General features: G+C 36.9%; 4 protein-coding genes and 1 non-coding gene across 14 annotated transcripts; 3 read left to right on the forward strand and 2 right to left on the reverse strand.

Moving 5' to 3' along the window:
* Nucleotides 1–1,037: 1,037 nt before the first annotated feature.
* Nucleotides 1,038–4,344, forward strand: LOC136226223 (putative receptor-like protein kinase At3g47110). The gene is made up of 2 exons (XM_066014570.1): nucleotides 1,038–3,767; nucleotides 3,847–4,344. The coding sequence occupies exons 1-2, from the start codon at nucleotides 1,100–1,102 to the stop codon at nucleotides 4,233–4,235; spliced, it is 3,057 nt and encodes a 1,018-aa protein (XP_065870642.1). The 5' UTR covers nucleotides 1,038–1,099; the 3' UTR covers nucleotides 4,236–4,344.
* A 386-nt stretch (nucleotides 4,345–4,730) lies between these two features.
* LOC136226225 (pleckstrin homology domain-containing protein 1-like) lies at nucleotides 4,731–10,543 on the reverse strand. 10 transcript variants are annotated; one of them, XR_010687643.1, is made up of 4 exons: nucleotides 9,939–10,543; nucleotides 5,823–6,102; nucleotides 5,591–5,703; nucleotides 5,096–5,487 (listed from the first exon to the last, which is right to left on the reverse strand). XR_010687643.1 is itself a non-coding variant. In XM_066014574.1 (2 exons), the coding sequence occupies exon 1, from the start codon at nucleotides 10,386–10,388 to the stop codon at nucleotides 9,945–9,947; it is 444 nt and encodes a 147-aa protein (XP_065870646.1). In that variant the 5' UTR covers nucleotides 10,389–10,543; the 3' UTR covers nucleotides 4,731–5,082; nucleotides 9,939–9,944. The 10 variants fall into 10 exon arrangements, 4 of the variants coding, with proteins under 4 accessions (XP_065870646.1, XP_065870645.1, XP_065870648.1 ...); XR_010687641.1 differs by having other exon boundaries at nucleotides 5,583–5,703; XR_010687639.1 differs by having other exon boundaries at nucleotides 5,096–5,703.
* Nucleotides 10,544–13,803: 3,260 nt separating this feature from the next.
* Nucleotides 13,804–13,910, reverse strand: LOC136228300 (small nucleolar RNA R71). The gene has a single exon (XR_010688630.1). It is a non-coding gene; the product is annotated as a small nucleolar RNA R71 (small nucleolar RNA).
* A 22,893-nt stretch (nucleotides 13,911–36,803) lies between these two features.
* LOC136225903 (glucan endo-1,3-beta-glucosidase 12-like) lies at nucleotides 36,804–39,368 on the forward strand. Its single transcript, XM_066014061.1, has 5 exons — nucleotides 36,804–36,877; nucleotides 37,602–37,854; nucleotides 37,941–37,987; nucleotides 38,887–39,130; nucleotides 39,247–39,368. Exons 1-5 carry the CDS (start codon nucleotides 36,806–36,808, stop codon nucleotides 39,270–39,272), a joined length of 642 nt encoding a protein of 213 aa, XP_065870133.1. The 5' UTR covers nucleotides 36,804–36,805; the 3' UTR covers nucleotides 39,273–39,368.
* A 24,892-nt stretch (nucleotides 39,369–64,260) lies between these two features.
* Nucleotides 64,261–66,010, forward strand: LOC136227258 (glucan endo-1,3-beta-glucosidase 12-like). The gene is made up of 4 exons (XM_066015919.1): nucleotides 64,261–64,329; nucleotides 64,422–64,674; nucleotides 64,764–64,810; nucleotides 65,704–66,010. Exons 1-4 carry the CDS (start codon nucleotides 64,261–64,263, stop codon nucleotides 65,962–65,964), a joined length of 630 nt encoding a protein of 209 aa, XP_065871991.1. The 3' UTR covers nucleotides 65,965–66,010.
* The last annotated feature ends 6,079 nt before the right edge of the window (nucleotides 66,011–72,089 follow it).

Here is a 72,089-nt window from a genome sequence, read left to right on the forward strand (position 1 = left end):
ATATAAATGGGCCTCCTATTTGACCCAGTTTTGTAATTTCCCTTTTTTTTTTTTTTTATTCTTCAGTTCCATTATCTAGGAAAATTCCCTCTCATTTCCTCCATCACACGTTGAAAGTGACCCAACTTAAACATAGTGATTGATATGACAACGACATATTACCTACTCCTAAAATTTAACTAATTTTTGTAAAAGACATGGACATTATGGGTCAACAATATGCAATTAAATTTGAATAAGTGATGGTGACAAATGTCAAAACAGAGCCAGAAATTTCATTCCATAATCTTTGTATGCATATGAGTGTTTCTAATATGACATAACATTTTTCCACGCTTTCATATTCACAAAATTTGACCATTATCATTATTCAACCTATGAATTTTCCACCAAATAACCTTTTTTTTTTAATTAAGGATTAAAATAGCTCTTAAAATTGACAATTATAATTAATTTAACCCAAATCAAAATTTATGTATTTCAATAAATTAGTACAAATTTTAGATACTAAAATTAATTTTCTATAATCTAATTTGTCAAACTTAACCTACTTGAAGGTCAAGTAGATATCGAAATTTCGATTTGAACTAAATCTATTCTAAATACTGGATATTTAGTTGCTTATTTTAATGTTTCTAATTGCTTTTTCACTACAAAATAAGAGTTTTAAGTGTTTGATTAATCACCTCATATTTGTTTTGTACAATAATTTTTTACAAAAACAGAAATCTCTGGTTTTTAGAAAATCAGCTTTTTCGAGCAGCATAAAGTTTGGTCCTAACTTTATGAACCACTTTGATCCTTATTTCGAAATTTTGTACAATAATTAGTCAATTAATGTTCAATTATAAAAGAGATTAGTCCTTTCAATCACTATGATTAACATAATTATACAATCCCCAGATTTATTATCAAATATACAAATTAGAGTATGTAATTTCTTAACTATAATCATTGTCTTCTTGTTGCATTAATTGACTGGAGAAAATGAGTGGAAAGTTCAATTAAAATTGAAGGAAAAAAAAAATTAAACAACTTATATTTTTCCTGTAACTTGAGAAAACAAAGAGTCTCCATTTTCAAATTTCTGAAATCCATAATGAGAAATCAAAGTTCTTCCATGTTCATCTTCATCTTCCTGACATACATCAGCTTAAGTTGTTCATCAGAATTCAAAAATGAAACAGACAGACAAGCTTTGGTTGCCTTTAAGGATGCAATAATTAAGGATCCTAACGGAGTTCTAAACTCCTGGAATAGTTCAGTTAATCATTGCCAATGGGAAGGAATATGGTGCAGCAAGAAACATCCCGGCCGGGTAGCGATTCTGGACCTGAAATCCCAAGGGTTAGCAGGTCATGTCTCGGCCGCGGTAGGAAATCTCAGCTTTCTCAGAGTTCTTTCTCTCGAAAACAACAGTTTCTACGGCGAAATCCCACCGGAAATCGGGAAGTTGTTTCGTTTAAGCTTACTTTACTTGAACAACAATTCCTTCCAGGGAGAATTTCCAACAAATCTGACTAGTTGTATAAACCTCATGGAGATTCAGCTACATGTTAACAACCTCTCCGGTAAAATCCCTGTCCGGATTGGTTCTCTCGTGAATCTCAATGCTCTAATTCTAGGTTCTAACAACTTCGATGGAATGATACCGCCTTCTTTAGAGAACATTTCATCACTTGTTGTGCTCCATCTCGGAGGAGCAAGGTTTGAAGGAAGTATTCCTGAAGAACTTGGGAACCTCAGGTTATTGCAGACTCTTGTTCTTCACCGCAATCGTTTGACAGGGCGAATTCCTTCTACGATTTTTAATCTTTCGAGCCTTGTTTCTCTATCGACAGGAGGAAATGGGCTCGAGGGGAATCTACCGGACAGCATTGGCAACACTTTGCCTAACCTTCAGGAAATTTATATGAGGCATAACATGTTCACAGGTTCCATTCCTGTTTCGTTGTCAAACTGTTCGAATCTTCAGAAAATCGACCTTCTGAATAATAGTTTTAGCGGACGGGTGCCTAACGAGTTAGGAAGGTTAGTAAATCTTACATGGATAAATCTTACTGCTAATAAACTTGGAGGAAATGGTGGGAATGATTTGGTGTTCATATCTCATTTATCTAACTGCACAAAATTACGATACTTGCTTGTAGGAGCGAATTTTCTCGAAGGGTCTTTCCCGGATTCTATAGCCAATCTGTCCTCGACAATCGAATATATACAGCTAGGAGATAATGATATATATGGAAACATTCCTGCAGGAATAGGAAACCTTGTAAATTTGAATGGTTTGGAGCTGCAGTATATGATGTTGGAAGGCGAAATTCCGTCTACAATCAGCAATCTTCGGAATCTGTTCGAACTACGCCTCAACAGAAACAAGTTTACAGGACAGATTCCGTCAACATTCGATAATCTTACAGTTCTGTATCATCTTGATTTATCTATCAATATGCTGACAGGAAAGATACCTTCTAGTCTCGGAAAGTCTTCACGGTTGCTGAGACTATATCTTTCTGAAAATAACCTCAGTGGTGATATACCCGCGTCGTTGTTCAGCCTTCCTTCCGCTATATACGTTAATCTATCTCATAATTCCTTGACGGGTTCCGTTCCAGCAGAAGTAGGCAGCTTGAAACTAGTTGAAGATTTAGATGTTTCTAACAATGAACTGTCTGGAAGAGTTCCAAGCACTCTTGGCTCTTGCATTAGCTTGGTGAAACTGCTTATGGGCGCTAATCGTTTCGAAGGAAGAATCCCCGAGTCGTTGAGTTCTTTAAGAGGATTAGATGAGCTCAATCTCTCGTCTAATAACTTGTCCGGTATCATACCAGAATATCTTGGCAGGTTTCAATTTCTGCAAATTTTAGATCTCTCTTTCAATGACTTTGAAGGTAGAGTTCCAGAACTTGGCATTTTCCGAAATGCTAGTGCCATTTCTCTTTCCGGTAACAGCAAGGTCTGTGGTGGAATTCGAGAACTGAATTTTCCAGCATGCACTGTACCGGACACCAAGAAGAGGGGAGTTTCAGTTTTTCTGAAAGTGATAATTCCATTAGTTGTTGTTGCTGCACTCTTGTTCATAGCTGTTCTCTATATGTTCTGCTACAGGCGAAACAGGCGAAACGACTTGAAACAAATGCCTTTTGTTGCAATATCCAATGATCTGTTCATCAGAATTTCTTACCAGGATCTTTTTCGAGCTACTACTGGTTTTTCAGAAACCAATTTAGTTGGTATTGGAAGTTACGGGTCAGTTTATAGAGGATTTCTCGAACAAACTCAATCTTTCATTGCAGTGAAGGTTTTCAATCTTAATCGCGGAGGAGCTGCAAAGAGTTTTCTCTCTGAATGCAAAGCTTTAAGCAACATTCGCCACCGAAATCTCCTGAAGATACTAAGCATCTGTTCAAGTTTGGATTATAAAGGCAATGACTTCAGGGCTATAATCTATACACTCATGCCAAAAGGAAGCTTAGAAAATTGGTTACATCCTGCAAAAGTTGAACTTCACTCAACAACTTTGAATCTAACCCGGAGATTAAGCATCATTATCGATGTTGCTTCTGCTCTCGAGTATCTTCACTGCCATTGCAACCCACCAATTGTTCACGGCGATCTAAAACCCAGCAACGTTCTTTTGGACGATGATATGGTTGCTTGTGTGGGTGATTTCGGCCTTGCGAAAGTTCTGTCTAGTGTTTCTAGTAACACACAAAATGATCAATCTAACTCTACCATAAGGGGGTCTATCGGATACGTTGCACCAGGTAAAAATGAAACATATCTCTCCGCATATACCTTTGAATCTGTAAATGTTTTAACGAGTTCATATAAATGTTTATGCAGAGTATGGTATGGGAGAGGGAGCATCGATTCACGGAGACATATACAGCTTCGGAATACTAATTTTGGAGATGTTTACTGCGAGGAGACCGACGGATAGCATGTTTGAAGATGATGTGAACCTGCATAACTTCACCAGAATGGCACTGCCGGAACAAGTAATGACCATTGTTGATCCCCAACTACTTCCAGATGAAGATATGCAAGAGTGCTTGGTCTCTGTGCTCAACATCGGACTTTCGTGTTCAATGGAAATACCGAAAGATCGGATGCTGATAAGAAATGTTGTGAATGAATTGAGTCTGATAAGTGAAGAAGCATTAAGCAGAAAAGAATCTTTAAAGCTGGCGAACCGAAGTCGAAAATCATATGAGTTTGAAGAATCTGTATAGCTGCTGATAGAAAAACTTACATTTAATTTCATAGTTTACTCCAGTTTGTCCCTGTAAATGTTGTGAAACTCTGTTTTTTTCCCTAGTATTTATCAGCTTAAGTATGTTCGTGTAGTTTTTTAATCCATATAGAACTTAACATATAATTAAGAACTTAACATATAGAAAAACCATAATCCATAGAACCATTTGTTTTTTAATCTTGAAATTCAGATTTATAGTTTTACATTTTTCTACTGTCTTACTTTCTTTTCTAATCGAGAAGTCCCACCCCACTTCATAAAACTGTCCCATCCTTTTAATTTCGTCAATATAGTCATAATTTTATTCATTAGTTACAATTTTCTCTCAGGAACAGTACAATATTCAAGTAAAAATAATTCAGCAGGAGCAATTTGATGATCATCTTATGTACCTTAAATTCTAGTCCAAAATGAAATGTGATTCTAAGAGAAGCCTTTATTTGAAGAAGGAAATGGACCATGTTGTATTTGTATCAGTACAATTTGATATCACAATAACATTCTCTAGATTGTTGATTTTCTCAACATGAGATCAAAGCCAGTAGTTCCTAATGGTTCAAAGATCATATAACTTATTGGAAATTTTCAGAATGACTGGAGTAAAACAAGAATCAGTAGTAATTTAGTAAACAATAATAGTAGTTAGTAGAACTTTAGATACAAGTGACCGTGCTCTGTTTTCTGAAACTTGATGAACTGCTGAGGTATTATCTGCACAAGGGGTAAGATGAGGACACCTTTTGCATTTATATTTTACTCCATTATCCTTGAATGCATCATCAATCTAATTCTTGTGTGCCATCTTGAGGAGCTTTCAGGTAACTCTGGATCCAAATGGAACTTCAATTCATGGAACATTTATTTTCATAAAAAAAAAGCTATGATGTCATATCGTGTTACATGATTATATGACATAAATGCAACAAAAATGATCATTGTGAGGGTCGTGTCAGCTGTAGATCGTGTGAGAAATTGACAGCCCTACCAAAAGAATGGGAGGTCATGTCTGCTACCTTAGGCTTACCATCCTCCAAGAAAACAATGTCCATGGAGGGATTCTAATGACAATTGGAAATTTTGTTGTCTATGAGTTCTCTGCTTAAAGAGAAATGGCCTCTCTGGAGAGATTCTACCAAATGTAACAACTTCCATATATCTCAGGAAGGTCCACTTTATCCATAATAATCCGAGTTTAGCTTAGCTATATAACAGATCTCACTGCTTCAATCCTGGCCAGCAAAATTTCAAAGTTAACACACTTTCCCTAGGGATATCTTCTCTCATTAGCTATTTGGTATAGAAGCAAGGTGGAAAGGAAGCATACTACAATACCCAAACTGGAAGATAATAATTTGACTGGCAGTACTGCATCCAGTATCCAACCTATCCTGTCCAGCCCCATAACGGGTAGAGGGAATCTCCAGGACACTTTGCCATCAAATGACCTGGTCAAGGAGGAAACAGGTTTACAAGTCCAAATTTTACCCACCTTTAGTAACATAAAAGTTTTGTATTTCTCCAGTGAAGCAAAATAACTTATCACAATAGATAACTCCAGACTCACTCAGAAACAGTTGAATGTTGCAGGAGCTGGATCTCTCTCAAACAATGACGATTATTTGCATTTGAGCATTCCTCCATCATCCTAGGCATTTATCTTAAAACCCCTGCCACAGTTGGAAACTTGAAACAACTTCAAAGGCCAAGTCTCTCTTGAAACAAGTTGTCTCGTGCGTGGCACTCCAAGCATGTCTGGCTTCTGATTAACTTTGATAAGCATCCACATAAACAACAACTTTTTTGAAATCTCTCTTTCAATTATCTCCATAACAAAGTTACCAAACCTGGAATTTCCAAAAGTTCAGCTTCACTTCTCTTATTAGAAATACAAAAGAGATATTAAAAAACTTTGTTGTGGCAACTCCTCAACTTAAGTTCCCAGCATGCAGTCCTGCACTATACGTAGAAAAGAATCCCTTGACCTTTGAAAGTAACAACTTCTTTGGTCCTTACTTCCATAGTTGTCAAATTGAGATTCAACTCGTGAATCGAAATTCTCATTTTGTGAATTGTGAATCGAATCTTAAGATTCATTCAAACTCATAACATTATAAAAAAAAAAAGAAAAAGAAAATTATCACCTTCAAGAGCAATTTCATATTACATCTATAATTTTTTATGGTTTTTAAAACTAATGACATACCTGAAGTTGCAACTCAGGTAGAGGAGTTGGGGACACAGTATAGAATAGAAGAGTCGACGTTGACGAATGAAGCATTCAGTTTCTCTTCTGTTTTGAATTGATTTACATAATATTAATTTTTTATTCTTTAAACTCGAACCTTATTGGCTCCTTTTCATCTAATGGGCCATAAAGTCTTCTCCTTCCTGTAGAGGATTTCTAAAAAGTCAGCTGCTGGTTATTAATTTTGATTTTTTTGATTTTTTATCTTTTCCAAGACTCAGTAAACTTGTCCGATAGGCACGGGTCAGCAGCAATTCGGCCGATATGGCACCGAGTCTTGATCGAGTTCGATACTACCTATAGAAATGACTCAAAACCTAGCCAACTAGACTCGTACGAGTTTCATAACAGTGATTATTGCCATTTTCTTTGTTCTTTTAGCAAGGAGTCAAATAGAAGGCTTTCTGCATCACTGAACAACCAATTCATCCAAATTTCCATTAACCATTAATTAGTTCATCAACATACTCTGTGAATAATATGATGGAACCCTCAATTAGTAAGTATCCATCAATAGCAAAAACCCACTCAATTTAAAAATCAAGCCATTGGCCCTTTGCTACAAAAAGTATTGAAGGATCCAGAAGCTTAAGATTAAGAGAATTCAGAAAGAAATCCTTTCTTCCTTCTAATGTAATTTTCTGAGTTTTTTCAATTGTTAACTGCATAATTGAACTTCTCACAGGAGCTAACAAACCTATGAATTGACATGGCATATCTGCATATAGTTATTAAAGGCGCGCCTGAGGCGCGCCTATGGCGCATGGCGCACCAGGCGCAGGCCTTAGCGCCATGGCAGCCCCATGGCGAGGCGCAATCGCCATGGCGCGCGCCTGGTGCGCCATTTTGCGCCAAATGCAATTGCCAAAGGCGCACCAAGGCGCGCCTTGGCAGTTAGAGGCAGTTATGGGCAGTTTTTTTATATATCTGGGATGAAGCACATGTTCTATTAACAAAAAGTATTAAAGAGGAGAGAGATTATACGTTTTAAACTAATTAGAAGACGAAGAGACAGAGTCATGAAGAGTTGAAGATGAAACTCTAACATGGGGTTTAGTTGGTAAGGCTGCTGGAGTTGAAGAGATTGCATATAACACTAGAAGAGTAGGAAAAAAGGCTAAAGTATCATCTTCCAAGGATCGAGGAAAAGCCCATGTAGTTGTTCGAGATGAGGAGGAAGAAGAAACTGAGTTTGTTGATGAGGATGAAGAGGATCAGTTTGATGATGACGCTTTAGATGAGGAGTGTGATAGTGATGATGAGGAGTGATGGATTTGGAGAGTTTTGATTAGGAGTAGAACTTAGGAATTAGTATTCAACTTTAAAGTTTGCTAATATGGGGTTTATTTTGCATTTTAAATTTATTTATGCTTAAGATATTTTCATGATTTAGTATTCATTGCATTTTTATGTTAGTTTTATAGTTTTATAATTTTTATTTTTGTCGGTGCGCCTTGTCTCGCTATGGCGCGCGCCATCGCCGTGCGCCATGCGCCAAGGCTCCAGGACCCTTTGCGCCTTAGTGCGCCATGCGCCTTTAATAACTATGCTGCATACAACCATCTCTACCACTAATCAGCACCAGTTGCAAATTGCAACCAACACAAATTTGAACAGATTAACCTTTTTTAAACCAAGCTATCATTAAATACTATGAAATTCCTATGTAACACCAACTCAATTGAAAAAAAGGTCTCTGTGTAATAGTAAGAATCAAAACCCACAACATAAGAAAAATCAATTCAAATACTACAGAAGGAACCTGTTTTTCAATACCGGAGTGTAAATCTATATATGTTCTCAAATATCCACAGAGATCTTAAAAGCCGAAAATATACAATAAAAACAAATCCACATAAACAACAACTCTTTTGAAATCTCTCATTCAATTATCTTCATAATAAAGTTACCAAACCTGGAATTTCCAAAAGTTCAGCTTCATTTATTTCTCTTATTGGAAATAGAAATGAGAAATTAAAAAAATTTGTTGTGGCAACTCCTGAAATTAAGTTGCCAGCATGCAGTCCTGCACTATAAGACGACAAGAATCCCTTGACCTTTGAAAGTGTCAACTTCTTTGATTCTTTTTTTTTTCCAAGCAACTTCTTTGATTCATTACTGCCATAGTTGTCAAATTGAGATTCAAACAGTGAATCGAAATTCTCCTTTTGTGAATCATCAATAGAATCATAAGATTCATTCAATTTTTTTTTTAAAAAGTAAAATTATTTATCACCTTCAAGAGCAGTTTCATATTAAATATATAACTTTTAAAAGAATTAACATACGTGAAGTTGCGACTCATATAAAGGAGTCGTGGACACATTATAGAACAGAAGAGTCGACATTGATGAATGAAACATTCAGTTTCTCCTCTGTTTTGAATTGATTTACATAATATTGATTTTTTATTCTTTAAACTTGAACCTTATTGGTTCGGCCATAAGTCTTCTCCTTCCTATATAGGACTTTTTTTTTTTTTTTCCTTTTCCAAGACTCAGTAAACTCGGCTGATAGGCACGAGTCAGCACCAATAGTCTTGATCGAGTCCAATACTCCCTATAGAAATGACTCAAAACCTAGTCAACTCGTACAAGACTCGAAGGAGTTTGATAACAGTGATTATTAACATTTTCTTTGTCTATTAGCAGTGAGTCAAATAGAAGGCTTTTTGTATCACTCAACAATCAATTCATCCAAATTTCCATGTTCTAATGAAAAGGAAAAAAGATAGACTCGCATATATTAATGAGTTCATCAATAAAATCTGTGTCAATAATATGATGGAACCCTCAATTAGTCACGAATCAGTAGCAAAAACCCACTCAATCTAAAAGTAAGCCTTTGGCCCTTTGCTACAAAGAATATTGAAGGATCCTGAAGCTTGAGAGTAAGAGAAATTCAAAAAGAAATCCTTTCTTCCTTCTAATGTAATTTTCTTAGTTTTTTCAATTGTTAACTGCAAAATTGAACTTCTCTCATGAGCTAACAAAACTATGAATTGACATTGTATATCTGCATACAACCATCTCTACCACTAATCAGCAGCAGTTGCAACTTGGAACGAACACAAACTTAAACAGATTAGCCCTTCTTTAACCATAGCTATCTCTAAACGCTATGAAATTCCTATGTAACACCAACTCAATTGAGAACAAGGTCTCTATGTTATAGTAAGAATCAAAATCCACAATATAAGAAAAAGAAATTCAAATACTACAGAAGGAACCTGTTTCCAATACCGGAGTGTAAATCTATATATGTTCTCAAATATCCACAGAGATCTTAAAAGCCGAAAATATACAATAAAAACAAATCCACACAAGAAGGAACATACATTTAGGAAGAAATCACTAAATAATTTCAAACGTATAAAGAGTAATCTAAATAAATTAGAAACAGTTACAGATTTCTTAGATCGTGATAAGAACTCACCTATCATTATTTCTTGCTATCGTAATCAACAATCTCGGAATCCGTCACGGATCTCGAGTGCTGAACTATGGACCGTCCGATCGAATTGATCCAATCTTCTTTCTCCTTCTCCGAATCAGCGATGAAGTACATCGTGTCCGTCCTGGTCGACAGCTCAAAGGCGAACTGTTTGTTGAGCACGTCCTCCGCTCCTTTTACAGTAAGACACGTGGCCACCGGAATGACACCGCGTGGCTTTGACACGCGTGTGACTGCGGAGTCCTTGAACCAGAAGAGCTTGCCTTGTTTGAGAACGAACCAGCGGCGTCTCCATGTTTTGATGTACTCACCCTGCTTTGTTAGCCAGCCAGTACGCTCCGGGTTAGACCAGAACTCTACTCCGTCGTAGTCGGCTTGGTTCGATTGGGTTTGAGTTAGGGCTGTCGTAGCCGCCCGCCAGAGAGAAGCCATGGAGTGGCGGTGGCAACAAGGTGGTGGTGGTGGTGGAGGAGAGAGCGTGTAGAAGTGGTAGCGTAATCGAGAAGCGTGCCGCTTTTATTTCTCTATTGGCCGGACGGAACTGAGTATGAGTTGTCCCAATGATCAATTACCGTTGCAATGAAATTAAGACCCATATGATAAAACAGAAAATCATTTAAATTAATATATATTTTTTTTTTTAGAAACAAACCTTTTTCTTAGACAGAGGAAGATTATCATTAAAAAAAAAACAATAGTATTGTTACAACCAAACCTTAAATGGCAGCTAGCTTCTCCATTTATTTTTCTTCCAAATCTTGGTGCTTTAACTCTTCATCACCGTTGTTGCCGCTTTCCTCTTCCGATCTTGGTTTCTACTCAGATTCTTTTAAAGGAGTAAGAAGGTCTTCCTCCTCTCATTTATGTTTAGATTTAGATTTTAGTTTCAGATCTACTTTTTCTTGTTCGTTTGAAGTCTATATTCCTTATTGAACGTCTTTTTCCATCAGATCTACAACTGTTAGCTATATTTCTTTCATTTATTCTTTTTTCGGTCTTAGCAAGAACGGAAAAGGTTTATCTTATCTGTAGATCTATAGATCTGCGTGGTTGCAAAAACAGAAAGGACTTAGATCCGAATTTCCGGAAGAGTCTAAATGATGAAGCATGGATTGCAGAGGTTTTTCAACGGGATTCGACGTACGAGAAGGATATGATTTCTTTGTTTGTTTTATTTGTACCTTTTATGGGTTTTATTGCTCTTTGTAGTCTTTCTATTGCTCTTTGTAGTCTTATTACTACTCTTTGTAGTCTGTTTTCTTCCTTTTGTGGATGTAGCCTATATGGGTGGGAGGTTTTATTCCTCTTCATTCTCGTGATGTATTTGTATTGTTAAATTAATGAAATGATATGGCTTTTTATCAAAAAAAAACCTTAAATGGCAGCGGTACAATCCTTGGCCATGTTTGGTAAAGAGTGTTTTGGGATAAAAAGAGCGGTTTTGACCAACTTTAGAGGTTTGACCACTGAAACCGATAATTGGAGTGTTTGGTGGAGAGAGGTTTGGGAGAGAGTTTTGGGATGAAAACGCTAATTTAGAAAAAGCTCTTAAAAGGAGCTTTTTTTTTTGTAGAAACAGGAAAAGAAAGACACCACAAAACAAAACTAGCCTCGGATCAGCCTAGGAAAGCTAACCCCAATCATATCCTCTAAAAGGAGAGACGAAAGATAGATAGGAGGATCAGATAGGGTGGTAACTGATAGCTCCCATGTATATGAGGATTTTAGGATCATTTGGGGTCGTTTTTGCCTTATTTCTGCTTAACCACATACCAATCTGTTATCTTTTAGCTAGAAGTAATGATTTCCGTTACTTACGGCATTCTCTGTATTTTCAGGTGCTTTTTAGGACGTTTTGAGCATTTTAGGACATTTCAAGGGCCACCAGATCAACTGCTGGAAGCAAGGACCGAAACAGATGCGTCCAAGAGGGGTTCGTGGACTTTCCAGCACCTGTCTCGTCGAGACAGTGCCTGTCCCGACGAGCCAGGCCCGCGACTCGCCGAGACACTGTTAGTCTCGACGAGACGAGGCGGCCCGACGGTTTCCAGAAGAGGCCATCGCGTGGTGTCTCGACGAGATGACCAGTGTCTCGTCGAGACACCAACTTGTCTCGCCGAGACACGTCAGGTCTCGACGAGACGAGACGCTAGGATCATTTCCCAGCGCCTTCTCACCTCTAGGGCGCGAATTTTGGCCAAAATAATGCCCAAAATACCCCCGAAGCACCTGCTGCTATAAATAGAACATGATGCCTCCTTTGTGAGGGTTACTTCTTTTTTTTATTTTTCTCTAGCGGCATTGTTAAATTTTTTTTCTTCTTCTTTCTTGCTTTGAGAGGAATGGAGAGTTTTAAAGATCGTAGTTGTTGATTTGAAGATTGGGAAGGAGAGTTCTCTCGATATTTGTAATCAGAATCAGACAAATCGGGTTTTAGATTTCTAAACTCATAACTCTGTCTTTTACTTTTCGCTTCTTAAGTCAATATGCTTCATATTGATGATTTATGTTTCTGCAAGTTGTTTAGTTTGACCATGAACTAACCCCCATCCAATCTGGGATGGGGATGGAATTGATTGTGTGACCTAGAATGGTAGAGATTTGGGTTTATGGGAGTTATTCCCGATTGATCAGATTATTCGAGCTTAATGCCTCAAATTTGTCAGACTTAGGAGTGGATGTTAGAATGAGAATCGATGATAATCAACTAACCTGAAATTAAGAACAACAAGCTCTTCGAAGTTGACAAGTTTAGGATGGTGGATAGGTGATCCCTGACCAAGAAATCGCTTATCCGGAACCGGAATGATCTGACCTCGCTAGAGACCACTAGGAGTGCGGATTTATGGCTGGGCTACGGCTCTAGCCTTGATCACTATTGAACCTTACCTTTTGCATGACCTAGGATTTGCAATAACCAAGGTTGAGCGAAAGGACCACTTAAGATTGACAGACTTGAAGTGGTAAATTCTGTGATTACCGTCAATTATCATTAGGATATAAACCTGAATCTCGTAAGCCATACTAGGGAGCCAATCAAGGGGAACCCTCATCCCGGATTGCTTCATCAATTATACTATTTCCTCTCACAGTAAGTTTCTTTTATGTTAAGTTTTAAAACAGTTTGTTCATTAATTCTCAGACATTTACACAACATCCTGAACAATTGCTAGTCTTTGTTAGCTGAATAATTAATTGTGACAACTAGTCCTTGTGGTTCGATCTCGTGCTTAAGCACTGTACTACTTGTTGAGATAGGATTCACTTCTCCTGTTTATCGCTATACACTTTAGCAGCATCAAGTTTTTGGCGCCGTTGCCGGGGACTAATTTTGTTTACAATTACTTCATTCATCTCGAAGCTTAAACAATTGTTTGGGATTTTTCCAACCGAGGACTGATAATCAGTCGTACTCTTATCTGATTTCATAAGCTGAAACTGTTCTTGCAGGTGCTGAGTTGAGAAAACAATGGCCGAAGATATGTCCGTGATGGAGCTGCTTAAGGCGAGACGGTCAACAAGCACCTCCGGTATCCTAGAGCCGTCAATAACAGCAGCATCATTCGAAATCAGACCAGCGATGATCCAGATGATCCAGAGCTCGGGGCAGTTCAAGGGGGATTACTACGAAGATCCCAATTCACACCTTGACAAATTCGTAGAATATTGTAGCACTTTCAAGTGCGAGGGAGTGACATCTGAGCAAATCTACTAGAAGTTATTCAGATTTTCTTTAAAAGAAGAAGCTGCAGAATGGTTACATTCAGTGGAGCCAGGCTCTCTCACCGGCTGGGATAATACAGTATCAGCTTTCCTAGCAAAGTATTTCCCCCCATCAAAGACTGCCCAGTTCAGAAGCGAAATTGCATCGTTTAAGCAGTCCGAGAGTGAGAACCTGCATCTAGCTTGGGAGAGATTCCAGAGATTGTTGAGAAGGTGCCCCCACCATGATTACCAGCGGTACCAGCTTGTTGATATGTTCTACTCGGGAATATCTCCTGTCAACCGCGCTTTTCTAGATACAGCGGCAGGAGGGAATCTGTTCAACAAAACCGCACTACAGGCTTAAAATCTGGTGAAAGAATTGGCCGAACGGAGTGCATGTTGGCAAGATGCAAAGCCGCCTCAGAGCAGGGCCACTACATCAGAGGAGTGTAGTGGGGTGTGGCAAAAATCCAACCCTCAGATAACAGCACTCGCGGAAAAGGTAGCTCTGCTGGGAAGTCTTTTGAGCTCACCAGGGGCAGTAGCGAAGTGTGAGGTTTGCAGCGGAGGGCACAATAGTGTGGCATGTCCAGTGGTGCTCGAACAGATCATCTATTCAAGGCAGGACGAGCAGAGGAGGTCTAGTTCTACATTCAACCTGGAGAGAGACATGGACGCCCTAAGAGAAAGTGTGAGCACAGTAGAGAGAAGATTGGCAAACAATGAAGCATTCTATCAAAGACTTCAGAAGCAAGTGAGTAAGATGGCAGAAGAGGAAGCACGGGCAATCACGCTCAGGAGTGGAACACAGGTCAAAGGACCAACGTTCGTGCCTCCACATGACGAAGGGTTAGACCCAGTCACTGGTAATGTCTCATCGGACCCATCTCCGTCCCAAATAAGTATTTCTGATCAGGTTCCGATAACTGACACTTCTGAACAACCGACACAGGTAACATTACCTTACCCTACTGCTAGAAGAGCTAAATTAGATAAGGATTATTCAAAGATGCTTGATGTGTTTAAGAAAATAGAGATTAATCTCCCGTTCCTAGAACTTATTGAGAATATGCCTGTGTATGGAAAGTTTTTAAAAGAATTAATCTCTAAAAAGAAAAGAATAGGAGATCATGAAACCGTAATGCTGAGCCAGGAATGCTCTGCGATGCTCACAAACCCACTCCCCAAAAAATCTAAGGACCCTGGTAGTTTCAGCATACCTTGTACAATAGGAAAAGTGCATTTTAAACGTGCCTTGTGTGATCTAGGGGCAAGCATTAACTTAATGCCTTTATCTGTTTACAGGAAATTGGGAATGGGAGATCCAAAACCAACATCAGTCACCATACAGCTGGCGGACAGATCGATAAGACGACCAGTGGGAGTGGTAGAAGACCTTTTGGTGAAGGTAGACCAGTTCATTTTTCCAGCTGACTTCGTGATAATGGACATAGAGGAGGACGATCAGGTCCCGATCTTATTAGGGAGACCTTTTCTCGCGACAGGACGGACTCTGATTGACGTCGAAGGAGGAAAATTAATTCTTCGTTTACAGGACGAAGAAGTGGAATTCAACATTCTGAAATCTATGAAATTTCCCATCGATGACGAATGTTGTAATTTCTTGAGCCTTACTGACACTTTGGTTGAGAGCACTTTTCAGGAGAACGAGGTAAAGAATCTGAGCATCGAACTAGAGAAGGAAGAACTGTCAGATGAAGAGGTTGGGGACAGCAGTAAAGAAGAATGTAATTGGGCCCGACACGATGAACTCTTAGAGAGGGAAACCAAAACAAGGCCTAAAACTTCAATCGAAGAACCACCAACACTCGATCTAAAACCTTTGCCTGCACATTTGAAATATGTATTCTTAGCACCACCTGTACACTTACCCGTAATTATTTCTGCAAAACTGACAGGTCATGAGGAAGATCGTTTGGTGGAGGTGCTGAGGAAGCATAAGGAGGCCTTTGGGTGGCAAATGTCTGACATAAAAGGGATCAGCCCGTCACTTTGCGAACATCGGATCTATATGGAAGATAGAGTGAAGCCGACTGCTCAACCGCAGATGAGGCTTAACCCAAAAATGAAGGAGGTGGTTAAGGCTGAGGTGATTAAGCTGCTTGATGCAGGGATGATCTTTCCAATCTCCGACAGCCAGTGGGTGAGTCCCGTGCATATGGTGCCAAAAAAGGGAGGCACAACAGTGACGCTGAACGAAAAAAATGAGTTGATCCCGGTGCGGAAAACGACAGGGTGACGAATGTGCGTTGATTTCAGGAAATTGAACGATGCTACCCGAAAGGACCATTTCCCCCTTCCGTTCATCGATCAAATGCTTGAACGCATGGCAGGTAATTTCTTTTTCTGTTGTGTGGATAGGTATTCGGGCTACATGCAAATCTCGGTGGATCCTGATGATCAGGAAAAGACCACTTTCACATGCCCTTTTGGGACTTTTGCATATAGACGGATGCCCTTTGGGCTATGCAATGCACCTGCTACGTTTCAGAGGTGCATGACAGCTATATTTTCTGACATGATAGAAAATTTCATGGAGGTTTTTATGGATGATTTTTCTATTTTTGGAACAACCTTTGATAGCTGTTTGCATAACCTAGATTTAATACTGCAAAGATGTGAAGAGACTGATCTAGTTCTAAACTGGGAAAAATGTCAGTTTATGGTCACCGAATGTATTGTTTTAGGCCATAAGGTGTCGCGAAAAGGTATTGAGGTAGACCCTGCTAAAATTGAGGTCATTGAAAAACTACCCCCTCCCTCCAACGTCAAAGCAGTAAGGAGTTTTTTAGGCCACGCTGGTTTTTACAGACGTTTCATAAAAGATTTTTCAAAAATTTCCAAGCCTATGACCCAATTACTAATGAAGGATGCCAATTTCGTTTTCACACCCGAATGCCTAGAGTCTTTCAATACATTGAAGAGTAAATTAACCAAAGCTCCCATTATGGTTAGCCCCAATTGGGACTTACCCTTCGAATTAATGTGTGATGCCAGCGACACAGCCGTAGGGGCATGCTTAGGGCAGAGAGTGGACAAAATTTGCCAACCAATTTCTTATGCTAGTAAAACCCTTAATGATGCCCAAGTAAATTATACAACCACGGAGAGGGAATTATTAGCTGTGATTTTTGCCCTCGAGAAATTTCGTTCATATTTAGTGCTGTCCAAAGTCATTGTTTACACTGATCATGCCGCATTGAGGTATTTGTTTTCTAAGCAGGATGCGAAACCGAGGCTCCTTAGGTGGATCTTGTTGCTGCAGGAGTTTGACTTGGAGATACGAGATAAGAAGGGAGTGGAGAACGTGGTTGCTGATCATCTCTCCCGAGTGGAAAAGGAGGAAGAGAATGAGGAAACGAATGCAGACATCCAGGAAAAGTTCCCCGATGAACACCTGCTGGCAATACAACACGTACATTGGTTCGCTGATTTTGCTAACTTCATGGTAGGAAAGGTGGTCCCACCCGAGTTTTCCTACCAACAGCGGAAAAAATTCCTGCATGATGTGAAACAATATTTTTGGGATGACCCCTATTTGTTCAAAGTCTGTGATGACAATATTATTCGCCGATGAATACCAGAAGAGGAGACTGCCTCTGTCTTTGCATTCTGCCACTCCAAAGAGGTAGGTGGACACCACGGGGCAGATAGGACTACAGCTAAGGTACTTCAGAGTGGGCTATATTGGCCCACCATTTTTCGTGACGCTTTTGATTTTGTTAAAAATTGTGATAAATGTCAACGTACTGGGAACATTTCACAACGACATGCCATGCCTATGAAACCCATTTTAGTTTGTGAAATTTTTGATGTTTGGGGAATAGACTTTATGGGTCCTTTCCCAAAGTCATTCAATAACGAGTACATCCTTATAGCCGTAGACTACGTCTCTAAATGGGTGGAGGCTATAGCCTTGCCTAATAATGATGCGCGGGCTGTCATCCGGTTCTTGCAAAAGAACATTTTTACACAGTTCGGCACCCCCCGCACCATTATCAGTGATGGCGGATCACATTTTTGCAACCAGGCTTTTAGACAGGTCTTGCATAAATACGGGGTCACTCATAAAGTGGCAACCCCGTATCACCCTCAGACCAGTGGGCAAGTAGAAGTTTCTAATAGAGAAATCAAAGCCATCCTTGAAAAAACTGTGAATTCCTCTAGAAATAATTGGTCTCTCAAATTGGATGATGCACTATGGGCATACAGAACCGCATTTAAAACACCAATTGGGATGTCCCCATTTAGGCTAGTGTATGGTAAAGCATGTCATCTCCCTGTCGAACTCGAACATAGAGCCTACTGGGCTACACATTTTCTAAATTTTGATGCAAGAGTTGCAGGACAAAACCGTTTACTACAGTTGGATGCTTTGGAAGAGTTTAGGCTTGGTGCCTATGAGAGTTCCCGGATCTACAAGGAGAAAACAAAAAGATGGCACGACAAGAGAATAATCAAACGTCACTTTGAGGTAGGGGATAAGGTGTTGCTGTACAACACTAGACAACGATTATTTCCGGGTAAGTTGAAATCAAGGTGGTATGGGCCATTCGAGGTCACCCAGTTATTCGCCTCAGGAGCAGTGGAAATCACAAACGGGAACAGTCCCCCGTTTAAGGTCAATGGGCAGCGGCTTAAAATCTACGAAGATGACTTGGGCGCAGTGGAGACACTGCGTTACACGGACGCCCACTAAGGGAGTTTCTACTATCCTATATCTCTCCTTGCTTTTACCTTGCTTTTTCATATGCATATTTTGGAACATTTATGCATAATTTAGTGTGGGGGGGAGACAAAATATGATAGGTATTTTGTACATTTATCATTTGCATGCTTTGTGTTTGTTTTTGCTCTGCTTTGTTTTTGTACATTTATGCTTTGTGTTTGTCTAAAGGGGGGAAATCTCAGGCGGTTGATTTTTAAGGCGTCTAGTATTCCTAACATTACAAGTGAAAGTGTGCTTGAAAGTCTAAAAGTTCAGTGAAATCGTTGCATGTATAAAACTTGTGAACAACATGTGAGTCCCCTAAGAGGGTATTTAGCTAAGATTGACATGGAACGTGGCGTTAGGCGAGGCTAGGATTGTTGTCAATAACCATGAAATTGTGAGCTAGAGCCGAAGGTCGTCATGTTAGACTCATTTGTAGGATCTATCGACCTCTTAGGTGTGGGATTACAGTTATTGTCATTATGCTCATGGGAATTGCATCCAATACTGATTGAATGTTGTGTTATAAGTGAACTTGAAATGATGAGGCACCTAGGATTAGCCATTTGTGAATATAGCCCAGTCTTTGCTCAGACCAAAATCCCTTAACAAACTCCATTAGATAAGCCCCTTTGAGCTTCAGTGTCCCATTTCCTTTGATCACCTTGTTACAAGCCCTTAGCCTTCCTAAATACCTTTCTTTTCCCGAGTAAGTGACTTAACTTGAATCATTATGCACATATCCTTCAATTTCCATTAGCCATCACCCAGCTATCACTAAAGGTTGTAATCCTAAAAGTGAAGCAGTAGCCTATTCATATTGACTCCTGGTTCCAAAGAAAAAAAAAATTTGAACCAAAGAAGATGTAGAGGAAAGAACAAAAGGCATACTCCAATTGCTTCCAGAACTAACATAAAACAACCTTGAGCTTCTAACCAGCACATGGCGGAAACAGTGCCAATATTTGAGCTGAGTCACTAACTCTTTGCCTAAATTACCTCCTTACTACCCCCAAACCTTAACCTACTGTACAACCCTGTAAAGACCTCGGATCTTATTTACTTGTGATGCGTAATTTTAACCGGATGGATGATGCAATTCCAACTTGACCATTTTGTGCAATACCATTGTAGAGAGCTCACCAAATTCTTATGACACCCAAACACTTGAGTGTAAGAGCGGCCACCTGTGAGCTAGCAACCTTAGTCCTCGCCTTTCACCTTCGCAAAGTGTTAGTCGATAAAACTAATTGATCGTTTTCGGGGAATTTATATGAGGTTCACTCTGTTCCTACATTGCAACTAGAGTAGTCTGAAACCGTATGGATTATTAATGCACAATAGAACCTTGTTTATGTATGGGAGTTGATCGTTGAAATTTCGCTGCCTTTGACTCCTTCTTGCTTGAGGCCAAGCAAGACTCAAGTGTGGGGGGGTTGATAGCTCCCATATATATGAGGATTTTAGGATCATTTGGGGTCGTTTTTGCCTTATTTCTGCTTAACCACATACCAATCTGTTATCTTTTAGCTAGAAGTAATGATTTCTGTTACTTATGGCATTCTCTGTATTTTCAGGTGCTTTTTAGGACGTTTTGAGCATTTCAGGACATTTCAAGGGCCACCAGATCAACTGCTGGAAGCAAGGACCGAAACAGATGCGTCTAAGAGGGGTTCGTGGACTTTCCAGCACCTGTCTCGTCGAGACAGTGCCTGTCCCGACGAGCCAGGCCCGTGACTCGCCGAGACACTGTTAGTCTCGACGAGACGAGGCGGCCCGGCGGTTTCCAGAAGAGGCCATCGCGTGGTGTCTCGACGAGATGACCAGTGTCTCGTCGAGACACCAACTTGTCTCGCCGAGACACGTCAGGTCTCGACGAGACGAGATGCTAGGATCATTTCCCAGCGCCTTCTCACCTCTAGGGCGCGAATTTTGGCCAAAATAATGCCCAAAATACCCCCGAAGCACCTGCTGCTATAAATAGAACATGATGCCTCCTTTGTGAGGGTTACTTCTTTTTTTTATTTTTCTCTAGCGGCATTGTTAAATTTTTCTTCTTCTTCTTTCTTGCTTTGAGAGGAATGGAGAGTTTTAAAGATCGTAGTTGTTGATTTGAAGATTGGGAAGGAGAGTTCTCTCGATATTTGTAATCAGAATCAGACAAATCGGGTTTTAGATTTCTAAACTCATAACTCTGTCTTTTACTTTTCGCTTCTTAAGTCAATATGCTTCATATTGATGATTTATGTTTCTGCAAGTTGTTTAGTTTGACCATGAACTAACCCCCATCCAATCTGGGATGGGGATGGAATTGATTGTGTGACCTAGAATGGTAGAGATTTGGGTTTATGGGAGTTATTCCCGATTGATCAGATTATTCGAGCTTAATGCCTCAAATTTGTCAGACTTAGGAGTGGATGTTAGAATGAGAATCGATGATAATCAACTAACCTGAAATTAAGAACAACAAGCTCTTCGAAGTTGACAAGTTTAGGATGGTGGATAGGTGATCCCTGACCAAGGAATCGCTTATCCGGAACCGGAATGATTTGACCTCGCTAAAGACCACTAGGAGTGCGGATTTGTGGCTGGGCTACGGCTCTAGCCTTGATCACTATTGAACCTTACCTTTTGCATGACCTAGGATTTGCAATAACCAATGTTGAGCGAAAGGACCACTTAAGATTGACAGACTTGAAGTGGTAAATTCTGTGATTACCATCAATTATCATTAGGATATAAACCTGAATCCCGTAAGCCATACTAGGGAGCCAATCAAGGGGAACCCTCATCCCGGATTGCTTCATCAATTATACTATTTCCTCTCACAGTAAGTTTCTTTTATGTTAAGTTTTAAAACAGTTTGTTCATTAATTCTCAGACATTTACACAACATCCTGAACAATTGCTAGACTTTGTTAGCTGAATAATTAATTGTGACAACTAGTCCTTATGGTTCGATCTCGTGCTTAAGCACTGTACTACTTGTTGAGATAGGATTCACTTCTCCTGTTTATCGCTATACACTTTAGCAGCATCAGTAACACCTAACAACCCCTCATGCCCAGCAGCCGCCAAGCGATCCGCAATCCGATTCTGTTCTTTGAAGATGTGGCTGAACTCTAAGGACTCAAAGGAGGAGCCAAGCCTTCTGATAGCTTTGATAAGGTTCTGGCTACTAAGACAAATAGCATGGTTATTAGAGATCATACTAATTGCCTCCTTATTATCAGACTCCACAGCAAGCCGTTTGATACCCAGATTCCTGGCAAGCTTGATTCCAGAAAGAATACCCCAAAGCTCCGCAGAAAACGATGAGCCCAATCCCATGTTGTGGGTGAACCCAGACAACCAGGCACCCCCCGCGTCTCTGAGAACACCACCGGCCGCGATTCTTCTAGTGTTGAGGCAGGAGCCATCCCTGTTCAACTTCACCATCCCATCCTTCGGCCTGCACCACCCAACAAGGTGAACCTCTTTATTCTGGGTAGCCTTGACAATGGGGTCCCCTTTGAAGCTCTCAGTAATAGTAAGGAGCTTTTTCGAGAAGAACTCGGGTAAGTTCTGAATGAACATAGTCTTCTCACCAAAGATCTCCTCGTTCCTCCATTTCCAGAGATGGTGGCAAACAATAGCAAAGAAAATGTCTCTCTGCTTCATATTAGCCAGTAACTTTCCATTAACCCCATTAGAGAACCAGTCGTTCTCAGATTGGGCAAAGAAGGATAGGAGAATGTGTTGCGGGAGAACCTAATATGAGAACCAGTCGTTCTCATATTGCAAAACGCTAATTGAAAAAGGAGCTTTTTCAATTAGCGTTTTGCAATATTAAAATTAATGGACTTCTTTAACCCTAATAGATAGACTTCCTCTTCTCCTGCGCCAAAATTAATGCCCTTATTCGTCTTTTTACACAAACCGCTATTATCAATAAGCTAATTTTTACCAAACAGGTCTACACAAACAGCTAATCAAATCAGCTAGTCAAATCAGCTAATGTAATCAGCTAACAGCTAACTGCTAACAACTAATGTAATCAGCTAACAGCTAATTCCCAAACAGGGCCCTTGTAAAGAAAATAAGATAAGGTGTAAAAAATATCCAATAACGTTAGGAGGAATTTTACTTTTATATTTAAAATGGTATAATTTTATCTCTAATATTGGTATCTAACAGTAATTTTACTCCCAACGTTGATAAGTTGGGTCAATTTGAAAAATGATTCATTAGACTGTCTTCTCGAATTTTGGCCAACTACACTTTGCATTTGCATCATTTGATGACTCATTAGTAATAGAACGCAAATATATGATTAGACGTGATTTTTTTTAATAAAAAAACTAAACAAATATACTGTTTTTTTTACGAGTTGGATAAAAAATATATATTTCACCTAATTTATAAATATTAACCTCAAATTTAATTATTAAATCACAAAAAATATGAAATCTTTTTTTAGAACCAACAGATATGCAATTGGTGTAGAATAATAAACAAAATATTTGTCTTTTATAATAATTTCTGAAATTGACCAAATTTACCAACATTAGGGGTAAAATTCCTCTTTTCTAACGTTACCACATGTAGCTCGACGAGCTGTGACAAAAGCATGTAGTTGAACTCCATCGAAACTCTACCAGAAAGAGCTCGGTCTTATCCAACTTTTACCATTCTAATCCCATAATAAGAAGGCTAAAAGACTCACTAAAGGATCAGGGGACGTCTTAGGGCTTATAGGGTCTTTGATCCCTATAAATAAAGATAAGTAGGGTAATTATCTTAGCTTAGTCATAACTTAATTTTACCTTATGTTTTCACATACTTTCATTTATAGTTCGTTTTTCATTAGTTTAGTTTATAATTTTCGTTCTAGTTCCAATTTAGTTGAAGCAAGCTTGACATTGGTTTGTTCTTCATCTCTTATGCTCAAGTTTAGTTGTTCAATTCAATTTTTCTAATAATCTCTTTATAGTTCCATGTGGTGTTCTCATAACGAATCAATCCAGAGTTTACTCCCATAAACCTTGATGCTCTTGATTTGACACTCCATGTGTATAACCAGTGAAACGCCATCACAACCAAAGCACATACTAGTCTTCAGTTGACTTTCATTCCCACGATAATAACAGAGCAGAGATATTTTAGATTAGTATCTTACTGCCACACAGCTTCACTTGACCAAGTCGTCAGCCCGCCAAACGTGTGCAAATAACTAATCTTGGATACTTTGTTAATCATCTTACACAAGTAAGTATGACTTAACATATTATTGCCTTACAGTTAACGATGCCACTAAATATAACGTCTGGGCACTAGGGCATACCCCAACAATAAAACCCTTGGATGCAAGCCCAAATCAAACATACTTAGACTCATTGAATTTTTCATATCCCTCAATAATTTGATGGACCTTGAATGGAGGTCTACCAATTTGCTTAATTATGAAGCCATTTGGGCCAGCGTCATTGAGAAGGTGTTTATGTCTTCAGGCCTCATCTCTAATTGCACTTGTTGGAGGAAGTTTTCAAGGGATTCTGTAGATCTATCCCAAAGAGAAAAATCAAAATCATCTTGGTCGGTAAGATCTTTGAGATGGCTTTCCTCCTTATCCTTTTCCCTACTTGTGTTTCTTCGATTATATTCGTCATTAAAATTGTTGAAGTAATGATTAAATCTTAGCTCCACGTTCACTGCACCAATTAATAAATTGTGTAACTTTTTCTTAAGATGGACCTCGATTTCCTTTGCCTTTTGAGCAAGCTAGTGCAAAACAAGAGAGGTGTCACCTAATCACCGTAAGAATTCCAATGCTTAAATTAGTTTGTCTCTTATGAATGAAGAAGAAACCAGTAAAAGCTAGAATTGTTATCATACATGAAAGAATCCCTTAAACCTTATGTTTTATAAGTTGTTATGATCTCTATTAGGGTTTTGAGATTTTATTTCTTCATTGGGACAATGCAATCTTCCAATAAAAACCTTCCATGTGTGTTGCATTTCCTTCATTGCATACAGACCAACATTTTGAGAATATGTGCAATAGATGTACAGTTTGTATTTGCATCTTTAGACTCCCGACCTTTATTGAGACTATATGATCCATTTTTGCATATAGTCCCATGTATAAGTTGTGGACCTAGGACCCTTTGGTTAGTGTATGTTTAGCCTTGTTTAGGTATTTTGCAAGACTCCCCGGGAAGTTCGACTATAGTCCTCTTCTTAGAAAATGATTATTTATGTGTTATTATTGTATAACAATTTTCGAAGTAAGCATAAAGTTCTTAAACTGATATCTACATAAAAAATGATACCAATTATATTGTCTTTTTATATGTTTCAAACGATCACTGTGTTGAAAAGCCTTTCAGGCGACGGTTCAAAACCGTCGTTCCATAAGAAATAAAATATTCATGGGACTCGTTGTCGTCTGATGGACCATTAGTAATGTGTAATTAATGGAACTCTGAGTTTACATAAGTTCAATATGTGAAATGGTTTGTAAAACTGTTGCTATAAAAGCGTTGTTAAATCTCAATATTTTTGTTGTGGATATTAGCCAAATTAAAAAAATGTGAATTAATTAAAAAAAAACTGTCCAACCTACCTTCTGATCTTCTTCTCATCTCTTTTCTCTCTTTTCTCAAAGCCTCATCATCTATCAAATATATAATTTTTCTTATTTTGTGAATCTGCTTGAAAAGGAATATGGAAGTTTGTCTTCCTTCTTCCTCTTCCTACTGTATTAGATTTACTATGTTTTTTATTATTGTTATTTTTCTTTTCTTTTTGTGTTCGTATATTTCATCTGATCTCTTTATTCGTCTGAATTGTATCAATTCTATATTATTCTTTCGTTTATACCTTTTTCGAATTTAACACGAGCGGAAAAGATTTATCTTGTTCGTGGATCAATGGATCTACATAGTTGCAACAAAAGAAAAGATTTACATCCGAATGTTCAGAATGACTTAAATGATGATGATTGAACTGCAGATGCTTTTCTACGATTTGCATTTATGAGAAGTATATTTTTTCTTGTTCTTTTGTATTTTTAATACCTTTACGGTGTTTTGCTTTTTGTAGTCGTTTTAGTGACTTTATGGATCTTGTAAGGTTTTTATTCCTTATATTTGTTTGTTGTACTTGTTGTTTGTTCATCTATTGAAGATACGTGTGTTTCCATAAAAGGTGAATTAAACAAAACAAATATAATGCTTATATATATATATATATATATATAGATTTTAACTTTCTTTTGATTTTGGTTCATTAATGTAAAAAGGGGTTAAAAATTTCAACTTAAAACAACATATGTTTAGAAAGAGTTAATTAAACACATTTATATAACCAATTTGCAACATCTCCATATAGTGAAAGGTAGGAAGTCATCAATCACCCATCATCTCAATTTCCATATAGATGATGGGTGATTGATGACTTCCTACCTTTCACTATATGGAGATGTTGCAAATTGGTTATATAAATGTGTTTAATTAACTCTTTCTAAACATATGTTGTTTTAAGTTGAAATTTTTAACCCCTTTTTACATTAATGAACCAAAATCAAAAGAAAGTTAAAATCTAAAAACTGCTTGTTACCAAATATGCAATCTTTCTTCCTAAATTTTTGCCTTACCCCAACCGAAATTAGCACACAATTACACCTTAATTACAAGCCTAAACATTCTGAAATTGTCAAATTAAGTCAAAATCAAAATGACAAACACCTTCTTAATTTTATCTTTCTTCCTCCTAATTATTTGTCACAATGGAGTTTTAGCCCAGCAGCCAAATAATGATTATTCAAAAGGCTCATTTGGTTTCCTTGAAAACTTACAAGGATCGGCAAAAGGCGACAATAGTACATCCGTCGCTAGACTCAAAAAATACCTCTCGCAATTTGGTTATCTCGGCAACAAACCCATCGCCGCCCAAGCCGGCGAAATGACCACAAATTCTCTCCAACCCGGACAAATTCACAACAATTCCGTCCCCGATTCCGACCCGCATTTATTCGATAACGGAACAGAAGACGCCATAAAAACATTTCAAAAACGTTACAACCTTAATATAACAGGAACCCTAGACCCAGAAACCGTGTCAACTATGATTAAGCCAAGATGCGCCATGCCGGATCCAACCATCATGAACATCGTCACACCAGGTGGAATCGGACCGGCTCCTCCACCATACCGATACTTCCCGGGGAACCCGAAATGGCCGACAACTAATTTCACACTTACTTATTCGTTCGCGGATAATGCTACCGCGGCTTTAATGTATGCCGTAAGAGAATCTTTAAAAACGTGGGAAAGGGTGTCGAAGTTTAAATTTGTGCACGTTGATGATTATTATATCGCTGATTTGAAATTTAGCTATGAAAAGGGAGATCACGGAGATAATAATCCGTTCGACGGTCCGGGTGGGGTTTACGCTCACGCATTCGCTCCGCCGCTCGGAGTTCTTCATTTTGATGTTGAGGAGAATTGGACAATGGTTACTAGGCAAGATACGGTTGATTTATATACAATTACATTGCATGAAATTGGACATAGTTTGGGACTAGATCATACTCCGGATAAACTATCTATTATGTATCCTTATATTGCCTTTGGAGAGATTAAACATTTGCATGACCATGATGTTCTTGGAATAAAAAATTTGTATAATTTTTAATTTTTAAAAAAAAAATTGTAGTTAGATAATTTGTAAGCAAATTCTATAAGAAATTTGCTATATTAATTTATGTAATTATTTGTTATGAAATTTATGATTGTAAACTTAATGAAGTGCAAATTTTGTTGATGGAAAATTTAATACTATAAATCAATAGGTTTGATTGGTATGGGTCTGATGTCGTTTAAATTAGTGATCTCGATTTCGTCATAATACGTGCATAAGACTTTAATTAATTGAGAGAGAGGCCACTTCAAAGGGGTTTGAATAACCTCACATCGATTAATCGAGTCTAATTAATCGAGTCTAATGACCAAAACTATTAATACTATAAGTAGAGATGTCAATATTACACATGTTCTGTAAACACAATAGACATTCAACAGGAATTATGTGGGTTTGGAAATAATTTAGAATATTTAGGAGTATTACCTCTAAGAAATCAATTAGTATCACATATTTATGTTTTTTTTAACACCAGTCATCAGGGGAGGAACCAGGGGGTTGGGGGGCTCGAGCCCCGGCAGGCCGTCGAAGAATTGAGATTTTTTTTTAATAATGGTGTCGGGTAGTATTTTGGAGAGAATTATACTGACTCTATGTAATATTATTTCAATGTTTAAAGGTAGATGAGATGATTAAGGATGTTTACTTCTATTTGAGAGTTCTTATGTTTCAACCTCATTTTCTTTTAAAAAGTTTTTATTTATTTTAATTTTATTTTTTAATAATTATAAAAACATGTTATAATTATAAATTAATTTAAATGGACTCTTTATTTTTATTTTGATAACACTTTTGAATTCATTTTTAATATGTCTTTATCATTAAAAAAAAAAAACATGTTTAATTTTCTATTAGTTCAATGTCAGTTTCTAAAAAAAATGATAACATTCTTACAGTTTTAATGCGTTGGAGACTAAAAATTTTTTGTCCAGCCCTGACGGGATGGACTTTGAAAATTTACTGACAACCGTACAGTTAATTTCGATTTTTTTTACGTTTTGAATTTTTTTTACTGATATATTTAAGCCCCGGATCATCCGGGGTTCTGGTTCCGCCACTGGCGGTCATCTTTCATGAATTGATATGTAACACTATTTTAATTGGTGAAACATACCACTCCAAGTTTATGGTAAAGTTTCTTATAGTTAGTGTTTGACATTTGTTGACCCGAATGTGCTACCTTCAAAAAAGATATAAATATGTAAATGTTTTATTTTATTCTATCATAGTTTTACATATATAATACATGATTTGTGAACTTGACATATATCTTAAATAAAATTGAATAGATATATAATGTTGCATGTAATTTCCTCTAATTTCTTTATATAATTTAAACATTTTGGCCATGAGGCTTAAACATCTCAGCCTATTTGTACTTTTCATTTTTTAAACTTCATTATAGTTTTAGTTAAAAGAAATTAAAAAAAATATATAATTTAGACTTCGCCTCTATCTTTTTCTTCGTAGATTCATGCCTACCATGGCTTGGGGACTACCAGTCATGGTGGTCTAGAGACGAAATCAAACCAATCGATCCTTATTTGGGGTTTTTCGGCATGTCGGAAAGTCGATCGATTCTTCATGACCCTCTGAGTCTTTACCCCTACCCCAGCGACTCCAAAAACAAACTTGATGCTATCATACTTAAACATACCACCTAATTAGATGCATATGATAGAATAATACCATTAGAATATGTTAGTTCTTGAATTCTAAAATTTGATTACCTTTAGGCTCACATATATTATATCTCCACTCCAAATTCTCATGAAAAACAAATAAGGAGAGAAAGTTTGCTTATCTAAGCTAAAAGTAAGGTTTTTTTCTACTAGGATTGACTAAAAAATGTAGTTTTCAATTTTTAGGAGAACCAAATTCAATAAATTTCTAGATACAACCTTAATAATTCCAACAAAATTGTCTATATTGGTATGTTTTGATTTTTACATCTTATTATATTAGTATATTTTGACATTTTATTATGAAGGATAATCAATAAATATTTCTCAGTAACACTTGAAGAATTCCCTCCACCACCACCGCCTTCGTCAAGTCATACACTTTCCGATGACCAAACTACCCTTTTCCCCCTCCATCGTCATCCCTCTCGCATTCGTTATCTTCTCTATCACCCTCCCATTAAACACTCATGCTTTAGGTTCCGGTTCCACAATCGCCGTCATATCCACCTCCGCCACCGTCTGCGGAATCATAGCGGCCAAGCCCGTACAGAGAATCACATGTTACAGAGGCAACACCGGCGAAATTATAAACATCCAACCCGACATCTCATTTTCCTCCATCTCCGGCGGCGAAAACTTCTTCTGCGGCCTAATCTCCAGCGGCCACGCTTTCCTATGTTGGAACACAACCCTCTCTAACCCCACTAGAATCTACTTCAACGTCACTTCCCCGTTACAGAAAATCTCCGTCGGTCTTAATCAAGTCTGCGGAATTTTAAACAACACCGCCACTGTTAAATGCTGGAGAGGCGATTATTACAGTTCCGGCAACCAATCACCGGCGGTGAGTGATAAATTCACCTCAATTTCATCTGGATATCGATTCACCTGTGGAATTTTGACGCGAAATAGACGAATTCGATGTTGGGGAAGTAATCCAATAGCTTCAGAAATTGAATCCCAATTTGAGGGGATTCCAATGGTGAGTATTGAAGCAGGTGGATTTCATGTTTGTGGGATGAATTCAACTGGTTTTGTTGTTTGTAAAGGTGAGAATTTTTCTGGCCAATTGGATATTCCGGTGAATTCGCCATTGATGTATACTCAATTGGGGCTTGGAGGTAGCCATAGCTGTGGAATTCGGAGAAATGGATCGGTGATTTGTTGGGGAGGAAGAGGATTGTATAGTGTTGAAGGAATTATTGGGGTTTCGTTTGAATCGATTGTTTCGGGTTCTAATTTTAGTTGTGGATTGGTTACTAGGGATTTTTCTGTGATTTGTTGGGGACCTGGTTGGATTAATGTCGATGAATTTGGTGTTCAGATTCTTCTGTTTTCCGATCAGATTCTTCCCGGCCGGTGTGTTGAATCGGATTGTGAAGGGAGAATTTATCCTGATTCGGATAGACTTTGTTTCGGTTCAGGAAATATTTGTTATCCTCAAAGTCCAAGTTTGACTATCTATGAAGTAATATATTAGAAAAATAAAAAATTAATTTTTGAGACTCATGAGAATTAGATCTCTTGATGGTTGGATTAATCTAATTTTACATAAAATTATATTGTAAATCCATATTATATTTATATCGAGTTCGGTCCGATTAGGTCAAAGTAAGAAGATTAATTTTCAAATTTTGTTCAATCCGCTTTATATTTACGGGTTAGGTCAAGATAAAAAAATGATTCTCAAATACGACTTAACCCGTCCAATTAATATATATTTATATCAATTTTTTTTATTAAAAATTAATGTCAAACTATATAACATCAATACTATCGGTTAAAAAAACATTAAACGACAACTATATAATTTGTTAATCTCAATTTAATTATAATTATATATTAATATATAAATTGCAGGTCGGATTTGGCGTGAGTTTTAAGATAAATCTCAAGCTGAATTCATTTTATGTATGGATTTTTGAGCGGGATCATTTACAAATTTAGTGCAATTTCAAACTTAATTGACAGAAAATAGGATTTTTTTTTGTGTAATTTTATATTTTGACCACTTTCCAACCTCCAACGTTCTAATCACCTTACTTGAAACTGTATATTTTCTTTCCACTCATTCTTGGAGCCATGCTTCTCCTTTCTTTCTCCTCTCTACATTCTATCATACACAACAGGCCGGCTGTATAGAGTATACGATTATGAAATCAAATATCAATTACAGATCGATCATGAAAACGAAATGGTGAAATAAGCTCTAGCATGCATCCAAATCCAGATTGTTTGAAGACTAAATTTGGGATCTCTAATGACAATAAACCTAAACTTGTATACATTTTTTTTCTAATGAAAAGAGCATAATTGTCAACTTTCATTTCCGTAGCAAGACTAAATTTGTTGTTTTTCAAAATTTCCAGAAAAAGCGTTAAGGAAATTGTGATGAAGCAATTGGAATGGTCTTCAATTTATTGGGAAGTGTCCATGCCAAGATTCTAAAATTGATGGGTGAATATATTAAAATTATGATCACAATTTTCAAATAACATGGAAACGTGATGAACTGAACCATTTCATAGAAATAAGGGTAATTAATTTATTAGTCCCTATATTTTGACAAAACACACTGTTTAGTTCTTGTATTTTAAAAAACACACGGTAAAGTCCTTAACGTTTTTCTCGGTGAACTGTTTAGTCCCTAACGTTTTTCTCGGTAAACTGTTTAGTCAAAATATAGAAACTAATAAATTAATTACCCTTATTTCTATGAAATGGTTCAGTTCATCACGTTTCCATGTTATTTGAAAATATTGGAACTAAACAGTGTGTTTTGTCAAAATATAGAGACTAATAAATTAATTAGCCTAGAAATAATGTACACTTTCTTTGTGTGCTTGTATTTTTTTTTCAATTTTATATTTTTTTTATAAAAGCATGACAAAGCAAATGACAGAAGGAGAACATCTCAACTAGATAATCACTCCATCGCCCCAAATAAAAGCAAAATCCAAATATTAAAAGAAAAAAAAAACAAAGAAGGAAAGTTTAAGTACAACGTAAATGTTCTAAATTATAAAGATCATCAAATATAAAGAAACGACAAAACTGAGGAACCAAGCTCCACCACATGATCTCATAAGAAGGTGAAATGACCCAGAGCATCAACTGTCTAGCATAACCCAACATTAGGCTAAACACTTTAACCAATCCTGACGAAGCATTTAGTAAATGAACCACATACATTGAATCAAACTCAATCTATAATTGAGTCCAACTCTTTTCCCAAGCCAAATCAATCGTAAAAGTTACCGCTTTCAGCTTAGCGATATGTGTACAGGCAGGAGAAATAGAAAATGCAAAGCAACCATGACCAAAACCCCGAGATGTTTTGAAAATGACACAATGCACTCGCTGCACCTAGCGTCCCTAGCGCAGAACCATATGTGTTCACTTTTAGCCGGGGGGAGGAACCCAACAAACTTCAACTATATCTAAGTCGTTGTTGCTACAGTGACCTTGGTGAGAACGAAGACTGTTGACAGTTCTCTGAATTGATGGTGATATTCCGATTCGAAAATGACTTGGTTGCGGGTACACCAAATTAGTCAAATTCAGTTTTGTTGGGTTATTTCATGCATATAGAGTAAATGAAAGAAACAAAAATTATATGGTGCAGAGAACAAACACCTTTTACTCATTTGCTTGGGTGGTTGTTTCTTAGTTTTGTTTGTGTTTTTCCTTTCCTTGATAAAAAAAAGAAGTTGATATCATTTTGTGTGGGGTTTTGTTATATTTAAAGCTCCTCACCCACCCTTCCATACAGATACATTAATTAGTTGGAATCGAACTATAAGTAACATGTAAAAATGATTAATACCACATCCAAATGGATATATGGTATGTTTTATTACAAATAAACTTATAAAGTATAATTGCTTTTATAATTAGTGCGGTTTTGGTTTCACTTTTCAGAACTATTTTTTGTCTTTTAATTTTAAACACGAGATGAAAAAATGTTTGGTAAAATTTTAAAACAGCCACTTTTATTGGTAAGAACAAACAAACAACCACAACCACAACAAACAGATATAAGTGAACCAAACAAATAATTGTTATAGAATCAATTGTATACTTTAATTTACTCTCACACTTGAGAGATCCAAATCACGAAAAAATACATGAAAACTATTCAATAAGTTCTCCTTGTATTAATCGGGTTAAATGTACCATTGGTCATTAAACTTACATGGATATCTCAAAATGGTCACTCAAGTTCAATTTGTCTCAATAAAATCACTCAACTTTGAGTTTTGTCTCAATTAAATCACTATGACGATTTCAGTTATTAAAAAACATCGGAATGATCACATAAGTGATACGTCAATATGAAACAACTCATATTTCTAACCGAAATGATACATGACATCCACTATGCGCCATCTTGCTCACGTGTCGATTATTTTTATGAAAAAAACTAAAATTTAGTTTTTTCATAAAAATACCCGACATGCGGCTGCCATATTCCGTTTCGATCAGAGATTTAAGTTAACTCATGTTAACGTGTCACCCGTGTCATTATTTCGATGTGTTTTAACTACTAAAAATCAACGAAGTGACCTAATTGAGACAAAACTCAAAGTTGAATGATTTTATTGAGACAACCATGTAAGTTCAGTGGCCAATGGTGCATTTAACCCTGCATTAATCATAAATAAATATATACATTTAAAAGATTTTCTAAAAAATACGAAATTTTAGCTATTATATTATACTAGTCGAAAACCCGTGCGATGCACGGGGTATGAAACTTTTATATAATTTAGATAAATAAATAAATTGACATATTTACTTTTAAATAATTTTATATCATGCTATGAAAAAAATTTATATTATGTATATTTGAAATTAATAGATATTTTTTAATGATAATTCAAATTAAATTAGTTTTAAAAATAATTGACTACTTTTTTTTATAGAATTTTAACTAAAGATGAATGATTTATTTATTTTTACAAAATTCAATGATTTGTACTTTTTAGGAATTTTAATACATTTTCATATTCCAAATATTCTGTGAAACAATAATAATAAAATAGCAGATTAATTAAGAAATATATTAGAATATAATAAAAAAACCAAAAATTGAATTAAACTATAATTAAAATTAAATATTATATCTACGATACAAAAGAATTACAATCTATGTTAAAATGGAAGCAACATCAATATATTATTCTATAAACTATTACAATCAATACTTTTCTAATGTTGCATATGAAGAAAATTTTTCAATATGTTACATATAAAAAAATAAAATTCGTAAGAATTAGTCACAAATTCATCTTGATGATAATTATTTTGGTTGATGGAATTTCATGATCACCAAGTATTCGAATTCAATTATTCATTCTGCTACAATAATCCAATATATCTAATTGAATCAGTTTAAGATGATGATTTCTCCTATTTTCATCTCGTAATATCTCATCAAGACATTCGATCAATTTGTTCTTCATTCTTTCACTATATAGAATATCAGTCAGACTCGCAGATATCACTTATTTGACTTCATTAATATTTTCTAATAATTATATATTCTTGAATTTTGTAAGTAAGAAAAACAAACAAAAGAATTGAAAAAAAATGAAGGGACGAAAAAGATAATTAGGAGAGAACCATCTTCCTCTCGGTTTTTTTTTTTTTGAAAATAAGAGAGAATGTCGAGACATAAGCGTATAAAGAGGATAGTGAAAATATTTTTTGCCCATTAATTAAACATTTTATTTTTTCTTAATGAAGTATTAAGTCCATAAATTAATTTTAGTTAAATAGAATTAAATCGCAATTGTAACCACTCAGTACAAAAAAAACGTTTTATAATTAATATGTGAAATTAATTATATTAATTAGAATCATTATGCTCAACATTTGAGAATTAGAAGAGATTCAAATAATAATATTTTTTTGATTAATATTTTTCAATAATTTGTCCTATGATCATATTTCATTTTCATCTGTTAAAAACTCTTGAAATACTAATAATTTTGTACGAACCATAATATAATAGTTAAAAATTATATAAGCCAATGTTGCAAAAACAATTATCTCAATATCCATAATTAATGTACATTTTTAGGATTTTGAGCATCAAAATTTATTTTTATTTACCTTGATTTTGAATTCGTATCTAGCATAATCCACATTCTTCAAGAATAAACATCTTATCAAGCGTATTAGACGCTTACAATCTCCTTGTCTAGAAAATTGGAAAAAAATAACTTCTTGATAATAATAATAATAATAATATAACATAATTTATATTGAAATAGATTTCATTGTAAGTATAATATTCTAATATCTCTTTAATATTTTATTTAATATGTCTCAACTTCAATGAACAACAATCGTGTGAAACTTTATATCTTTTTTTGATTAAAGATTGGTTAGCGAGGAAGGGTAAGCGGCAGACATCCTAGCTATGCTGGCACCCCCACCACAGACCCAAAAAAGCCCCGAACCAAAATGCATAAAAATAAAAAATACAATCCATATCAATTAGCTAAACTCAAACTAAAAAAAAATGAGTGGATTTCAACATGTTCCGAATTAGAAAAATTAATCTAACTTCAATTAAAACTAAAAATTGAGTTCATAAAAAGCCGAAAATCTAAATTTTAGTTAGAGTTAACAATCAAAACGATAACACCTAGGAACATATACTAAAAAAGAATGCAAATATACAAAATCTTTATTTTAGTTATTTTGAAAAATAAATAAATAAAAAAGAAAACATGGATAAGGTAGCAAGAGGTATGGAATCTAGATAACGACAGAAATGGAATTTAATCTCCGAAAGATGAAACTATAACAACAATTGTTTAATAAAAATAAAACAACAACACAATTGAGAAAGCCAAAAATTGAGTTCATATAAAGCCTAAAATCTAAATTTTAGTTAAGAGTTAGCAATCGAAACGATAACACTTAGCAACATATACTAAAAAAGAATACAAATTTACAAAATCTTTATTTTAGTCATTTTGAAAAAAAAAGACAAATAAAAAAGAAAACATGGATAAGGTAGCGAGAGGTATGGAACCTGGGTAACGACAGAAATGGAATTTCATCTCTGAAAAATGAAACTATAATAACTATTGTTTAATAAAAAGAAAACAACAACACAATTGAGAACAAAAATAACTACAACATATGAAAAAAATCGAATAATTACCTTGAGAAACATAAGAATTTCTTGTAATTTTTGACACTTTTGTATTTTCCAGTTTTAGTTGTTCATGCATCTTCTATTTCTGTCGGATTTCTTCAATTGAAGCTATCACTTTGGAAAAAAAAAAGATAAATAAAAAAGAAAACATGGATAAGATAGCGAGAGGTATAGAACTGGGTAACAACAGAAATGAATCTGGAAGATGAAACTATAACAACTATTGTTTAATAAAGATAAAACAACAACATAATTGAGAACAAAATAACTACAACATATGAAAAAAATCAAATATTTACCTTCAGAAATATCATAACCAATGACTATAATGGTGGAATATTATCTATCATGCTTTATATAGAAGTTTATTTGTGACTTTTGGATTTCCTTTGCTTTGTGTTTTTTCATCTTCTGGTAACTCTTGCTTTTTTTTATTATTTTAATTAATAAGCTAGTAATTATTTAATATATTATAAATATAAATTTGTTATTTTTAATTAATTAAATATTTATTTTTAATTAATTAAATATTTTTAATCTGATTTTTTACTATGTTGACAACTCATCAAAAAGACCTCTAAAACACTTATTCTCATTTCTCTCTGTTTCCGTAATTATATATAGTATAGATTATGGATTTGGAAATTTCTTGAGAAGCACATATAACTTGCTAAATTTAAACCATTTATAGATCAGCCACAACTTTAAAAAAGAAGGTGTCAAAAGAACTTACTCTAATCACATGATTTCTTTCTAATTTTAGGTCTAAACCATTTTATGGCTAAAAAAACTTACTCCAATCAAATGTTTTGCCTATTTGTATTAAACATTTCTATAGTACTTCACTTCAATTACTTTCTTATCAACAAGTATGGCCTCTGCTACTTCAATTTCAGTCCTCCTCTTCGCCCGCGTCCTACTCTCCGCCACTACTTTCGTCAATGTATGGTACTTCTTGTATTCCAAATTATTATTTTTTATTTATTTCTTTCCCCCAATTTGTTAACAATAATTCCATTTTTTTGGGGCTTAAACATTAGGGATGGATAATTTCGTCGTAGATTTCAAAATCATATTGACTCTGTGACAAATTCTGAATCGTTGCAAATTACTGATGAAAATTATATGTTTAGCGAGGAAACTTTCTATCGATAATTATAATTTTTTTATGATGTCCCTAATTTGGGAGGGTCTATGGAACATCCGTGGCTCCTTGTCTCTCCGTCACTAGTTAAGCATAATATCAAGGGCTTCGACCTTGTAATCCGTTAACGACACCTGAAGTTCTCTCGAGGAAAAAAAAAATTCTGATGAAGATGTTTCGAAACCTCTAACCATGACTATTACAGCCGCTCAGCTTCGTCAAAATCAAAGGGTTTTGTTGCAGTCTATCCCTGTAGTTGAACAATACTCGGAGAGTAAATGGATGAAAAATAGAATTCCCTATAGCTCTACTTTCATATACCGGGAATACCCTCCTGTTGGCTTTGACTTTTAAAAAATAGAATTCCGGAATAAGAATTAACGACGGATATTTCCATTTTCCGTCAGTGATTTTAAATTCGCAAATACTGAATAAATTGAAATTGCAACGGAAATTATACATTTAACGACCAAAATATCAGTCCCTAATTCTAACTTTTATTTTTTATTTTGATGCATTTTAGGGTCAAAATTTGGACGAACAGTTATGGTGTGTACCAAAAGCAGGTACAAATAACCAAGCATTGCAAGCAAATCTAGACTATGCTTGCGGATCTATAGATTGTATGGGTATTCAGCCTGGTGGTTCATGTTATGAACCAAACACAGTGAAAGATCATGCTGCTTGGGCCATGAACACCTTTTATCAAAGCCTTGGCAAAAAAGACTCTGATTGTGATTTTAAAGGCACTGGCGATCTCGTTGTTAGTGATCCAAGTATTTTTCTTACCTTCTTTTCAATTACTATTTTATTTGTAAGTTTGATCTTTAGTAGGTAGTTAATCATTTCCTTTCTTGTGCAGGCCCTCCAGGATGTAAATTTTTTGACGGAAAGAACATCACCGGAACGGTAATTTAAGAGATATTATTGTCTTGCACTTATAGTTAAGGGGCGGAGACAAGGGGGGCCGGGGCCGGTCCCTTTAACCGCCCGAACCATCATAACTATGAGTAGTTTCAGTCTCATTGTCTCCATGAAATTTAAGGTTGTGGTGGTTCCGGTCTCCTGTTTTCAAGAAATAATGATGGGGTGCTGAATTGGCTCAGGTTCTATTAGGCTATCTCTAAATCCAAAGTTCCAAATTTTTTTTTTTTTTTTTTGCCTCTTAATGCATATGTAAATCTAAAATTCTAATTTTTTGCTGCTTGAATCTAAATTTCTAATTTTTTTTTTTTTTTTTTTTTTGTGCATGTTAAGCCCTTTTTAAATCCAAATTTCTATTTGGTCTATTAGGCGATCACTAAATCTTAAACACAATATAGCTTAATTTTGAAAAGTTTTATATTGGTACTTAAAAATTTATTCTACCATTCTGATGATAACACGTATATATACAAAAAAAAAAAAAAAAATTAAACAAATTCAATTTAGCAAATTTTTTTTAGGCACCATGTGTAAAATCGACCCGCCCAACCGAACAATCTTGTATTCGCCACTGTTCAATAGCATATCTTATATTAATCTCTGATACATCCGCATACATAAATGTTCGTTTTGCTTGCAAAGTGCACAACACAGCCTCATCCCACCATGCGTTTATAATTCCACTAATTTAATGAGGTTGCTAGTACTCGAACTCTGGACGGTTTGGTCCAACTGGCTCTGATACCATATCATGGAACTAATTGAACTAAAAGCTCAAAGTGATAGTTAAGACCCGATAGTTAAGCACAATCATAGATCTTATATATTAAGCTCTGACATTATTAAGAATTTAACATATATATTTCGTTTAATGTTTATTTTAGTCCGGAAAGAGATGGTGTGTACCAAGAGACGAAGCTACAGATCAACAATTGCAATCAAACATAGACTATGCATGTGGAGCAGGTAGAGATTGTAAACCAATTCAACAAGGTGGTGCCTGTTTTGAACCAAACACTGTCAAGTCTCATGCTGCATATGCTATGAACACCTTTTATCGAACCCTTGGCAATCAACATTCTGAGTGTAACTTTAAAGGTTCTGGCAAGCTCGTCAGTTCTGATCCAAGTAATTTTCTAACCCTCTTTACCTAATGGTCTTAATTTTTTAGGATTATCTTTGTAAATCGGCTAAACTCAAAATGTACATTTTCTCTAATCTAATGGTTCTCTTTATTTTTTCAGGTTATGGGGGATGCAAATATCTATAAGTTCAGGCTAATAGTGAGACTGAATCAGAGTTTTTTTATTTCTCCATTTCTGAGAGGATGATGCATTGAATTTGTATGTCTTTAAGATATTTCCAGTTTCAGAATTTTTAGATATTTTGTTGTTTAACTAATATAGAAATAAATTGTATATTGTAAAAACGACCGTTGATTGATAACCGACTATAGTTTAATAAAGATTTAATTGTTAATTATATATATAGTTATGTATTTTTTGGTAACGTTAGTCAGTATCCTTTGTATTTCAAATGGTATTATGTTGTACCAAACTTATGTTTATCAAGCTATTTAAGAAATAAGATGGCCCTGCCTTGAAGTTTGAAATATTTTATATGTTCCAAAAACAGTAATCATTTATTGTTTGCATCTTCCATAACTCCCTCTAATCCTATCTTTGTTGAGTTCTTTGCTAATCACTTTATTTTGAAGGATTCGAAGAGCTAGAAGGTGATTCATCAAGGAAAATATGAGAATGGTCTCTATACAATGTCTCTTTTGTCATCCACTCCACATCAAGTTTAAGCATATCATATTTCTCTTCCATTATGGCATGTGCATTTAGGGACTGCCAATTTTCCTATTGTTAAATTTTTTCTTGAATTAAATAAAATTCCCTTTGTGAAGGATAATAAAAATTCTAGTTTGTATCACTAGTATAAAAATGGACTTTAGCTACCGTGTGGTGTTTCGTAATTAGCTACAGTTTGACGACCGATGTCAATACTGGGCGACGCTAATGCTTGGTGTCGGTCCACAGTGTTTAGGTTGGAAAATGAATTCATAGTACACGTGACATTATTCAGATCCTGAAGTGAACACAATTTGAGTTTTAAAGTTAACATCCGAATGCACTAAACAATGGCAAAACATCAACCTTAAATACTGGCCAATGAACAAAACAGAAGATGCATATCAAAGTGTGGATGTTAATTGCATTTCACAAGCTGCTCTCACTTTATTGGCCATGAACAAAACAATAGTTGATGTAAATATATAACTACCCAATTCCATTATCATCAAATCAGTACAAGCGGATAAAATTGATGTGGCAACGGGCAAGTTAACAGCTCAATTGAATTTGTTGCCAGAAGTACCAATAACCAACATATCTACTGCACAGACACTGTAAGAAAAACAATTTTTTATGGGGGAATTTATGTGCCACAAAAGGCTCAAAATGCACCATTAATGCTTTTTTTGTCGACTATAATTTTACCCACTAAGAACGCGACACTAAAGCTTTTAGTGACTCATAGAATTGATTGTCACAATTTGATATTATACAGTGAGAAAATAAACAATGCCACTAATGATAGTCTATAGTGGCAAAATCTTGGCGCCACTAAACAAGTACTTTTATTGCGAACTTTATCGCCACAAATATAGAAGTATTATGGCAGGATATTACGCTTCAAAAGTATGTATTTTGTGTGTAATTATACGACACAAAAGAATATATTTTGTGGCGTAATTGAACGCCACAAAATCATGTATTTTGTGGCATACAACAATGCAACAAAGTATGTGTTTTTGTGGTAAAAAATAACGCCATATTAGAGAATTTTTTATTGTGAATTTTTACGCCATCTTAGAGTTCCTTTTTTTGGCGATATTTGTTCCACCATTAACCATTCACTACAAGAAACTGTTCATTTTATGGGAAAATATTCTGCCCTTAAATGTTATTTTTTCACAACAAAAGACTTTAGTGGCGAATTAAGAGTTCGTCCTCAGTTCGCCATTCTATTTAAAATAAAATGAAAAAAATTTAGCAGTTCACAATACTAGGCATTATTTACCGGTAGGTCATATGCCATATATTAAAAATAAAAAAAATAAAAAAAACCAAATACATCACAAGAACCATTAATGTTGGATAAGGCACCTCTTTGTTTGTATTGGTAAAAATAAGTTTAAATACATTAATTAAGAATATAGAAAAGAAATAAGCTCACAAGTTGAAGTATCACATGGGGTGTAGAATGTAAAAAATTTGTTTAGTCAAAAAGCTGAAATTTGAATAGTGATTCACAAGGAAATTACAATGAATATACATTGTATTGCAATCTATAAATAGGCTTAGTTTTCGTTTTATAAGGTTCAAGTTCACTTCAATACAAATGAGTTTTAGCAATATATTTCTTTCTTTCTAATCCTTTATTTTTCTGCAAAATATTATTTATGCACTTCAATTAATTAATTGTTTCCACTAAATTATCGCAATATCTCCAACAAGCGGTATCAGAGTTTAGTCGATCAAGCGACTAAACTAATTTTTCCCCTTTTTTCAAATAACCAAATCCAGTAAAAAAATATTATTTCTCTCCATGGCAGTCACCAAACACTTATTGTCCCAATTTTTAAAGGTGAAAATTATCAAATTCAAAATGATATTGCGTGCTTCAAATTTGTGGAAGATTGTACAACAAGGAATTTTACAAAATTCTCCGTTAGCAGAAGTAGAATCAACTCCAAAATCAGCCAGCGTCTCGAAGTCTGTTCCAAATGAGCAAAAGGAATAGATACGGAAGGATGCAGATGCACTAGCAAAAATTCACAATGCTGTTGCAGACTCAATTTTTTCAAGATTAATCATGAATACCACCACGGCTAAACAAGCTTGGAAAATATTGAGAGATGAATTTCAAGGGACTGCCAAAATTCACAACGTCTAGCTCCAAACTCTTCGGAGAGATTTTGAGAACCTTAAAATGGAAGATGGCGAATGTATCAAAATCTACTCGTCAAGGGTTAATGAAATTGTGAACCAGCTACGACCTTATGGAGAAGATATTAGTAATCAAAAAGTTATCCAAAAACTCTTGATTACACTGACTGAAAAATTTAATCCAATCGTCAGCGCTATCGAATCACCGAAGTACTAGGCACTCTACAAGCTCATGAAGAAAGAATTTCCAAATGAGCAGAAATTCATTCCGATGGAGCTTTGCAGATCTTCCTTTAAATCAAAAAATAAATCTGATGAAAATGGAAAAAGGAGACTAAAATTCGAGAAATACTTGGAGATCCAAAGATGGAGAAAAGAAAGGGAAATTTCCTCCATGTGGCATATGTCAACTGACAAGCCACTTGGAGAAAAATTGATGGAAGAAAAGAAAAACCAAATGCAATTATTGTAAAAAATTTGGTCACATTGAAAACGATTACAGAAACAAGTCACAACAGCAAGCTCCAACCAATCAGGAGACTCAAGACCAAGAAAATCACTTATTTGTTGCTTGTTAAGATGCTACAGAAAATAAAGATATGTGGTTAATAGACAGTTGATGCACTAACCATGTGTCTAAAGATCCTCACATCTTCTCCAAACTAGATAAATCGGCTCAAGTTCTAATTACGATGGGAAATAGAGCTATCATAAATCGGAAGGCAAAGGAACGATCGCCATCAACACGAAGAATGGAACAAAACTAATAAATGATGTCTTGTATGTTGCTAGGTTGAGCCAAAATTTGTCGAGTGTACCGCAGATGATGCTTAATGGAATTCTTTGCACTTTGAAGGTAACACTTATGCAATTTATGACTCTCGATAAAGAGAGGTTTTATGTGTGAAGATGGAGAACAAGGCATTTCCCATTAAATGGGAAAGTATAGCCATAACAGCAATGAAAGTTCAAATGAAGCTGACAGTTGGCTTTGGCACAAAAGGTTCGGACACATCAATCTTGAAAGTTTGAAGTTACTCTCTCAACAGAACATGGTGAGAGATCTATCTATAATCTCTGACTCCATTAGAGTTTCTCACGACTGTAAGGAAAAATGAGTTGTCATTCATTTCCTACAAGCGAGGCTTGGAGAGCAAAAGGGAAGCTTCAAATGATACACACAGACATGTGCAGGCCAATAAGAACTCTCTCACTTAACAATAACAAATAGTTTATCATGTCTATAGATGATTATTCAAGAATGATTTAAGTCTATTTCATGAAAGATAGATTTGAGGTTCTAATAAAGATCTTCAAGAAATTAAAAAATCTGATAGAAAATCAAAGTGGCTAAAAACTGAAGACAATCAAAAGTGATTATGTCATGCAGCACACATCCACATAGTTTAACAACTTCTATGACAAAAAAAGGTGTTAATCATCAACTCACCACTCGACATACTCCTGAATAAAATGGCGTTTCAGAATGGAAAAATAGAACAGTGATGGAGATGGCCAGATCAATGTTGAAAGATAAAGATATGCCTAATAAGTTTTGGGCAGAAGAAGTTCAGAACATGACTCCACTTGAAGCATGGACTGGGTATAAACCCTCTGTTGAACATTTGAAGGTGTTTGGTTATATATGTTACATTCACGTTCCAGTAGAGAAAAGACACAAGCTAGAAGCAAAAGATGAAAAATACAACTTGGAGACATCAAAAGTTGTCATTAGCAGAGACGACAATTTTTATGAAGAAGCCTTTTGGAATTGGGAGCAGAATAAGGAAGAAAAGTGACTAGTGGACATTCCATCATTTCAGTAAAGTATTCAGCCAGAACAAGGTCAAATACATGATGGAATCAAGTCAAGATTCAAGTTCAGATTCAAGTGATGATGGCGGTTATCTAAACAATTCAGAATCTCCACCAAGAAGAAAAAGGCTCTTAACTAATCTCTACAAAAACATCGAGGTTGTAGAATCTTGCAATTATGTTTCACTTGAACCAAAATATTTTGAATAAACAACTCAACATAATGAATGAAGGATTACAATGAAGGAGGAGATCTGAATGATCGAGAAGAACCGGACTTGGGAGCTAGTTAAAAAACCACCACATAAAGATGTCATTAGCGTTAAGTGGATTTTCAAAAACAAATTCAACCCCGATGGATCAATCCGAGATTGGTCGCAAAAGGGTACTCACAATAATTTGGAGTCGACTACAACGAAACATTTTCTCCTGTCTCAGGGCAAGATACAGTTCATACAATTCTTGCACTTGCAGCACAAAAGAAGAAATCTATGTCGAGCAACCACCAGGTTTTATAATTGAGCAAGAAGAAAATAAGGCACTAAGGCTCAATAAGGCCTTGTACAGTCCCAAACAAGCCTCGAGAGCCTGATACAGCAGAATCGATGCCTACTTTAGTGAATAAGGCTTCAAGAAAAGTCCGGGTCTTTACATAAATGATGATAGAAATTCAAATATCATCATTGTTTCACTTTATGTTGATGATTTGATTGTGACGGGTAATAATTCATCCTTACTCTCCGAATTCGAAGACGAGATGAAGAAAAAATTTGAGATGACGGATTTGGGCTTGATCAATTATTTCCTTGACATGGAAATTATTCAAAGTGTTGAAAGAATTTTTTTCTGTCAGAAGGAGTATGCAACTAATTGTTAACTTGAGGAAAAATCCTTGATCAGAGCACTTCCCTGTGAGGTGCCGTTGGGATCGGTCGGGAACACTCCGATGCCAAAGTCAGTAAGATGGATCAAGGAAACCAACGGAATTGACAAGAATGGTGAGAAGGTGTGTGTACCTTGATAACCTAGGGGATCAGGCTATATATAGCTGGGAAGTTGTAACCTTCAGGTAACTAGAAAGTCTCCATTAATGCCTCATTAATGGCGGTTACGGGTTATTCTGAACCTGGCGGATTAGCTAATTAATAACTCATTAATAATATTTTATGGCCGAGTCAGCGGCCAGCCGTTATAGAGGCGAAGGGAGAGATTCACCCTATAGGTCCGCCAGCGGATCTCTCTGAGCTGATCTAGGGAGATCCGCCAACCAGCTTCCTTTTGGAGACCCCTACGCGGCGTACTTTGAGGTGAATATCCCTTTTGGTCCTCAGGATAATATCTCAATGTTATCAGAAGCCCCCCTAAAATGTCCTTAAAGTCCTTTAGGGCTTTTGAACTTCCGCGCGCCGTCATAAACACTTGCATTAATGGGCACATTGTTCAATGCCATTGGATGATTGACACGTGTAGTGGACACACTGTCCCAGGAAGAAGAAAACTTCTTTCTTCTTCTTACGCTTTCTCTTTCTTCCTCATTTCCCCATTTTTCTCCTGCGCTCGAAGCTTTTCTGGGATTTCTTCTGGGTTTTGCACCAAGCTTCCGATTTCTCATGTAAGTTTTTCTTTTCACTTTAACTTTTCCTGGATGTTTAGAAGTTCGTCTTCATCTTCTAGATCAACTTTAGAACTTTTTAATTCCTCTCCTCCTCCTGAAATTGAAGTAGATTTTAGCTGGACTACCTCGTCATCGGAGAACTCCCATTCTTCCGAGGACACGGTTAATTCCGATTTAGCTGAGTTTGATAACTCGGCGCGTAATCATTACCAGACTCGTTCCACTAGGAATCCTTCTCTTTTTACTTCTATCTCCGGTGCTGCTCCGGCCGGTGACCCTAGGTGGTTCCGGGGATCAATGGCCTCTTCTTCGATTCCTCCTAAGAAAAAGAATCCCCGAGCGGAGTCCACTCCGTCTCGCATGAATGCCGCGGATCTAGCGAATCTGGCGGATCGCTTTCCCTGGATCAAAAATTATGAGACCCAGCTCACCGCATCTCATCAACGTCCTTCCTGTCCGCCTAGCGGCTTCCTTACAGTGTATAGTAGTCATGTGGAGAGAGGGTTCCGACTTCCTCTTCCAAAGATGATGGCAGACATCCTCTCTTTCTTTGACATCACAGTCAGCCAGCTACATCCTAACTGCTGGTTGGACATTGCTTTAGACTGCTACCTTGCCTCGAATTTAGGAGTTGTATACACGGGCCGTATCTTTAGAGCTTTTCACAAACCCTCAAAAAGGAAGTCCGAATCTTATCTCACGTTCGCCAAGTTCGGAGCTTATTCGCCTTTTAGCGAAAAAATGTCTAATGTTCATTGCTGGGATGAGAAATTCTTCTACGTGAAGATAAAAGATGGCGAACCATTGGGCTTTCCTTCAGTCTGGAATCCCAGGCCGCTACATATGGCGGGTGACATGCGAATTTTAACAAACAGTGATGAAGAGGTGGCGGAGCTCATGAAGCAGATTAAGGCGGATGCATGGACTTATGCAGATGCCTTAGCTTTCATGATGAGTAATATCCCATTGATTCGCCGGGAAGAGGATAAATTTATTTACTCAAAGATTGCGCAATTTGACCAAGGTACCCATCATTTCTTCGTGAACTTTGATTACTTTAATGTTTTCTTTGGCAGAGGTGTATCTAAGGCCAATCACGCTCTTGCAGAGACACGTAGGAAGTTTTTAGAGGCTGAAGCACGCAAGAAAGGTCAAACAGTGAATCCTCCAGTTGATACTGGTAAACGTCACGTAGAGAAGGTGGCTGATCCGCCACTAAAGAAGAGGAAACTCAACACCGCTGGGGGCGTTAAGCTTATGGCGGACGCCATGAGGTCCGCCAAACCTGCTGAGGAGATTGCACAGGTAGTTTACCTTTTGATTTCCTTTCGTTCATCAAGTTTTGGATCGGAGTATGACTCTTTCATGTTTGTGTAGACGGCGAAGCCTGATATTGGTGGATACTGGTCCGCCAAATTGGGAGCCCAAGGTTCTTTCGAGAACGAATCCATCCTAAATGATCTGGATGAGGCCTTGGGTCAGGTGGGCGAAGTGCAGAGGAACTATGACCAGATTCCAGGTTCAATTCATGCTCAAAAGGGGAAGACGGAGCTCCTTTCGGTGAGTTTATTTTAGAAAAGATGTAGAAACTATTAGTTCCTTAGTCCTTTTGCTTTTTGATTGAAGCGTTTGTTTTTGACAGTTGTATGCTCGCCTTCGCACTATGGAAAATGAGCTCCTTCAGAATGTGGCGGATAAGGCAACTATTGAGAGGTTGGAGAAAGAGATTGTGGAAGCCAATTCCACTATTGCTTCTATTAATGCAGGTCTTGCTTCTGCGAATGCAAACTTGCTTCTGCCACAACCGCCTTAATTCTCAGGGATGAGGAGATTAAGAGTCTAAAGGTAAAGATTGCATCTGATGCCAAGAGCCACGAAGACGCCCTTGGAGAAGCTGAATACACGGCGGGTGTGCAAGCTTTTTATTACGGCGAGATGCTTATGGCGTACTTCTCCTTGGCGCATCCTGAGATTAACTTCATAGATCCGCAATTCGCCGTCCCTGAACCGGAAGATGTGGCGAAGTTTAATAAAATGCCAGACGCTAAGGAGTACCTCCGTGATTACGTTCGGAGATGGATGAAGGGACCTATGGAGGAAACCAAACCCTCTACTACGGTCTTGGTGGATGAGCTTGATGAAGTGCCCCTTAAGGCGGATGCAGAACCAATTCCTGACCAGGCTCTTCCACTTGGTCCCGCATCTTTGGTGAATAAGGAGGTATCTCCTGATGGCGTATCTGCGAATGTCGAGAAGGAGGATCCCCAAGCAAGCACCGTGGGCGAAGGAAGCGCAAAGGAGGATGCTCCTATTGTTGTTTAGCTTGCTTTTATTTGGGATATTGTAAAAACATTTCTAAGTACAATTTGTTTTGATCCTTTATGGAAACTATGTTATTTTACCTTTACGTTTGCGTAAGGAAATATATAGACATCTAGGATTTGGAGTAGGTGGCCAGCCATACTCCACCGTATGAACCTTTGTGAAGGTTTGAAAGCTGTTCTATTCCTTCTGGAGGAAGTAAAGCTGCCCAAGGGATCGATTTGTTACCTATCTTTGAGGTGAAATGATCCGCCCGTAGGACTTGTGAATTCCTTTCTGGGAAGGATAAGAGAGTGTAAAGACCTTGCGTCCAAGGATCGTTTTAACTCTATTGGAGATTGGGATCCGCCTAGAGGCGGATCCGCCCATAAGGTTGATCCTCTTATGTTTTTAAGGGCATCGAGGACGTATCTCTAAGATAGCGATACATTGCAAATGTGGAGAGCGTTGGATGCCCCCCTCTTTTTAAGACTGGAATATTGATATTGCTGCAGTAAACAATAAAAAGAATATAGATAATAGAACAAATGATGTTTATTAATGGGAGAAGCCTTATTACAGCAAGTAGGTCTTATAAGTGAGCCTCGTTAAAACCTTTAATAAGAAAAACCACATGGGAAAAAGCTTATTAAAGGAAAAAGAGTACTCAAGACCGTGTATACACTTCATTTTCTGACAAAGTATTTACGGAGATTTTGGAGGTTCCACGTGCGTGGTAGTGTATTGCCCTCCATGTCCTGTATTTTAAACGTGGCTGGTCCAATCTTGTCCACTATCTGATATGGACCCGTCCAGCTAAGTCCTAGCTTGCCCTTGCCTTCTCGAGATTGGAATTTATCAGCTTTACGGAGCACGAGATCTCCCACATTTAGATCCACAAGTTTGGCATTTTTATCATGGTAAGCTGCAATCCGATGTTTGTATGCTGCCATACGTACAAAGGATTGATCCCTGCGATCTTCAATCTGATCTAGGTGCTCCCTTAGTCATTTGCCGTTGTCCTCTTCACAATAAAAGGCCACTCGGTCACTGGGGACCTGTATTTCGACTGGAATAACGGCCTCAACGCCATGAGAAAGGGCGAACGGTGTTTCCCCTATAGCCGTCCTTGGGGTGGTGCGATAAGCCCATAAAACACTTGTTAGTTGATCCGCCCACTTCTTATCATGCTCTCCCAATCTCTTCTTTATCCCCTTCATGATCGTTCGATTGGTTACTTCGGTCATTCCATTGGACTAGGGATAATAAACAGAGGCGAATCTGTTTAGGATGCCCAACCCTTCACAGAAAGCCTTGAATTCGCCACAATTGAACTGTGTTCCATTATCGGTGATGATGGTATGTGGAACACCGTATCTTCCTACGATGTTGTCTTTGACGAATTCCACCATTCGTTCTGCAGTAATGGAGGAAACAGCTTCGGCTTCTACCCATTTGGTGAAATGGTCCACTGCCACTACCACGTACCTTCTCTGCCGACGAGTCGGGGGAAATGGGACGACAATATCTATTCCCCAGAGGGCGAATGGACGTCCCTCAATGATTGGCCTCTGAATGTGTTTGGTAGTATGTGATTCATTCGCATGAACCTGACAATTGTGACATGATTCTACCAATTTTTGGGCATCCAATTCAGCCGTGGGCCAGTAGAAACCTGCTAACCTGGATTTTTTCAAGATGGTGGCGGATGCTTCATGTGCCCCACATGATCCCTCATGTAGCTCTTTGAGGATCTGTTGCCCTTCTTCCGGTAGAATGCATTTCAACCAAGGATGACTAAAGGACTTTCTGTAAAGGCCGTCATTGATCAAGGAGAAATAAGCTGCTCTCCTGACTATCCGCCGTGCCTCTTCCTTGTCTTCAGGTAAGGTTCCATTTAGCAGATATTGGCGAATGACCGATCTCCAATCATCTTCTACCGTTGTGAGTAGGGATACCTCCTCTAAGGCAAATGCTGGAGCTATTTTAACTTCGAAGGGACAATCCGGATCTGTCCAGTTTTCTTCACAAGAGGCCATTTTGGCCAAATGATCAGCCTCTGTGTTGGACTCCCTTGGTACGTGAATCAGCTCCCATTTAGTTTCCTTAGCTTCAAGGCGATCCAGCAACTTTTTGACTTTCGCTACGTATTTAGCCAGAACCTCGTATTTCACCTCGTAATTCTTGATTACTTGGTTGACCATTAGTTTAGAGTCGCTATAGATTACGATCCGCTCCGGAGTGATTTCTTGGAGTAGGCGTAATCCCAATATCAGAGCTTCATATTCAGCAGCATTATTAGTGGCATGGAAATTTAACTTTGCTGCGTATCGTAATTTTATGTATTGGGGACCTTTGATCACAACGCCTGCACCCGCTCCATCCGCCGAGGAGGCTCCATCGGTGTACATTGACCATTCCTCTATCGGAGGCTTGGGATGATCTATCCCTTCGTCAGTGAATTCATTCACGAAGTCCGCCAGGACCTGACTCTTTAGAGCTGACCTGCTTTCATACCTCACATCGAATTCGTCAAGGCGAATTGCCCACTCCATCAACCTTCCCGAAGTGTCTGGTTTCTGCAGCACTTTTCTCATTGGTATATTTGTTCGAACCACTATAGTATGCGCCTGAAAATATGGCCTAAGGCGGATTGCCGTGGTTACAACAGCTAGTGCCATTTTATCAAGCTTTGAATACCTGGTTTCGGCGTCTTTCAAAACCTTGCTCACGTAATAAACCGGAAACTACTGGCCATCCTCTTCTCGTATCATGACCGTGCATACGGCTTTGTCTATGATCGATACATACATGTAGAGATCTTCTCCCTTCAAAGGTCGACTCATCATGGGTGGCTCTGTGAGGAACTGCTTGATTCCTTCGAAGGCTCTTTCACAATCCTCATTCCACTCGAATGCCTTTTGCTTCTTGATGACTTCGTAAAAAGGCTGGCATCTGCGAGCTGAATAAGAGATAAACCTACCTAAGGCTATGATACGCCCGTTAAGGCGTTGTACTTCTCTGATATTCCGTGGTGCTTGCATTTCCAGGACTGCCTTAACTTTGTCAGGATTTGGGCTAACTCCTTTTTCGCTGATCATGAACCCTAAGAATTTTCCATAGGTTGCCCTGAATAATGTTGTGGCGTCGGAGTACGTCCAGTACCTCCTTTATATCATCTGCATGCTTTTCTATGGTCGTACTTTTGATGATCATATCATCTACATAGACAGAATAATTACCCCTTTTACTATATGCGAATATCTTGTTCATCATCCTCTGATAAGTTGCACCTGCGTTCTTAAGCCCGAAGGGCATAACTTTGAAACAATAAGTGGCTTGGTGTGTTACGAACGAGGTCTTGATTCTATCTGAGGGCTCCATAGGGATCTGATGATAACTTGACTTCACATCAGTAAAGGAATACATTGCGTGACCGGCGGTTCCATCTACAAGCATGTCAATACATGGCAAAGGATAGTTGTCCTTAGGGCAAGCTTTATTGAGATCTATAAAGTCAATGCACATACGGTAAGATCCGCCAGCTTTTTTCACCAACACGACGTTCGCCAACCACTGAGTATAAAGTACCTCCTCGATGGCATCCGCCCTCTGGAGCTTGGCGATCTCTTCCTCAATCACCTTCTGCCTTTCCGGGCCATGATTTCTCCGCTTCTGAGCCACAGGAACTGCATCCTTATCAATGTTGAGTTTGTGGGTGATTACGTCTGGGCTAATTCCGGGGAGAATTTCATCCTTCCATGCAAAGACATCCTCCGCCTCACAGAGAACTTTGGTGATTGCATCTTTAATCTCACCCTTGAGCCCCTTCGCCATTCGCACCTGCTTTCCATCCGCCATAAGGTACATTTCGGTCTTGCCCAAGGCCATTGTGACGCGCTCCTCTTCATCTTCCTCTTTAGACTGGGGGCGAATCATTAATGATGCCGAATACGTCTCTTGGGCCACCTTTTGGCTACCTTTGATCATTACACCTCCTTTGGCCCTGGGAATGTAAAGTGTTAAGTGGCGAATGGAGATAAGAGCTGCAACTTCAGAGATAAAAGGTCGTCCGAGGATGATATTGTAAGGTAACTGACCATCCAAGACCGAAAACTCTAAATCTCCCCTCCAAACTTGATCATCGTCTGTAAGCTCACAGTCCAAAGTAACTTGGCCTTTTGTTTGAATAGTATGTCCCGTTACTCCCAAGATATCGACCACGGTTGGCTCTACTTGAACAAGATCAATCCTGAGTTTGGCGAAAGCTCCTCGGGTAATGACATTGCATGAACTTCCGGTATCAATCATTACCTTTTTCATCTCCCAGCCTTCAACCATCATAGTGACGACCAAAGCATCTGCATGGGGTGGTATCTCCGGACCTGCCTCTGAAAAGGGGCGATTTAATGACGTCCTGTCAAGGGCAGTAGTCCTTGCCTTTTTCACCGTTGGCTGGTACCCAGGTCCGCCTGCTATGACATTGATGGTACCCTTTCCTTTCTTCTTTGGGTCCTCCTTGGGTCTGTCACCTTCTCCTCTTTTGCCTTCCGTTTGGATGAACCGATCCAATTTGCCCCTTTCTATGAAACGCTCAATTTCTCGAGCTAATTCCCAGCATGCATCAGTGTCATGGCCATTTTTCCTGTGGTACTTACAATAGTTTTTAGGGTTTTTACCATTACTGGTATACTCCCCCCCCCCTTTGGTTCGGGGTATGAAATGCTCCGCTTGTGTTGGCTGTTCTCGATCCACATAAGAACTTCACTCTTAGAAGCATTGAGAGGTGTAAAGGAGGTGACAAACGTTGATTTATTCCTAGAATCTCTTCGCTTACTTCGGGAGGAAGGATCCTGACGCTTGTCTTTGTCCCGATCTCGAAGACGAGATTCGCCCCTGTCTCTTTTTGGCGATGATGGTGAACCTCGGCGAATGTCGTCTACCTCTATAAAATCTTTACAACGCTCCATCAGCTCCGCCATGCTGGCGGGTTTCTTTCGGATGAGATCTTCCTGCAAACTCTTGCAGGTAGTGTTTCTTACGAAACATTCCACAGCTACGGAGATATCTACATCAACGATTTGTATGCACAATTGGTTGAAAGTGTCCACATACTCCCGAAGGGGTTCATTCGCTTTCTGCTTTAACTCAAAAAGCTTTCCAGATTTTACCACTGCAGGAATACAACCGGCGAATTTAGCACAAAATTCCCTGCTTAATTGATCAAAGCTGTTTATCGAGCCCGGAGGTAGAGATTGAAACCACAAATAGGCTGGGGCCCCCAGCGTGGTGACAAACATTTTGCAGAGCACGGGCTCGGTGGCTCGATTGAGCCTGGCCAGTATTCGATATTTTCGAACGTGAGCTTCTGGATTATCTTTGCCTGTGTATATTGCGAGATTGGGAATCTTAAAAGCTCTTTCTGTCTCCTCCGCCTCAATCCAAGCTGCAAAAGGTGAATCTCTATTGGCGAACGGGTTGTGCCTGGCATTTTCTTCATTCATACGGAGCACCAGGGCCCTTACCCTATCATCAAAATTTTCCGGATCCGCCCTGGGACGGCCTCTTCGTGGCGATCTGCTTGGAGAAGAAGAAGAAGAAGAAGAACTTGAATCAGACGATGGATCTGATGGCGAACGTCTTCCTTCATTACCGCGTCCACTTCCTCCTCCACCTCCTCCTCCACCACCACCTCTCCCTCCATTTCCTCCACCTGGGGGAGTCGGACCGCTTCCTCCCCCCTGGCATCCTGACGGGATATGTCCAACAGTCCCTGAAGGTGGCGGCGGTGGTGGTCCACTTGCATGGGATGCCTTTTCTGGCCTTTTACTTCGCCTACGGCCAGTAGATGGGGGCGATCTGCCACGACGGGAGGATCTTGCTCGTCGGGGCGAAGGTGACCTTATCCGCTTATCTTTCTCTTTTCTATGTTTCTTGCGAGTTGGCCCTTTAGATCCGCCAAGGGATAAATTCGTCCATGGACGCCTGGGTATATCGGACCCACCAAGATTCAACCCCGGACCCCCAGATCCGCCAGGAAGGGTCGTATCATTTCTTTGACTTCCTTCACCGGGGAATAACTCCCGATTAATTGGTCGCTTGCCACCTGATGTCGTGGCCGTTAACATAGAATCCGTGTTGTGAGCTTGAAGGAACGAGGAGCTATGGGCACCTGGTCCAAGGCCAAAGTTTAACAAAGGCAAAGATGAAACGGTTGAAGTAGACGTCGTACTCCAACGCGGAGGAAGAGTCATGTATGTTCGAAGGCGATTTCCTATCTCGAGTCCATATCGCGCCTCGATATCTTGTGCACACATATTGATAAAAGCAGCGGTAGGCATGTTATTGTCAACATGCGTTATTGGAGCGGTTGTATCGGTGCGACCAGCACTAGATGGTGTAACTAATGGTGTTTCAATCCCTGAGGAGGGATTTTCACCTCCGTTGGTCATTGCGTTTTCAGCGTGAACGAAGAAACCCTTTGTTTGATTAAGGATTCCACCTTCACCGCACCAATGTTAACTTGAGGAAAAATCCTTGATCAGAGCACTTCCCTGTGAGGTGCCGTTGGGATCGGCCGGGAACACTCCGATGCCAAAGTCAGTAAGATGGATCAAGGAAACCAATGGAATTGACAAGAATGGTGAGAAGGTGTGTGCACCTTGATAACCTAGGGGATCAGGCTATATATAGCTGGGAAGTTGTAACCTTCAGGTAACTAGAAAGTCTCCATTAATGCCTCATTAATGGCGGTTATGGGTTATTCTGAACCTGGAAGATTAGCTAATTAATAACTCATTAATGATCTTTTATGGCCGAGTCAGCGGCCAGCCGTTATAGAGGCGAAGGGAGAGATTCGCCCTATAGGGCCGCCAGCGGATCTCTCTGAGCTGATCTAGGGAGATCCGCCAACCAGCTTCCTTTTGGAGACCCCTACGCGACGTACTTTGAGGTGAATATCCCTTTTGATCCTCAGGATAATATCTCAATGTTATCACCAATCTTCTCAAAAAATTCAAGATGCAGAATTTGAAGGCAGTAAATACACCTCTAGTCAATAGTGAAAAATTGACTAAGGAAGATGGTTCACCTCCAGCATGATCAAAGACAATATAGAAGTCTGATCGGTAGCTTGTTGTATATCTTACATCTACCAGATTAGATATCATTTTTGAAGGAAAATAGGCAAACACAGGGCAGCGGAAATATAGAATTTTTTACCTATTTCCTTTAACCAAGATCCGTTAAATGTTATTTCATATAAAGAGGGATAGAACGAAATGCCTTAATTGTCGATCTATATACAGTTGCAAACGAAGTGCCCATAACTCTTAATCCCGAGTTTCACGAGCACAATCAAAACAAACAATTAAAGTGATTAGAATCTCAACCAAGAACAACAATCAGTAAAGATTGTCTCTAATAAATCAACACAAGATCAAAGAAAAATAAACAGAGATAGTAATCAATCGAATGCAGATGAGCAGAGTGAATTTCTTCTCAAACTTGAGCTGGCCGAAAGTCAACTATTGGTGGCTATTAGGGCATTGCCGAAATTCACACTAAAGGGGGTATAAATAGTCTTTTGAATCTAAATTCTAGTTAGATAGAACTAGGTTACTTGATTAGAGTTTTATTCTAAATAATACTCTTATTAATATTATCTATAATTATATCTAAATATAATAAATAATATTAATCATTGACAAGATAATAATTAGAGATATATAATCACATTAAATCTTCTAACTTATTTATCCCATAATTAATTTATCCATAGTTATAATCTAATTATAATTATCTAAATAAATTAACTAAAATATGCATATATATTATGTATATAAATCTGGCCCCCTCTATTGTTCATAATTGAACAATTTTAATCCCCCATACATTAATTACTATTATGTCCTCTTTTGGTTCCAAGTCTTATGTGTGGCCCATTAGGGTCTTATTGCTACTAGTCGTATACACCTGTTGAATTAATTTCCAAAATTATATTCAACCTTTGTATATCGGAATGAGTGCGTGGACTGTGAATAGCAGAACCGTAAACATTCCCCCAGATCTATAAGAAGACAGGTTGATTCCGTCGTTGACCTTTCCGTATTAGGTCCAGTATAATTCGATCTCTCATCAACTATATCCTCGAATGAATCTCATGACTATGGATAGTGTCAAGCCACATATAGCGAGACATTCATTTTACCTGTTTAGTTAGAGTTTACTCCGGATGGATACATTAAGTGAAATCTCTATTTCATCTCTTAATATATGACCTTGCAAGGATATGGAGTCAAATCTTCCACAAGCGATCCTTGGATATATCTCCTATCAATTAGGAGTGACAAGTGCTCAATCCAATGGTAACTATCCTGCAATTACTTCGTGTGATACCCAACGCATGTTCGCACACACCTCAGGGTCCTCCCTGTTATGGATCGTGTTTGAACAGAGTCAAAGTATCACATTTCATAATTCAGAATCACTAATTAACATTCCTTTGAGTCTGATGATTACTTATACCTACTAATACCAATATGATTAACAGGTGACATAGAATAGATCCATCCATCCTGTTATCTCAAGTCGGGTCCCCAATACTAATGAACTCCTTCACCGGATCCATGTAATTGTCCAGATATCTCCATATCTGAAGCTTGTGAGATCAGCTCTTTGTTCACAACAGAAGACACTATTACATGCAAGTCTCAATAGTATTATGTCAATCCCTATTTAAACATATTACTTGACTTGGAGTGGTTTTAAGTTTATTAGTTTATTATAAGGTTTGGTCTCACTTCATTCTGGTATGAACACTTTATAATCACTTTAAATAAACTTTAGGATTTTTCTTTTATTTAACTTATTTAGTTCTTAAAAGTAATTTATATAGTTGAAAAACAAAAACTATATCTTATTAAAACAAATGATAAAAGAACAATTCATTTACAGCTGGTTTATATCTTACAACAATTGACTATAGGATACTAAACCCTAACAATGTTCGCTACAAACCTATTATCACGTTTTATGTAGAGTCCAACTTAAATTCATTTGACAGCAGCAAAATGAGTGTTAAGATATACATCAAAGGCAATGTTGACTTTGGAATATATTACAAACCACTGAAATTTTATCAATTTATTGGTTTTTCGGACAATGATTGGGCAGGTTCAGAAGATGACATGAAAAGTACATCTGGTTATGATTTCAGTCTCTGTAGCGGAGTATTTTCTTAAATCTCAGAGAAGAACGAAATAGTCATCCAATCAACTGCAAAAGCTGAATATATTGCAGCATGTTCAGCGGTCAATCAAACAATATGGCTAAGAAGAATTTTAGCAGATATGGATGAAAGTCAAAACCAATGGACTAAGATATTTTATGATAGCAAGTCTATAATTGCTATTGAGAAAAATCTAGTCCATCATCGAAAACCGAAGCACATCAAAATCAAGTTTCACTTTGTTCGTGAAGCTGAAAAATAAGGTAAAATTAATGAGATTCACTGCGATAGTGAAAATCAGATTACATATATTTTTACGAAGGCACAACCAAAAACTGAGTTTGAGTTCCTACGAGCTAAACTTGAAATCTATGGGCAAAACATCGAGGAGGAGTGTTAAAAATGATTTTTGCCCATTGAAAATTAAAAATTAAAAAACAATTAAGAAGAATATAGACATTATTGACCCGTTGGTCATATGCCATATATTAAAAGGAAATAAATAGGAAAAAACAAACACATCACATGATCAATTAATGTTCGATAAGGCACCTCTTTATTTGTATTGGTAAAAACAAGTTTGAACACATTAATTAAGAATAGAAAAAAATAAGCTCACAAGTTGAAGTATTACACGAGGTGTAGAATGTAAAAGATTTGTTTAGTCAAAAGAGCTAAAATTTGAATAGTGCTTCATACCGAAATTACAGTGAATTTATATTGTATTGCGGTCTATAAATAAGCTTAGTTTTCAATTCGTAATGGTACAAGTTCTTAATCAAATTCACTCCAATAAAAATTGAGTTTTAGCAATATATTTCTTTCTTTCTAATCCTTTATTTTTCTGCAAAAAAAAATTATTATTTATACGCTTTAACTAATTAATTGTTTCCGCTAAATTATCTTCAACAAAAGTCACTTTTCGCATTTTTCTTGTTTCTTGATTTGAACTGTAAGAACAGTTGGTTGATTTCTAATCATCATGAGAAATGGTTTTATAAAATTGAGATGATGGATTCCCGAAGATAAGTAGATGTTTCAATGTTGTACTCCCTTCGATTCAAAGCAACACCTGATCCTGTACTCCGACAACACTCAGTTAGTGTTGGAAAAACATTAAAACTATTTTCTTTTTCTAATGATCCTTCAACTTGTTTTGAAGATCAGTAAGTTGGTCTGCAAACCAGTTTAGTTTACATAAGTGTTCAAGGTCCAATTACCTTATTGGAGAAAACTCTTGAGTGATGACTCTCTAGCTGACGTTCCAGTTGTTCAAGGTCATTCGATTCTGAAGTACACATTTTGTTCCGTGTCACAAAATATGATAGTAACTGTCAGAAATTAATATAAGATATATGATTGGATCTTAACTATCAGTTTGAACTTTTAGTCACTACACCAAAACCCCCATCAGACGACGGTTAGAAACCGTCGTCCCGTGAGATATAAATCTGTCACAAGGCTCGCTGCCGTCTGTTGCACCTTCAGACGATGGTTAGGTTCTGTCATTTGAAGATACTATACATGACATAAGCCTAGTTTCACACTGTCATATGAATATTGTTACGATGCATCTTTTTATTTATTAACGTCACCTTTAATGTCATCACATGACATACTAATAATTAAAAATGTCAAGTATCTATACGGGAAATTGGCATATTGGTATTCACGGTGATAGTTTTTATAATAATTTCTGTCGTAGTAACTTGTATAAGATGACATAGGTCTTAATCAATCATGTCAATAGATTTATTCTAGATGACAGATTCTTTTATTTTAATGTCTTTTTATTGTTGTTTAGATGATATTTTTTTAACCGTAAATGTCACTCATTGCCTTCTTCTTCGAATGAATCTGGAAATGAACAATAATCAAATGAACAAGAATTTATGTATATCAATGATTTTAATTTTATTAGAGACTAATGCTCATAATCTGTTTACATTTGAACTACACAAATTTCTGAATGTAGTAAGGTAAAAAAAATGAGCAATGTACATCTCCAAATCTGTCAATATGTAGTCAATCTTTCAAGAGGCGTGGTGGTGTTGATTGCAAAGCCAAATCCAACTTGATCTGCAGCATATCTAAGTCATCATTTCCTAGAATCCCCAAAGTCTTGATATCTGCAAAACCAATTGATGATACTCATTAATTACGTACCGTATATAGATAGACCTAATTAATCTCGTTTTACCCTTTCTCCATTCTGAGACCCTTCACTTACCCACCCACTATAAATATGAAGCGTTTAACAATTCTTAAGAGTCACACATGGCAACCTAACACTATACTTACTCTAGTTATATCGAGCATGGATAGACTTATAAGGAACCTCTATCATAATGTTGAGTTTCAGATTGCCCTACTCCGATATGAGGCACCCAGGTGGCTTGTCAATATATATGGTCCTGACCGGCGGTAATGGACTGCCGTGATGAAGGGCCCTCCAAACACCCCTTATGAAGGAGTGTATTCATAGTCCGCATGGACTTCCCTGTCGATTTCCCCTCCACACCTCCAGTTGTAAGAACATGCATAAACGTGTTAACACACATAAATCAGTTCATATATATACAAATACACTCTTGACATTACTATTATTCGTATGTCATATTTAGGACCAAAATTTATCATCCTAATATCGGTCCCTTGGGGTATGTTTCTATGCCCCAGCTACTTGATCGCCCTGCCCATAGTATTGCCACGGTAAGATGATGCTATAAATCTATGCATTTGGGGTCTAATTTATCTATTCATGTTTGGGGTCTAGTTTATCTACTCATGTTTGGGGTCTAATTTAATTTATCTATGCATTTTATAGCTGATGTGGAATATTTATGGACTGCTGGTAAAGCCCTTCATTGAGGGGCCATTTCCTGGCCGAGAGCGAATTGCTGAACGATACATCAGCAACAGGGCAGGTTATGTAGCAACTGCTAGGAGATGGACTGAAGAGCATGCAGGGGATATATGATGTGCAAATAGCAAGCAAGAGGGGCATTATGATGTGACGTGCGAATAGCGTACAATGGGGGGGGGCGTAATGTGCAAATAGTAAGGAGATTTGGATGTTGGGCAACCATTGAGTTAGATGGTGTGGACTACTCGATGGGCATAGAGCCAATCTTGAAGAACAGAATGATTACTGATTACAAATGTACTTGGTAATCAATCTGATCTTCAATATTGGCTCCATGCCCCGCCAGTATTCGACGCCATTTAACTCTAATGGTTCCCCATCATCCAGATATCTTTGGTTACCATCTGCACATTCTTAAAGAAATGAGATTTTGATGCCAAAGAAACACTGAGCTGGATGGTGTGGACTACTGGATGGGTATAGAGCCATTCTTGAAGAACATAATGATTACTTATTACAAATGTACTTGGTAATCAATATGATCTTCAATGTTGGCTCCATGCCCCTCCAATATTCTACTCCATCCATCCAGCTCTAGTGTTTCTTTAGCATCCAAATCTCCTTTCTATTCGTGCATCACGCCCCCCCTTGTATGCTATTCGCACGTCACATCATAATGCCCCCCTTCCACGCTATCCTTTTTTGATAGGCAATACAAAGTAGACAACTTATTCAAGTAGACATATATATGTATATTCAAGTGACGCATAACATGTTATAACAAGTAGTCAACTTATTCATTTATGTCTATTAAATTGAATCAGTTCTACTTCCTAACATATGTATATTCAAGTAACACATAATATGCTAAATTGATATGAAACATATGTCTATTCCTGAATCAGTTCTACTTCCTAAACAAAACATAAAACAAGCCAACATGCTTCATACATAGACACATAACACATAACATGCTAAATTGACATGAAACATATGTCTCATCAGCATAACTCATGTTAAAATAGAAAGGAATCAGGCAAGTTCATCATTTTCAGCTTTAAGAGTATGCATGATCAGCTACCTTCCTAAACAGAATATCAAGTAGACAACTTATTCGTGCATGTCTATTAATAGTATGCATGTATTGATATGAAACATATGTATATTCAAGTGACACATAATATGCTACATGCCCAATGAACATTCATACACAAACTGAATCAGTTCTACTTCCTAAACAGAATATAAAACAAGCCAACATGAAGTATGTGATGCTCTAGCCACAAGTTCATAACTTATGCTGATAGCATCGAAACCCCATCACCATTCTGAATGGTTTCAATCAGATAACAAGCCAAGTGGAAGATATATTATAAACCTATCTCATCAGCATAACTCATGTTAAAATAGAAAGGAATCAGGCAAGTTCATCATTTTCAGCTTTAAGAGTATGCCTAATCAGCTAGCTTCCTAAACAGAATATCAAGTAGACAACTTATTCGTGCATGTCTATTCCTTACTTATTCATAACATTTTCAGCTTTAAGAGTATGCCTAACATGCTATAACAAGCTTAGTCATAAACTTGTGTTGTTAGAATCACTATGTACCTGCCTAAAGCCACCACTATGTACCTGCCACTTGGATTGTACAGTTCATGATGAAGTTAGCATGGTGATGAAGTGTATGATACTGTCACCACAAGCTTAGTCATAAACTTGTGTTGTTAGAATCATACAACTTCATCACCATGTTAAATACTTTTCCATAAGCATAACAAGCCAAGTGACATGATACATAGTAATGGAGATTTAAGTTGACCATATGAACATTCATAGCATAAGAGTATTGCCAATCACAAAGAACATTCAAAGCTTTAGAGTATGCGTAATCAGCCACATGCGTAATGATCATTCATACATAAACTCTATGAGTCTTAGCTTCCTAAACAGTTATATCTTACCAATCATTTCATCATCACGCACAACATCATACATATATGTAATCGTTCAGTTCAAACCCACATAACAATATACAGTAAAACCTTTATAAATTAATACTCGATAAATTAATAAACTCTTTAAAATAATAATTTCTTCCGGTCCCGATTTGGGCCAGTTCAAAAAATGATCAATTTTAATAAATTAATAAGATAATAATTTTCTGGAACAACCCTTTATAAATACCTTGTATTATTACCTCTATAAATTAATAATTTCTCAAATACATATGCGAAATATATATAGATATATACTTAGGATAATTTAGCAAAATATGAATATATAGTATTTTGTTTTTTCTTGAAACTTAAATCTAGTTGAATTTCATCTCTAACTATTCTCAATGCATTCAAAAGTTCTAGTATATCCTTGTCAAATTGTAACAAAAAATTGTAAAGAGTGGATGATGCTATAATTGTTTCTTTTCTTGTGACTGGTTTCAAAGGTACCGAATCATCATCAGCTTCATCCTTAATTGAATTTTGCATTACACTCGGCACAATTTCTTCTAAACTTTGGACTTGTGATCATTCATTGTTTTCACCTGGATAATCCAATATTTGATTGACATCCGGTAACCAAGCTGATCAATCATTTCTTCAAGTTAATGAATGTCTTCTTTAGTGGTTGCTTCCTCTAAATTCGTTGTGACAGATTCATCCCATGTACGAATTTTGCAATGTTTGAAACAATTTGCTATTGTCTCTTGTTTGATATCTATTTTCCAAGATGAGACTGCAAGATTTATCGCATCTAACACATTAGTAATTCAATGAACTTCAATATAAATTTATATAGTATTTCATTAACTATGATACATTGAATATTTTTAACATAAATACAATGAACTTCTAAGTTCAATTAACTTATATAATGCACATTTAATTTGATTTGTTCATTGATTTTAGACAAAAACTTTATTTAAATTAGTAATTTAGAATTTATTTTTAAAAAAAAATTAAAATCACTCTATAAATTAATAATTATTAATTTATCGATTAATTAATAACTCTATAAATTAATAAAATTTCATGGTCCCAACATTATTAATTTATAGAGGTTTTACTATATATATACTCAAAATCAGACTAGTTTCCTAAATCAATAAGTTCTATGTTCATATACATACACATACTCATTCAGATAACAAGCCAAGTGGAAGATATATTGCAAACCTATCTCAGCAGCACCACCCACAACAACATCATACATGCAACCAATCAGTTCAAACCAACATAACAACAATATATACTCAATAAGTTAAAGAAATCTTCCCATATGCTAAACGCAAGAACTGATTGACAATCTCTTCGGTCAGTCTTCACATGTAGCATTCCTACTATTCCTGCAAATATTATGTTCAAATAAAAAGAAATCAGAACATAAAAAAAAATAAAGACCCAAGCTTTTCAGCAGTGAATCTAACAATGAATACAATAAAATCAGTATCTAAGCAAGAGATCTAACCCTTTAAATCATAGGTCTGAAAATCAATAGATCATTATTCCTGCTGCTGAAATCGACATACACAAAAGTAAATCGGATGAGGAAAAGAGAGAGTAAGGAACAATGAAAATCAATAGATACTTACCAGTACCGTCTTTCGAGCTGACTCTGATTGCATGACTTTACCATGGAGATAGAGAGAGATTAGAGGGGATCAAGATTGCGTAACCTAGAAAATGGGGTTTTGGGTGAGAGACAGGCTTTTTATACGAGCTGAAATTTCAGTCAAACCATCCAGCGCCTAAATTTGGTATATGGCCGCGTAAGTGAAATTTCGTTTGCCGCTTTTTTTGTTTTCCGTATACAATGACAGTCATTTATTTCAAGTGTCATGTGATGAGTAAGTGAAATTTAACAAAAACGCGTGTTTTCTTTGAATGACATGCTTCTGTAATTGTAACGTCATCTGAGAATCGAGCGCATTTTTTATTTCGCCTTCAGATGACATAAAGTTAAAATACTATCACGAAAAATATTCAGACGACACGAAAACAAATGTTTGTCATGTATCTTGTGTCATGTGAAAGGGAAAATGGCATAGTGAGTTCAAACAGTTCTATGATATGATATGTAAGCCTTTTGGACCAAAAGGTCCAGGGTCCAAATCCTCACAACCTCGTTAATTTGTGGAATTTAAAAATACATGGTGGGATGGACTGTAGGGTGTGTCAGAGATTAATATATGATTGGCACGTCACTATCAAACTTTTAGTTCAAATGTTTCCACATTCCATTGATATACCATTTTTTTAGTTAAGGATTTGATAAATTTGAACCATTTATATAGCTCAGCCACAACTAAAGAAAAGGGTCAAAAGACCTTACTCCAATCAAATGATTTCTATCTAATTTTAGGTGTAAACCATTTTATGGCTAAAAACAAGTGATTCTATATATAGCCAAATATTTTGCTTATCTATATTAAACATTTCTATGATTACTTCACTTAAATTACTTTCTTATCAACAACCATGGCCTCTGCTACTTCAATTTCCCTCCTCTTCTCCTCCATCCTACTCTCTGCCACTACTTTTGTCAATGTATGGTACTTTTTGTTTTACTATTTCTTTGTTTTACTGAAAAATATCAGTCCCTAATTCTAACTTTCATTTTACATTTTGATGCAATTTAGGGTCAAAACTTCGACGAACAGTTATGGTGTGTACCAAAAGCAGGTACAAATAACCAAGCATTGCAAGCGAATCTAGATTATGCTTGCGGATCTATAGATTGTAAGGGTATTCAGCCTGGTGGTTCATGTTATGAACCAAATACAGTCAAAGATCATGCTGCTTGGGCCATGAACACCTTTTATCAAAGCCTTGGCAAAAAAGATTCTGATTGTGATTTTAAAGGCACTGGAAATCTCGTTGTTAGTGATCCAAGTATTTTTCTTACCTTCTTTTCAATTACTACTATTTTATTTGTAAGTTTTATTCCTAGTAGGTAATTAATTATTTCCTTTCTTGTGCAGGCCCTGCAGGCTGTAAATTTGTTGACGGAAAGAACATGACAGGAGTGGTAATTTAAGAGATAATATTGTTTTACACTTATAAATGACTTTATGGTGGAATTCATATCTCTAAAACTACCTATCATTCCTCGTCTTTCCCATCATTGGGACAGGAAGGGCTCGAAATCTATTTTGGACCAAATTTTGATTGCTAGCCAGGGCCAGCCCTGGCTAGCCCCTAATTCTGCCCCCTGGTTATGATTAGTGAATATAAAAAGGGTGATTTAAACTTTAAGAGAAGTGCATTTATATTTGTAAATTCATTTAGATATATATGTTATCAAATTAGACTCTTCCAATACATTTTTTTCAAAAATAATTTTACAAACCTTTCATCTTCCGGTCTTATTCACCTCATCTTCTTCTTCAACCATCTTATTCCTAATGCAGCAGGCAATTTAAACTAAAGAAGAGCAAAGAACACTCTAAAGAACCATGTTTCAATCTAAGAACAACCAAGAAAACAAAAAGAGAAACAAGAAAAATGAAAAACAATTAGAAGTAAATTTTGAATGTGATCATTACAACTTACTATGAGTTCTCATTCTTAATAAAAAGCTTTGATTGATGATTTGAATCTTCATTTTCAGTTTTTCCTTTCCGCATTTTATTACATGGGTTCGCATTTTATAAAATGAGAATCCATTGGTTCTCATTTTATGATTGGTGTTGGCATTTTATGATATGAGTGCGAACCCATTTGTGGTTCTCATTTTATGATCAGGGTTTGCATTTACTAACCTATGTCTAGACTTCTTCTAAGATCTAGTTTTGTAATTTATCTATATAAAAGACCGTATAATTAAGGTCTAGAATTTAATATATAACAGGAACATAGTTAAATTTTCAGGTACTATTAAGAATTTAACATACTCTTATTTTTTGTAATGTGCTATTTTAGGCCGCAAAGAGATGGTGTGTACCAAGAGAAGAAGCTACAGATCAACAATTGCAATCAAACATAGACTATGCATGTGGAGCTGGTAGAGATTGTAAGCCAATACTACAAGGTGGTTCTTGTTTTGAACCAAACACTGTCAAGTCTCATGCTGCATATGCTATGAACACCTTTTATCAAACCCTTGGCCATCAACATTCTGATTGTAACTTTAAAGGTTCTGGCAAGCTCGTCAGTTCCGATCCAAGTAATTTTCTATCCTAGACTAATTTTAATTTTTTTTCTATGTCAAACAGTTCTTTTACAAGCTTCTTGACGAGTAAACATGTAATTTAAGATATCAGACCCGTGTTTGTAAACTTTTAAATTAAAGAATTGTCTTTAAAAATCCCCCAAATCGCGGAGTTTATTTAATTTTGTCCTTTCCCTAATTAATAGAGTGATTCTCTTTATTTGATAATGACAAGTTTTTTTTTTTAACCTTTTTTTTTTTAGGCTATGGATCATGCAAATATCTCTAAATTTCAGATGAATCTTCAGGCTAATATAATGAGACTGAATGGAGTTTTTTTATTTCCCCATTTTTGAGAGGATGATGCATTATATTTCTCCCTTTTTTGTTTGACTAATATAGAAGTAAATTGTATATTGTAATTTGTAAAAACAGCTTTTCAAACAGTATTTTGGTATTTAATCTATGGTTTAATTTCAGCTTGATGTTTTTTACTGTTAATGAGACAGAATTGTTGGCTGAGCTAAACCATATATATTAACAAAGAAATTGTTACATGAGTAATTCACCCTTTGTAATGATAAATAAAATCAATACTTCAATCTGCTCATATTTATAGTCAAATCCATTTGGCATGTAATTTGAAAGACAAGATTGTTTGATAGGTATAAATATATCATTGTCATTAATAGAGTCCTACACCTAATAGAATAAGGAATAGGAATTATGCTTTATTTGTAATGGTTGTACGGATTTAGAGAAAGATAAATAAACGAAAACGAAACACATATTTTACGTGGTTCACCGACGTTATGTTGGCTAGTCTACTGGTAGAAGGAGAATAACTTTTATTAAGAAGACGTAAATCAGATTACACATTAGGGTTTACATATATAAGAGAGTATTTATAGTACTCAACCAATCCTAAACCGATTTGGGACCCTAAGACATCGCTTCCAAGTAGAAAATTGAAAACCAATCCTAATCCAAATAGGAAACTAGATATACTGTCGGGTCGGGGGCGCATCAGATCATCTTTAATATGGTATCAAACCTGCAATCCGGATTAAACTTAATATTTTTCTTTTGTGTTGGAGATATTGTGAAAATTTAGCCGAAGCAATTAATTAATCGCAGGGCATAAATCATATTTTGTAAGAATTGATAAGGCCTTAGAAAGGAAAATATATTGTTGAATCTGAAACTTAATTTAATTGTATTTTACAAACGGAAACAATAACAATTTAGATAATTTCACGTATAGCGTAAATACATTAAAAGACTTATAACTCATCTTTCACTTATCCAACTGAACTAATTCTGATTTCATTTTATCCTAGACTCATATATGCATATCATACTAAAATTTTATAAAATGTTCAAGTATACATAAGTTTTTACAAAATTTCTCTTTGGGTCTTATTTTAAATACAAATATTTGCCTGTAGAAGTTCCACGAAATCACTCATAAATAAAACGATATAACTCGAAATGATCTGATTCTTTTTCCTACTTAAACTAGACAAACAGAAGTATAACATATCCAAAATTTAAAATTTTATGAGCTCTGTACAATTTCTAATCGAATTTATAATCTGACCTTGTGTTAACACATAGGCAACACAGCACATATGAAATTCTTTCCTAGTTATATCATAACATACAAATTCAATACTGACCAAACTTTTCAGAACACTAATTAAGACATATATGAACATTTCTTATTTATAACACCTCTCCAAATGAAGTTTTTAAAGGCTTATAAAACGTACCAAAAGAACAGCTTCATGTATAAGATTCAACTTAGAGCTAATCTAAGAGATTATATCTTATCTCCTAAAATACTTAACCAAATTATATGCAACAAATTTTAGGGTTTACGTAAGACATAGACTCAAAACTTTCTCTTCTTCAACTTCCTCAAAATCACTTTCCAAAAATATAAAATAATTTGTGCAAAAAGACGTCTAAGCATACCTTTCTCGTCTTCTACTACTCTTCTTTTTCTTCTCTTTTTCTTCACTTTCTCTCTCTTCGGAGTGTTTTTCTCACTAAAGTTCTGGATATTTTGACATAGAACAACCCATCTAACCCTTCTCCAAACCTATCTAATGGTCTTGGGTAGATTTCCCCTTTTCCCCATATATATATCTCTTATTATTGCAATCATATAATTTCCATCACACTATATATCATTATTACTATTAATATTATTAATATTATTATTATTATTATTATTTTATTAGATCTGAAATTATATATAATATTATTTAAATTATAAATTTAGCAAATTACACTTTAGTCCTTATAGTTTTAAGATTATTCAATTTAATCCGTATACTTTAAAACACACTTAAACATCTATTATTGCTTAAGAAAACTGAAATTTCTTTTATCTAATTTTTTTACTAAAACGTATATAGTCAGTATCTGTATAGTGATCATGTCCATGGTTTTAGTATCCTAATTAATATGGGTAAAGCATGGCAGCTAATCTTGCTTTTTCATGTCTGTTTGACTTAAAAAAACAATGTAACAGGTATTCGATCATGAGACGTTTTCGACTAGTGACATAATGGGAGAAGGAGAGGTTGATATCCAACCACTAATAATGTTAGCCATCGCATTTGGGGATCCATAAATGTTTGAAGATATGTAAATTAGAAAATGGTTGAAACCAAACCATAAGCACTTGTAGATTATATCAATTTGATTTGTAACACTTTCTCGTCTTCCTTTACTTTTGTACTACTGGTTTGTACCATTTTTATTTTTTTTTTATTAAAGGCTGGTTATCGAGGAGGAGCCGAAGACGGACATCCCAGTTATACTGGTACCCCCCGACCTGAACCCCATGGCCCCCGAACCAATATTATTAAAAGAATAAAAAAAACCCGAATACAAAAGAATGAAAGAAAAAAATACAGAACATGATCAAGAGAAACGGTAAGAGCACCGTCCTCCCCTATTGTGAAGAAAAGCTGATCCACAAAAGCCCGGAATATCATCCCACCACGTAAAACTAGAAGCCGTCCATCCAGAGTTTGCAAGCGAGTCAGCAACCTGATTGCGTTCGCGAAAAATATGAGAAATAACACAGTTCATAGATTCAACATGTTACAACAATTTAACCAATTCTATCTAATTACCTAAGGAACTGATGTGGATTTGGATTTGAGCATGTGCACTACGTACATAGAGTCGCTTTCAATCCAAATCTTCCGCCAACCTTTGTTGTAAGCCAAATCAATAGCATGAACAGCCGCAGACAGCTCAGCAAGGAAGGCAAATGAACTGGTGATTGGAAAAGCAAATGCTCCTAGACACAAACCAGTATTTGAGCGAAAAATTCCTCCGCACCCGGCTGGTCCAAGAGAACCCGAGACAGAGGCATCCGTGTTAATCTTCGTCCAATCCCTTGGAGGAGGCTGCCAAACAACCGGGATGATTCGCGGCCCTTTAGCAAGCCTTTTAGGAATCCGAGCTCTCCCAAAATTTGTGTCTCCACTAGCGAATTCCATGTAGTACCCCGACCTGTGTGAGAAGATTCTCTCAAGGCTCTCCAAACGCGTCTTAAAACCATTACTGTTACTAGTTTTTCATCCTAAAAAATGCATCTATTCCGAGTAATCCATAACACCCAAATAGAATTTCCAATTGCAGCTGCCCATAATTCAGAAATTTGAGAGCTAAAGCGCTGAACAATGGCATCACTTATGAGAGTTTTAAGTTCCGAGCTTGTGTTGATCCGGCGTCCAAACAACAAGCTAATACCTTGCCAGATAATTCTAGCAAACGGACAAGTGACGAAAAGATGATCAATCGATTCCACATCAGACAAGCATAAGCTGCAGCGCGAGACAATAGAACATCCACCTAATCTCAGCTTATCGTGAGTAGGCAAAAAGCCGAGATAGGCACGTGATGGGCGTGGCGCCTAGTGTAGAGCTTTTCCAATGACGAAAATGTGTATTGCGGTGAATGTGCTATAAATATGGATCTGATCTTTTAAATGTTCTAACTCCACTAGACACTACGGCTACTTAGGGGAAAGTGTACCCCGTCGTATCAAGTAATAATCCGGTTAAGACCGGGTATCGAATCCACGGGATTTATAAGTACAAGTATTAGACGACTCGGTTTCGTATGTTATTTAAGCGGTGATTACTTTGGGGTAAAGTAAGACACAACTACACACTATCCCTAACTATTGGCGATACAGATTTATGAAGCTAAAACCCTATGAAGTAGGATGAATAACGATAAGTTATAACCACGATAAATAACGACTCTAAATGTATACGGATAATAGTTTACTCTTGTAAAGATGACTAAGTGTAGTAGGACCGACCCGTAAAGCTCTTAGAATACGTGATTCCTAGTCAAGGCGTGTCTAATGCGGGGGAATTAGAAACTAGGGCCTGTAAGTTCCGTGGCTTGTCAATTCCTACGGTTTCCGGTTTGTCACTTCCGGTAAGGCAACACCTATATAACTCCATAAGGATAGCCCGAATGGCGGCAAAAATCACGTTCTCCTACACAATAATCAATTACGAATATCAAAACAAGTAATAAACATCAACACGTAAAGGGAAATAGAGATTATGAATCATAAATTATAAATATGGGAAGTGAATAGATGAAATACAACCAAGCCTAGTACATAGGAAGAGTATAAGCTAATTAGTAGGTAAAAAGGGAGAATCCGCCCTTGGAACTAGCTAACCGGACTCAAAGCCGTCTCCTAGGTCGTGGAGGTGAAACTCTCGAGCTTAGTGACGAGTGATGGGACGAAATTTTGATGGAACGCCGGAACAACCGAACAAGCTCTCGAGGGGGAGAGTTTAACTACAAAATCTGAATCTAAATTACAATAATAAAAAAGAGTATAGTTTTGCTCTCTAGTGTGTAATTGGTATGAAATGAAGTTCAAGAGCTTCCTATTTATAAACATCAAGCAAGGGCAATGTTGTAACTTCTCAAAGAACAAGTATGGAGCAACATTATTTGGTGCAGAAATCCCATGATACGCCCCGCGTAAGGTGGTCTACGCCCCGCGTAAGTGCCCATTCCATCAGAAATCTCCTGCATGTGGACCAAATCCATGTCTTGTTGTCTCAAGCACGCCCTGCGTAGCTGAAGTACGCCCCGCGTGTTTGAGTCTCTGAAGTTTTATTGCTTGAATTGGAGCTTTTACGCCGTGCGTAGCTGAAGCACGCCCCGCGTAAATGACTCTCTGAGTTTTTATCATTGAGGAATTGACTGGCACGCCCCGCGTGTATGGTGATACGCCTCGCGTATAAAGAGTTGACTCAAGGAGACAGTGCAGTCTGACTTTCAGGATTAGGCCAATTATTTTCGACATGTGTCATACGCCCCGCGTAGGGTGGCATACGCCCCGCGTATGCTGAGTCAATTCCACATGGCGTCTACGGATAAGGCAATAATTGCTGACACCATGTTTCACGCCCCGCGTAAAGGATGAGATGCCCCGCGTATTTGAGTAAATTTTTGCTTTTTGCTCGTACCTGAAAGAGAAATCTTGCGAGTCGAGTTAGCTTGACGTTTTTATTTCCTAAACTAGTCAAAAACACGGAAAATTAACTGAAAGTACAAAATTTATTTTTATTTCTTTATTTTATCAAAACGCTTTATTTTTGTAATTAAACTTATTTATTTTATCCAAAATCAATCCGTAAATCACGCTAAAAGATAGGGGTAAAATACCCCTATCAAACCTCCTCGGACTTTAAAGTTTTACTTGTCCTCAAGTAAAAGAAATCGAAAGACAAGGGATTGAGAAAATTAAGAAACAACCCGAAAGTTGGCTTTGCCAAGTGCGTTATTTCAAAGTTATGGTTTTATGCAAAGGTTTCGTTAAGTACCTACGCAAACAATTGAGTACAAAACTTGTTTGAAACCTCCATGATCAAGATTAATAGGCAATATTAACGAGGGTTGATTATCTTTTGAGAGCCCGATAGTACCTCACCAAGGGATTTCGCTCTTACGATCAATTTTAGGTGGGCCGGTGTTTTAGCACTCTTCTTTGCACTTACTCGAGATCATGTTGAATTTGCATTTTCCACTAGTACAGAAATGCTCACTTGTGTCACACCTCTTGTGTCGCGCTTGAAGAGAAAGCGACACAACAGAG

Source organism: Euphorbia lathyris, chromosome 4, assembly GCF_963576675.1.
Source record: "Euphorbia lathyris chromosome 4, ddEupLath1.1, whole genome shotgun sequence".
NCBI lineage: Eukaryota > Viridiplantae > Streptophyta > Magnoliopsida > Malpighiales > Euphorbiaceae > Euphorbia > Euphorbia lathyris.

What these genes read in the sequence shown, in the direction of transcription:
- LOC136227258 (XM_066015919.1), top strand. Translation starts at nt 64,261, where the DNA reads ATGGCCTCTGCTACTTCAATTTCCCTCCTCTTCTCCTCCATCCTACTC. An exon ending in CTGCCACTACTTTTGTCAAT is followed by an intron (nt 64,330 to 64,421) that starts GTATGGTACTTT and finishes GATGCAATTTAG; the next exon opens with GGTCAAAACTTCGACGAACA. An exon ending in GAAAGAACATGACAGGAGTG is followed by an intron (nt 64,811 to 65,703) that starts GTAATTTAAGAG and finishes GTGCTATTTTAG; the next exon opens with GCCGCAAAGAGATGGTGTGT.
- LOC136226223 (XM_066014570.1), top strand. Translation starts at nt 1,100, where the DNA reads ATGAGAAATCAAAGTTCTTCCATGTTCATCTTCATCTTCCTGACATAC. An exon ending in TATCGGATACGTTGCACCAG is followed by an intron (nt 3,768 to 3,846) that starts GTAAAAATGAAA and finishes ATGTTTATGCAG; the next exon opens with AGTATGGTATGGGAGAGGGA.
- LOC136226225 (XM_066014574.1), bottom strand. Translation starts at nt 10,388, where the DNA reads ATGGCTTCTCTCTGGCGGGCGGCTACGACAGCCCTAACTCAAACCCAA.
- LOC136225903 (XM_066014061.1), top strand. Translation starts at nt 36,806, where the DNA reads ATGGCCTCTGCTACTTCAATTTCAGTCCTCCTCTTCGCCCGCGTCCTA. An exon ending in CCGCCACTACTTTCGTCAAT is followed by an intron (nt 36,878 to 37,601) that starts GTATGGTACTTC and finishes GATGCATTTTAG; the next exon opens with GGTCAAAATTTGGACGAACA. An exon ending in TCTCGTTGTTAGTGATCCAA is followed by an intron (nt 37,855 to 37,940) that starts GTATTTTTCTTA and finishes TTTCTTGTGCAG; the next exon opens with GCCCTCCAGGATGTAAATTT.